The following is a 72,089-nucleotide window of genomic DNA, read 5'->3' as shown; positions in this document are numbered from 1 at the left end:
AGGAAATCTATTTGCATGTTTCTAAAGGCATTGTTCCTTCAGTCTGTGATGTTCATCAGTCAGGTTTGCTGCTTTTGTTTTTGTAATCTAAATAAATATAGTTCAATGGTTTGGAACTCCATGGTTATCCCAGTGGATTCCTCTATATCTATTGTGTAAGGCAAAACTAGGGGAAGCAAATGATGACTAATTTTATGAACACAAGATTATAGAAACAAGTGGAACCTCTACATTCTGCTACAATCTGCCCCTTCTTAACACTTCTGTAAAGCCTAATAATCGAATAGCTCCTGAATCTCTCACAGAAAAGTTTGTATTTTCCATTTTCACTAATTTCTAAAATTTTCTTTAACTAATTAATTTATTAGGTATTGCTAGAAATTTGATAAAACACAGCTCATTTACTTGTGGTTGGTATTTGCACACAGGTATCCACCAAAAAACAACTCTTGAGTGTAAATTGACACCTAGTTTGCAATAATTTGTTCACTAAATCATGGCCTAAACAAGAAACAAATGTTAAGGGAAGGGAGAAACAACCACCAAGAAACACAGGTTGAAAAGTGAAAGCCAATGGAAATGCAACACACGCCGATAGGTGTTCTAATTCTGATGGGTGACATCTTTTTTCTGATATACTCTAAATTTCAAAAATATTTGTAAAATTGGAAAAGTTCTGCAGAGCAACTACAGCTTAACTAAAATAACCTGTACCAATTTCTGTGTACTCTTTACTTGCTAATGCTTTTCACACTAAAGCATTTAAGAAGGTTATTATCTTGAGCAGGGCTTTACATTTATGAGGTTTACCATTTGGCGGAAAATCATACAAAATGTGGTTAGAAGTGTAAACAGAGAACCTTAAAATTTCCTGTTATTTCCCATGAATCAGGATGTTCCTGCATATTCTAATAAAATAGTATTAAAATTCCTTTATACTTGCTTTAAGCAAAATAGATAATTTGGTTGATGCAGCCTGGATTGTGATCCAACTCCCTACCTGCTCTTCCATTGAAATCAGGGTGTCTCTGGGCAGGATCACACCATGCGCACTGCAGAACTGAGCTGTGCAGACAAAACCATGAAAGACAAGGCAAAAGTGAAAACAGCTATACAAACAGCTGTGTTGTGTTCTGAGTCCATCCCTTACCCTGTCTACAGTAAGAAGAGATAAATTAGCTGCTAAGGATATTATGACTGTAAAACACATATCTAAAATAACTAGCCAAATCTCCTTCTGAAGAGCCTCTCTTTCTGCTAACTGTAGAAGTACTAACTTAGGTTAAATGTTTAGATTATAGCGTTTCCACTTTTACAATAGGCAAATTTGGAAAAGATAAATATTATTGAATTGGAGATGGCCACAATTTTACCCAATCTTTTTGTTTGAAATGGCTGTGTATATTTAAATATGTAGCTGTTGCCACCAAGAGAATCTCAGAGTTTCACAATACCACTGAAAGCTAAATTCTTTAGGGATTTCCAGATGATATCTGGAGTTCATTGCCATACTAAAAACCATGTGTAGAAGACAATGTTCACAGACCCCTTGGGAACTCCTTCTCACAATGACGCCTAATGCAATGCTTGTAGTTCATGGGAACTTTTTATTTACAATTAAACATGTGAAATGAGATAGCATAGAACCCCTTTGATCATCACGCATTAAAAGTCACCATCAGAGTACTCACAGACATCAGAGTGTTTCAGCTTACAGAGGAAAGGTTTGAAAGACAAAGGGCAAAGTCTGAATTGTCCTTAAAGTTGTGTAGAGCACCAGCATACAGTGAATGAGAAGGGTGGAACCATTTCCTTGAGTGAATTCATTATTTAGCCCCTGAACTTTGGACACTCAGAAGCTCTGAGGCTTAAGAGCACAAAAGTGGAAGCAGAAATAGTTAAGATGGGAAGTGATTAAGTCATGAACAATGAGAGGTTGGAAAGTACTGCAACAGGCCATTGGGAAATAATGATTACAGTGTCAGCACTGAACTGCCAGATGTGTTTTCTACTGACTGAAGTGGGACCCAGGATTTCTTCACTGCGATGCAAGACATTGATAAAAATGTAATATTTCTCTCAATCATTGAACAAAACCTAAATAAAGTCATGTTGCCACCCACCTTGGTGGAGGCATTCCTGCTATAGGTGCTCATGGCAAGCAGCTCATTGGTGATGGATCAATCAGCAGCCCCTGTTCCTCAAAGTAATTTTCCTTGTGTATAGTGAAGCATTGTCCAAATGGTGAACACAAAACAGGATAGTGTGTCTTAGCAACCTGTTTCAAGAAGAAACATACTGAAACTGCACTGTTAAATCTACACAATATTATTAGAAACAGGGGACTCACTCAAGGGAATATTTCTCAAGATTGAAGCTTGTGCAATCTAAAACTTGGAAAGAGGTTTTGACTGAGCAATTTGCTGACCTTTCTGAGAGATGCTCTTGGTAAATTCTTGTGTGCCAAAGGTACTGGAGCTGATTTACTGTGAAGTGAGGCAATGTCTGCTCAAGAGACACCCAAATTTCACGAAAAATATGAATTTTCTATTTTTACAGGACCCTAGAAAAGTTACATAGGTATCTCACATTGTACATCCACAAGGCTGTTTCCTATAGAACAATTAAAAATGTTCCATAGATACAAATTAGCATTGCAGATGCTATAATGTTACCAGTGTTCAATCAGTGAACAAGTTCTAGGCAAAATGTTAAATTAAACATGTGCTTATAGGGAATGTTGGCTCTGGAGAGGTATCCACATCATAGTTCTCCAGATGCTCCAAATGTCATTTCATGGAAATGGACACACACTCTACAATAAAGACATTGGATAAAGCCTTCTCCTTTCTCCTGTAAATGGAATTTATCTTTCATTTTCTCACTAGAAGACAATTTTAAGCCACTGTTCACACTCTAGCATTCACCAGTTCAATATTTTACGTTAATGTTGTCATCTCAATAAAAGTATTCTCAGATGTGACTACATGCATTCTTAGGGAATATCACATATACCACCACTTGAAAATGCTTTCCTATTATTCAGGTGTCTCTAAATAAAATATAGTTCCATCACAGGACATTTCAGGAAGCAATGCAGTTTTTCTTCTGAATTTTAACACAAGCATATTACATTAAATTAAGGAATAGTCCCTGGCTTCATTTCAATGCAAGAACTGTAATTTAAACCATTCCTGTTGTTGGCCCCGACATGGGATGGAAACATCTTCACTGTCTGCATCAGCACTGCCTCCCACATAGAGTGCTGTTGTGTCCAGCTCACAAGGGTTGTGTTTCATCCATGGGAGCAAGAAGAGATTCTAAGCTGCAGGATCCACACACCCAGTCCCCACTCAGGAGGATGCTGTGGCTGCCCGGCCCCTCCCACCACAATGCTGCTCCCACGGGAAGGCAGCCTACCTAAGCTGGCTAGATAGGGGTTGCAGCACATTCCTGGGAGATCCAAGATATAAAACATATAAACAGAATATAAAGGCAGTAATAGCCTTTTTATTCTATTCTCAGTTACCCAGACATTAAACAACAGCCGGGCTCCTATTGTGTAGGGATTGTATCTTGATGGGTAGAAGAACAAAGAAATGTGTCAAAACATGCAGGAATACTTCTCCTGACAGGTTCACATTTTCAGAGTGTTAATTAAATAAGATCAGGTGGCTTTCACTGATTGTTTACCCTTGAGGTTTTCATTGGCTTAATATTCCATAAACCCAACTACAAATCTATTCATTCACAGTTTTTTTTAAAATGGGTGTGTTTTGTTTCAAGGTACAGATGTTAGTATAATAAAATACTAACAGATCTCTCAGTATGAATAAACAGGAATCAGTGTTTATTCATGACACAGAGAATTGTGTAGGGAGTTCTCCTCATTAAAATGGTAAACTAAGCCAAACTTAATTACAGCTTAAAAGCCAAAGGGAAGTATGTTACTATCTTATCCTGCAGGACACAAGGTAACTTCAAAAACCAGTGGCATGCCAGTGATAAAGTAAACAGAAATACAAAACCAGACTGGGCATTAGTATTTGGCATGCTTCATACCTATAGAAATCCATTTCCATTTCCAGTTATGATTTGCTGGCTTGGCTACTTTAAAAAAGAAAAATAAAAATGATAATAAAAAAAGATAGGTCACTTTTTAAAAGCTGTTCATCCTAAAACACACTTCATGTATCTCCACTTTATAAAACTGGAAAACAAAATGAAACACATATAGTATACATTTTTGCTGGGAGACAACAATGTTCTAGATTGATGCTCTGCAATGAAACAGAGGGAAAGCCCTTGTAAAGAAAATTATGTCTTCTTCCTTCTAACAAGGAATTAGGAGCAATAAGCTTTCTCTTTTTCCTTGCATGGTGACAAAAGACTGTAAAACAAGATACTAAGAAACTGGCCAAGAGGAAATCTTGGCACCCAGGTATAACACCCTGCTGATACTGTGAAAGGCAGAATTTTGAACACACATTTGGTTTAGTTAATTTTTAAAATTATCATTGTTTCTGAAGATGTTTCAAATCAGGAGCTGAGCAGAGCTCGTCTCCCCTTTTTTTTAGCAGGAAGAAAAATTCCCAGTCTAAGCAAATCCTTCTGCTAAATTTTTAAACAAAAAAGTACAGAAAGCTGCCTCTGTGAGTTAAAATAATGCAGTATATTATTAGAATACTTTTGGTATCTATCTTTTCCTATTCATTTATTCTCACCCAAAAATACTATTATCTGGCTTAGCTGTGCTGGTATATATCCAGCTAAAATATTCACAATTTGCAAAGTAGATATCCTTGCAGTCAGTTTATATTAATAGTTCTGAGACTAGAACAGTATGAAGTGCTGCCTACCTTCGTACAATGCCACTGTGGTTAGCAGAACCACTCCATAAATAAGCTGTGGGTTCTGTGTTCTCAGCTTTTTCAGCCTCAGGCTGGAAATTAAAGCCTGAAAATCACAGGGAAATACACTAGCCAGCCACCACAGGGGAAGAAGCAGGATATTGTGGTTTTTACTGGCACACAAGACAAATAATCTTGTTGTTACCACTTCGCTGAAAATTTTAAAAATACCTAGTTTTATCAAAAGTATATAAGATGCTGATTTTTCACCCAAAATGGTTTAGAGAAATAAAGAAACTGGAGTTAACAAGAAACCAATATCCAAGAAGCCTGTGAGTACAGCAATCTATCAAACCCACATAAAACAAATTTTAGGTGTGAATGGTGTCATACAACCACATGAAAAAAAAATTACAAACATTTTTACATTCCACAAAATGACACTTTAACCCCACCACTAAAAATAAGGGTGCAAATGAGTGCAGAGGAACCAGAAACCATAACAGCCACCCCGAATCTGCCACTGATTTCCTGGCAATGGCTGAACATTTCTGTTAAGTCCTTTAAGTTAATCCTAGTTAATAACCATGTTGCAGGTCAGCACTTGGCCAGCTCCTATCCACCAATATTTACATCTCTCTTATCTGGTCAAAAATTGTTAAATTTTTATCTATTGGCATACCCAAAGCAATTACCTGCCTGTCACAAAAGTATGCAGTGCTCTGCTAGAGTCATAAAAGGGCTTCTATTCTGGTTGCAAAGTTGAGCTGGTGGATGGGGTCCATAGACAGAGAGATTGCCTTTCCTCAATGAATGCACTGAGTTCTCAATCTTGAATTCTGATCTGTGAATGGAATTGAAATTCTCAACCAACCACCCAGACAGATGTTAGCATAATTGTTATCTAACCTGAGCTCTACATCCAGAGCTCTTTAAGAACCACCAGTATCCCTTAGCAGTGAGAATAGTTATTAGCAAGGGAACTGGACTTTGGTAGATCACTAATTCCAAAGTCCATCTACTAGACTATTAACCTAGGTGACCTAGATGAATAGTCTCTACTAGACTATTAACCTAATTCCAAAGTGCATCTACTAGACTATTAACCTAGATGGGCACAATTAGGCACATTTTGATGGGAAAAGTGCTTAATGCTTTTTCCCTTTCTCCTACTGTCCAAAACCAGAATTCAGTGATAGAAGTTTCTCTTGTAATGCCAAACTTCACTGCTGCCCTGTGCCCAGCACCCACCTGGGCTCGAGTTTCTGCTTTAGTTACCATACATCTCCCTGGTTCTCCACCATTCAAATTGTAAAGAGGTGCTATACTGGAACAGGTATTCAATGGCTGTAATTGATGTGCTGGCAGAACTGACACCCTGCTTTGAAAGTCGGTGTGAATATAAGGAACTTTAAGCAATGACTTTAACAGCTTTTTTTCACTACCAAACTCTTTGACCATTAACAGAGGAACAAATATTGTTTCAGTAGTTAACTTCAATTGCTGCATTACACAACTAATAAGCCACAAACAACTTCTTTCACAAAAAGCCTTTACCATATGGATCTCTACTTCAGTATCTTTAAAATCCTCCTCACAGAGAAATCAGACTAAATAAGTCTGTCTTAGCAGAGAATAGGGATACGTGCTATCAGCCTTTTAACCCCTCCATTCCGCAGGCTTTCAAAAGAATGAGCCACCCTGATTTCCACCTGCAAAAGGTCAGCGCCAGAATGCAAACAATTTCTTTGTGCTGAATGTCTCTCTTTTCTTTCCCTGAACTTGAGTTGACATGAAGTATTTGGCTTAGCTCTGTACAGACTCCAAAGGCCAAGACCCCTTCTCTCTTCCAAGCATGCTGAGATAAAAAACACAGATAAGATTCATAGTTCCTGTAACTTCTGTACCTGGGAAACATAAAACTTGGGCAGAGCTCAACTTCTTTTGGACATTGTGTATAAAAGCCACTGGAGACAGAGTGCACAAGTGGCAAAACTCCTCTCCATCGAGATTGTGTTCTATAAATTCCTGCTGTAGAGGTTTTTAGAGGAGATTTTCATAATATTCAAAGGGGAAAAACAACACTGTTTTGATATGAGGCTTTTTTTCTTTCCTTTCTTTCATTCTCACTCATTCTCTACCACTCCAATTTGAGCTGTGCTGCTTACCTCCTTTTGCCATATTGTCAGCTTTCTTGCAGCCATCAGGACTTGGATGCCCATAGCACAGATGCTGCCAGGGCTGATAAGAGAGAGTGAGCTTGTCAGTGGAAAGAATGGCATAGCCAGCACTGTACTCTTCTGATTCTTCATTTGTTAGTCATAGTTTGCAGATGTTACAGGGACAATAACTTTGCAATACCTTCAAACATTGCACACAGAGAAGGCATGTGGCACTTCTCTGCAAACCAGGAATGTTTGGGCACTGTTAACCACTGCCAAACTGGCCTGTACAGAGCACTTACTAATCAGCAAATTATTTTGGCTATTAAGGGCATACTTATTACAAAAACATGCTTTTGTTCATCATGTCAAGCTTCAGCTCTGTTCCTGAATTTTCTTTAGTTTTTTGCCCACCGCCCACTCCTTGGTGAGCTCTGGGTAAATGCTCTCATTGTTTATTGTTAATCACTCTTGCCTACATGATGACAGCTGGTTTTTGATCAGTGTCTGAACAAAACCACCTTTTCTGGATGGGTCATGAAATGGGATGGAATTTATGAGGCATCTTTCTCCATATTACATTGCCCTCAGCTATGTTCTGTCAGAGGCACTCTGTACTACTGTGTAAACACATTCTCTTTCATGTCACAGTGATCTGGAAATAATGTCTCTGAATGGAACAAAATGGAAAGAAAAGATATTTTCTCACTGGCCTGTCTCAAAATGGGATTTTTAAAAATATCAGAATAATCCTCTGTAATACCAACAACAGTGAACTTCTTTTCCTTCTGACACCTCTTAGAGGGACAGTCAGACTGCGCAGCCCCTGTTCTGCAGCTGTATTTTTTTTTAAGATCCCTCCTTGTCAGCCTATCACAAGAGGTCTTCTGATGCAGACCAAGCATTTATGTATTTACATCCCAGTCACTCTGCAGAATTCCTGGCCCTTGTCAGCCTATCACAAGAGGTCTTCTGATGCAGACCAAGCATTTTCAATTAAATACATCCCAGTCACTCTGCAGAATTCCTGCCTCTATGGGTTTCCCTGCTATTTCTACTTTTAACAGTTCTTGGCAGGTTTGTGCTTAATCCTGTGCACTCGTTGTGGGTAGTAATGTCCCCTTCCATGTCCCTTTACACACCAGCTTTCCTTTCAGCAGTAGCAATTATCATACGAAACAACTCAGCACTGAAAGCAGTCGCCTGCTTCCTATCAATGGGATGGGCAGGCAGCAATCTAGGAAAAGTGTGATGATTTTTTTTGACCCTACCCATACCATTGACCTGATCAACTGCAAATCAAAGACTGGGCAAAATATACCTCTACTGGAGCAAGAGAAGAAACATCCTGATATACTGCTTTTTCATGAGACTTTTGGTGATCCTGAAGCTGAGTTTGTACTGTATTTTCAAACTCACTGTGTAAATGCAGGCTGCATCCATTTCATCACATGCAACAAGCAGAGTCTGTTTAAAACAGCTTTCACACTTCTAATAGCTTTTCCTACCAAATGTGCTGAACTATGCTTTTCCTTATTACACATCAGTTCAAGAAGCAAAGGGTATACCAATGAAGCAATCTAAATGGCTAAAAAGATTTAATTTACTGTTCCTGAGGATTTGGGTACTCATAAAATGTCACCAGGATGTGGACTATAAAATTGAGAGAAGAGTCTCTCTAAAAGTTTTGAATTTTCATGATACAGCTGGAAGTGATGTATACAATATTGTGCAGCACATGCTAACCAGATTTTCAATGGTACGCTGGGCACTTATAAAGGTAAATGAGTTCCCTGATATGCTTCACAGGATTAATAAACATGAGCTTGACAAAACTGCATTTCATTCCCACACAAAAAAAAAATGGTAATGAGTTAGACAAAGAGAATATAGCACAAAAAGCCCAGTTGTCTTGCCAGAAATTATACATAGAGAAAAATAACCCTGGTCTACCAGGTCTCAGTGTTCACACAACCACGGTGATACTTTTGTATTTATCTCAGAAGGTCCTCAAGAGTTGTGTTCTCTAGTCTTTTACTTCTCTTTTACTAGAACATTTGAAGTAAACTAGAAAGCTTATAATTAAAAGAGTTAAACAAATCTAAAATCTTTGGTTAAGGCACCAATATAAACCTGGAGCTGATGAAATGGAAAACAGAACGAGTCACAATCCAAGAAATGCCTCGGGCTTGCCATTCTCTCAGTATATGCCAATATTCTCTAATAAACCTGATATTCAAACATTCACAGTACCTAGCACATGTTTTCAACAGTTACCAACAAAAAAAACAAAGTGTAGCTATATATGCACCTTTTGCTGTCCTTGTGCTTTGCTGGGACATTTGCTGTCCCTGCTTCCTGGGTGCTTCCTTAGAAGGGCCCCAGGAACATTCTCAGAGCATTTCTTGGCCCCGTATGAGCAGGATTTTCTAGGAACCAGAGCTCATGTCGAGGGAACACTACTTCAAAGGGTAAGAGTGGGCTAAGCCTCAGGAGTGGCCTAGAATTCAGAGTATTGCCTGGGTTGTTTTACCATATATAGCCAGGATACAGTCTTTAAATACTTTGACATTCAAGTCTCTGATTTTGCCCTTATTCCCAAAGGTTCCTTTGGAAGAGGCGGAGCTCTGACTTATTTCAGCTGCATTATCTACAGGTTTCCATCTGAAGGATAGAATTACATGGAATTGACATAGAATTCTTTCTCAAAGAGAAAAATAAGAGAATCGTAGAAAGAGTCATAGAAAATTTATAAATAGACTCAATGAACGAACATGAACACACAGGCACACACACAAAACAACAAAACCAGCTATAAATTGAAGCAGGCTACATAAAATAAAAGGGGCAGACCTTCAGCTGGTATAAACAGAAGTGCTGATTAATCTTAAAGCTATAATGAATGAGAAAGGATGTGTTAATAAAATAAATGCATTGCTAGCAGTACAAATAAAACTGTTTTGAGTTGTTTTCACAAACATAACAAAATAAAAAAAGGAAGATTAAAATCTATCTGTAGATTACTTTATTCCCTCTGTGCCTGCCAGGAATTTTACATGCAGTTACAGCTGTCTTACTGTCAAAAAAGACCAAGTGAGAAAATGGAAGGAGTCCAGAGAGTCCAGAAAACAGCAAAAATGATCAGAGAGCTGGAGAGACTGATACGTAGTGAGTGACTAAAATAGAAATGAATTTTTAAGACATTGGCTGTATGACAATTAAAGAAATACAGCAATCTACAGTCTGAAAGCACAAATACCAAAAAAAAAGAGGGACTTTTATAGGAAAATAGAAAGGGAAACTGAGCAAGAAAAAAAAAAGCATTCTGGATTTCCAAAGTAGACTAAACTAGACCTCAAGCATGGAATGTGTAAAAGATCTGCTAGTCTAGGACTAACAATGTTCTCTTCTCCCAGACCTGTCTACAGTAGGCCTCTTAAAAATTTCTTATTCCAGTTCTTATTAATTCATCTGCATTGTTCAGTGTTCTTTACTACTAAAACAGAGTAGTAGCCAGCATTTTATTCAAGGACCACCTAGCCCTGGTCAAAAGTTTTTGAGAACAAACCAATCCTCAACCTAGTTCCTGTTCTCTGCTATGCCTTCTGCCACTGCTACGTCTTCTGCCACTGCTACCACAAGTTTTGAGATGCAAGCATAGCTTCCCTGTTCCCCCTGGATTTAATAAAAAGACAGACAGAAAGAGGAAGAGCACATAGCCTTGGGAGGGAGTGGCCTGGAAAAACCCCAGAAGCAGCCAACTGAAGGTTAATCACAATTTTCTAGACTTTGACTATTGAAAATATACCTCCTCTCTAGAAAGTAACTTTGCATTCTGTCCGCTCCAATCTCCTTTCTTGGGATAGCCTGGACAGAGCAAACCCTGTAACAGACACACATCCATACATATAATGTGCATGTATGTTACACATACCTGTGTTGTAATACATGGACCAGCTGCACTGACACCACAGGCAGGCCAAGTCATACCAGAGACATCTTACAGAGAGAAGGAATGTAATCCTAGTGCACCTCTAAGAATGAGACATTCTTCAACTACACTTCTTTGACTCAAAATAATTAGAAAAAATATCAGTTGCTCACAAGGGCATTTGTGTTCTGTTGTTATCTCTTCTCAGTAGAGTTTTCCAAGTAGGAATTTTTTTTAATTGCATGCCCTTTAAAAAGTATCCTGCAAATTCTGCTTTTCTCAGACGATCATCCTTTTTCATAAAGGAAGGGTTTTACCTCAGAAATTACTTTACTTACCTAAAGAAGTCAAGATTTAATCAAGCCATCAGATTATAAAAATATAATAAATTTAAATTTAAGGGAAAAAAATCCAAATAATCATGTATGTGAAGCAATCCTTGGGCAAATAAAAGTCAGACCCTTACAAGTTCCAATGGCCAAAGTCTTGGAAAGGAAAAATTCTTTATTCTGTGTGCTTATATTTCTGGCTTTCCAATAAGCCATTTGAAAACTATATCATGAATAAGAATGGAAATTTTTTTTCTATATTTTAGGAATAAGAAATAAAAAGTTTTATTGTCTACTTTATGGATAAGAACATACTAAACACCTCAGAGATTTTCTGGGTCATTAACATACTGCAAACAGACCAAAAATGCAATCTTAGCAAAAGTAGTTTATCAGACCCTAAGTATTTTTGTAAGGTAACTACAGAAAAAAAAATACATAATTCAAGCATAATATGGTCAGTATTCCTCTTCTGTACACAAAGTATAAAAAGAGCAGAAACTGTTGACAAGAACAAAGAGATTTTCACACAGAGAGTTGTTACACAGTAAGTTGTAGAAAACATCTGGAAAACTTAGTGGCAGCAAACCCCTGAAATGTAATTTAGCCTACAAAATGCAAATTAACCAATTCTAGTCTCAATATAATGACTTTCATATTTTTTCAGGTAGATGGCTTTTAAAAACAGACCTGAGAAGTATTTGGTCCATCTGCTGAATGGATAGAAATCTGCATGTTCAGGAAAAAAAATTACCCAGTTTTGGGCATTTTTAATATTGAAAGCACCTAAGCTTGTGGTAACTATTGAAGAGTTCAGGAGTTTGATTTTTATCTTTATAAAAGCCATCAATCAATGACAGCACACTGCTCCACGTCCCCAGTCATCACCTGCTTCCCATCAGACAAAGCTTCCTGCAAAGCAACACTTCATCAACAGAAGAAAGAATAAAACAACCATTAGCAGAGTCCGAATTAAAACAGAACATTCAGCAATCTCCAAAAAATACAGTGTTGTCCAAGGTAAAGGATCCTCCATCACTGACTACTAAAAACAGGACATTTGCAAAAAAAAAAAAAATCCAAGAGGAGTTACTGCTTTTATAATCATTTTTCATCAGAATCTGATTTAACTTGGATGCTCATAGAGAAATCACCTGGCCCTTCCTGCAAATCCCATGAGCATATTCAGCAATCTCCAAAAAATACAGTGTTGTCCAAGGTAAAGGATCCTCCATCATTGACAACTAAAAACAGGACATTTGCAAAAAAAACATCCAAGAGGAGTTACTGCTTTTATAACCATTTTTCATCAGAATCTGGTTTAACTTGGATGCGCATAGAGAAATCACCTAGCCCTTCCTGCAAATCCCACGAGCACCCAAGCTGTTTCCATATTTCTTTCACAATATCGCTTTTCCTTTCTCATTTCAGTGGACAAAGAGATCAAGCTCTGAAGCTCTGACGAGCTTCCGGGTCCTGGTTTCATACTACACTGCTTTAATGTCTTTTTTTTTACTCTGCTTATATAAGTAAACAGCCATAAACACTGGAGTTACACATTTTAACAAGCTACCACCAGTCAGCTGAACAGCAGCAGCTGTTGGACCACCGTGCTGCAAGGCTAAAGCAGATAGTTCTGCTCTCCAGCTCTGGCAGGGCTGGGGCATGAACAGCCTCTGGAGTTGCCATTCACTGCTGAGTAGCTTTTCATACCCTACAACCCTTTCTCAACCTTTCATAAAGTGCAGCTGGCCCGCTGAGCAGGAACCCCATTAGGGTGTCTTATACTTTCCTTCAGTCTTATGCTTAAACACAGAGGAAACATTGATTATATCAGCCCCTGTAATGCTGTAAACATTGAAGTGTCCAGCATGTCTGGGGAAGTGATTGTCCTGTACTCGGCACTGGTGTGGCCACACCTCAAGTTCCGTGTCCAGTTCTGGGCCCCTCATTACAAGAAGGACATTGAGGTGCTGGAAGATGTCCAAAGAAGGAAAACAAAGTGGGTGAGAGGTCTTGCTTGAGAGTAACTCCTATGAGGAGCAGCCGAGGGATTTGGGTGGTTTAGCCTTACCACTCTGCAACCATCAGAAAGGAGGCTGCAGCCAGGTGAGAGTCAGCCTCCTCTCCCAGGCAACCAGAGACAGAACAAGAGGAAATGGCCTCAAGCTGCACGCAGGGGGGTTCACACTGGGCATCAGGAAGAATTTCTTCCCTGAAAATGTGGTCCAGCATTGGAACAGGCTACTCAGGGAGGTGGTGGAATTATCATCTCTGGAAGTGTTCAAGAAATTACTGGATGTGGCACTAAGTGCTACAGCGTAGTTAATATGGTGGTGATCAGTCAAAGGCTGGACTTGATCTTGGGGATCTTTTCCAACCTTAATTATTCTATGATTTAATACATATCATACATACAGATAGCCTCCTAGTCCCAACCTGGAAACTTTTCACTAGACTTTCCACTTCTTTCAGCATTCAAATCCGAGACTCAGTGAATCACTGCGAGTTTCACCCTGTAACATATACTGACATATTAATAACAGTGCTGATGATACATCCTATAAACTACTGGTAGAAGCAAAAAATTTTTAAAAAACTGGAAGCTGAACAAGAATGAATTATGAAAACACACTGAAAACATTTCCAAAATTCTATTGGTGGGAGAAAAGAAAAAAGAAGTAGCTAAAAATGTCTGAGCCCAGCCCCTTTGCTGTTCCCCGTGCTCCCCATCTGCTCACTAGGAGCCATATTCCCACTGTTGGTATTAAGCAGCAAAATCTCTCATCCCTCAGTGGAGACTATTTGAGCACTATTAAGTCATCGAAACAGCAACTCAGGAGACCTCATGGGAGTACTGGCTTTCTTCCTTTCTCATATTAGAAATCAGAAGCTATTCTGAAAGCTACTATAAACATATCTATCACCACTAACTTAGCTTGGCTAAAAAAGATCCAGAAAGTCCTAAAATCATTTCCACAACCAGTTTTTGGCCTGAACATTTTTATCATGTCAACTGTATTCTGACTCTTAAAGCAGCTTTCACCTCAACACATACAATATCTTTGTAGAAGATTTTGGCTAAATTTAGCAGCAATGGATATAATTCAGCAAATTAAATATAAATGTTTATATTGCAAATAAATGGCTTACATTTATTTGCATTGATTGGCCATTGAAAACAGTGAATTTTACACTCCATAAGACAAAAAAATTACAAGAAAAGCGACAGAGCATAAGAGAGTTTCCATACACAGAGACAGGATCTCATTATCATTTTAATGGACCAAGTGAAGTTCATTGCTTCAGTGGTGACAAAGTAGGATACAAATGATTTACACACTTTTTCCAAAAGTCTCCCATCAGGTTTTTCCTATGCAAACTCCTCAAATATGCAATTTATTTGACTTTTTTTTTTTCCCCACTGTATAAATAAGAAAACGTAGCTTCTAATCAATACCTTTAATTTGCAAGGCCCTTCAGGGTAGGTATTTGCATTGATTGGCCATTGAAAACAGTGAATTTTACACTCCACAGGACAAAAAATGACAAGAAAACAACAGAGCATAAGAAAGCACAGAGACAGGATCTCACTATCCTTTTAATGGATCAAGTCCAAGGTCACTGCTTCAGTGGTGACAAAGTAGGATACATATGATTTACACACTTTTTCCAAAAGTCTCTCATCAGGTTTTCCTATGCAAAGTCCTCAAACATGCAATTTATTTGACTTTTTTTTAATTTTTTTAAGCTTATACAGATATGGCTATATCAAGCCATTGTGTTAGCATGTGCAGTTTAAACCTCTCTATGAGTCAAATCTGAATATTTAAACTGTCCACTGTGTAAATAAGAAAATGTAGCTTCTAATCAATATCTTTAATTTGCAAGGCCCTTCAGGGCTGCTTTCATTTTAACCCATCTCAGATATCCCTGAATGCCACACAAATTTCTCAGCTCTCTACAACTGCTTCCTTCAAGTGGATTTACATCCAGGCACAAATTCATCAGAAGGAAAATTGGGAAAAGAAGTTGCAACTTTTCCACTAACATTACCTGGTTCACTTCTTGAAATCTCAGCTGTGCAGCTGCCTCTCCCTTCCACCCATGCTGCATGGTCAGGGAATGGCTGCAGCCACTGTTTTCACACCTCATTTCTAATACAAACAAATATTGAGAGCCCATCTGACCTTTTGTATCCCAGTGTATTGCCTATCTGTGAAATTATAGTAACAGAAATTCCCCAGGTATGTCATAGAGATGTGGGGGTAAAATAAAAGATTCTTTTCACAGCTCCTCTGAAGTCATTAAGATTTTCAATACTGATCTTGAAAAGAAAATTACATATTTGAAGTACACTGCTGTAGAAATCCCAATAAAACTACAAGAGAAATTAATAGGACTCCTGGTATTTACCTCTTTGAAAAAGTGAAGTATTTTTTGTATTACAATCATTATATGATACTTTTAGATTAAACTACAAATATTTTTAAAAGGAAAAAGAGAGAGAAAACAGGAAAAGATATCCTGAGACATCTTGACAAGCAAAATAGAAGGGATGAGGCCCAACTGGCCATTGCCTGTGGTCTTGTTGCAAAGACAAGCACTTTCTCAAGTGCTAAGTAAAACTGTGAAAGCTGTTGCCAAAAGATACATATTTGACATGCCTGCCCTGGTCAAGAAAGATGGTTTATATCTGTTTATAAAATGCTACAATAATCAAAGTAATATTCAAAGCTTAAACAGGAACATCCTTATAAAACAAACATAGAATTAAATGGACACCACATTTTTCAATAAAATTACACATTAGAGTCTAAATGTAACTTTTTTTTTTCAAGGACAGATAAGAAAACTTTTTTGCCAAGATCTTGACTTTCCAAAAATCTGTTTGTGAACTGAGATGTTTCTCCTTATGCTGCACTTCACACCTCAGATGAATTGCAGTAAACATGCAAGATAACCCTTCTCCAAACCAGTTCATAAAAGTCCTTATCCAACAATATGCATGAAAACAGTAATGAATCTACTGAGCCTACCACAGCCTTGCTTGCTCTTTTGGATACCCCATCTGTGTGTCTGCATCCACTGTTCATCCCTGGGCCTCTACTTTTGATGACAAGCTTTTTGGGAGACGATCTTGTTCCATAGCTGTGTACTCTGTGCCACAATACATACTGAGAGACTCTTCTAATACAAAGAATTCATAATAATGAACAATATCACCATTTCACTTGTTAAAAACCTTGCAGCAAAAGGTGTAATGATTAGAAAATGAAGATACATTTCTTCAACAGCTGATGTAACTTCAAGCAGAAGTTTAGCACATAAAGAACTACACCTGGGCCAAAGCATAGAAACACTCACATACATATACATTTTGTGTCACATGATAGAATTCCTTGGCTGTTTACCAACACGGAAATTAAAAAAAAAATCTGCCCAAAGGTTATTAGAGAATATTATTAATATCATGTAAGAATGGAGAAGATTTGCACACGGTTAATGGTCCTTTTTCCTCTACTCTTACTTTTGTACTTCAAAGTGCTCTCTCCAGCCATGGAGAAAAAGCAGAAAGCTGAGCCTGGTGTCCCTCAGCATGGATACTGGAAAAATCCCCCTTATTGAACGTGGTATATACCTCCTCTTATTCTGTGCATTAGCCAGGGATTAGAACTTGATGCTGCTCTGACTCTACTCTCAACCTTACTAGATAAGTCATATACAAATCTTTTTCCAAAATAACTACCAAAGTTATTGAAGACAGCATGATTTAGGGGGCTTTTAATAACCAACATCCTCAGTCATATGCAGACTTGAGCTTTTATTGCTCTTAAATAGGCTTTCCATGAAAAATATTATTCTTTCAGGAGCAATTCCATGACCACTTTATTTCAAATCCTCAGAGATTACAGAGGTAAACTCCTGGTTTTTCCATGGTGCTTTCTCAATGTTTATCAATTAATACAATAACAAATTTTAAAAAGTATATGGCATGAATAAGAAAAGCTATTTGCTTTTTATTAATGGGGCTGATACTGCAAGCCCACTCTCCAGTGGCAGACTGTGATTTGGGAGATTTTTCAAGAAGAACCACTCCCTAGCTCTTAGGAAAGCTAGAACTGAGCAATAAAGCTATGGACTCGCAGCTCCAGCTGGTTGGTTTGAGTGAGATGCAGCAGGAGGGGTTGGGAAATGGGAAGAGCTGCTCAAAAGCAACTCCCAGGTTGCGCACAGGTACCTGATCCATGTCTCTAGTGGGGGAGAAGTAGGAAATAGTTGGTACAAACCAGTGTGGTCTGACTTCTGTCAGCCTAGCCCCCCCTAACTAAGGAGCTAGTTTGGGAGCCTGTGTTACTGCCTCCTACCTTGCTTTTCAGAAGCACCAAATCCAAATTTCTGTGCCTAACACAAGCAGCTACCAGAAACCGGATGAATGCCTTTGGGCTGCACTCACATCCCCATATCAATAGGCAAAAAAAGTAACAGTTACTGAACAGAAGCACACTGAAAGGTAGGGCAGAACCACAACTCCAATTGTTTTTTTATTCTTCTCACTCATGGAGCAAAGAGTAATGGAGGAAGGCAGGAGGGGCAAGGGGAAGCAGGGCAGAAATGCAGCTCATAAGTATGTCTTGAGTCATCACGCTGCTCCTTTGCTTGCCTTTGAACCTATTGTAAACTCGGATTTGCTGGCTTCTTAGATCTAGTCCAAAACATTTACATGAGCATCACTAAGCTCACTAATATGGGAGGAAAAAAGCCCATCAATAGGAGTTACACATAGATGCAAAGCTTTTCTGCAGAAGTTTCTGACAAGAAAAATGCAGCATGAACCTGAGTATTCTAACAAGTGATATCATACCCAAATTTTGAATAGTTGTTTTTTATATCACTTTCTTGTGAGCTTTTTAAAGCTTAAAGCTCTTCTTAACTTATTGTAGTGGTGAAAATTAAAGGAAGTTAAAAGTAGCAACTTCCTCTCTAATTTAACAGGTCTGAATGATTGATTAGTAATATCACTTCTGTCTGAGACTGACAGGTGACTTTGGTTATTGAATGCAGCAAGAATGAATTCCTGGCAGCTCATGAGATCACTCTGCATATCAATATTAACAGGTACTTTTAGCATTATAATAGTCATTATAATAGTTTTGTGACTTTATACAGATCACTCTGATGTTTAAAACACATTCACAAATAAAATAGAGGAAATAATTTTCATGGACTGAAGTTAAAACCCAAAGAAGGCATGAAAATACTTGGAATGGCAGATGCAGTATTTTATTACGGCAAAAATTAGGCAGTTTAAGCAGCACGAGTCAAGTAAATCCCGCTGGGGTGTGAGGAGCCAGCGGGGCCGGGCACGGGAACCTCGGCGGGCAGGGGTGACCCACCTCTCCTCCCCCGTCTTTCCCTGTTTCCCCTACAGCTGCAAAGGGGCCACAGACACGGCCCAGCGTGGCCCAAGCACAATCCCCTCCGCCTTCTGTTCCTGCTGCCTGTTGTTGCGATGCCACAAGCGCTGACAAAGGCCAGCCGGGCGCCGCAGACGAAGGGGAAACCCAGCGCGGCCGGGGCAGCCCCGGGGAGGGCTCGGCGCCCACCGAGCGGCTGCCAGGGCGAGGGGCAGGGGCTGCCGCAGGGCGCCCAGCCCGACGGGCCGGGCCGGGCCGGGCCGGGGGCGGCCGGGGCCGGGGCCGGGGCTCGGGTCCTCGGCGAGGGGCGTCCCCCGCGGGCTCCCCGGGGCCCAGCTCCCCGTGACGGTAGAGCCTCCTCTTCTTCCAGGTGGGGTTCGAGGATGTGATCGCGGAGCCCGAGCTCACCCACTCCTTCGACAAGGTCTGGATCTGCAGCCACGCTCTGTTTGAGCTCAGCAAGTACGTGATCTACAAGGTCCTGACTCTGGTCCTCGCCATTCCGATGGCCCTGGTTGTGGGGATCGTCTTCGCGACGCTCAGCTGCCTCCACATCTGGTAAGGGCGTGCTGTGTCCGGGCTCTGCCGACAGCCCCCGAGCTCCCCTCCTCTAGCACCCATTGCTGCCCAGCCACCGGGCACCAACTGTGCACCGCTAGCCAGATCACCTAATACTGGCTGCTTTATTTCTAAAGGAACAGAAAAGGAAACATTGCTTTCTCTGTCATTCAGTTCCCTGCCGTGGTTTTACCAGCGGTCTGTCATGACTATATAAGCTCCTTGGGGCAGAGAGCCTGTAGTCCCTCTTGGACAGCACCTACAGCAATGCATTCCAACCTTGGCTGGCTTCTGGATAATAGCGACTGAATTTGTTTTCTAAACTGAAGTGCAGAATTTGTTCAAACATGTATTTTAAATTAATTATGTAGGCAGAAATATAACACCTGAAGTTATTACTAGCTTCTTAGTACCGTTACCTCTTCCATTATTTTTCTCACAGACTGAAGAAAGCTTTTGAGGGCCCAGCTGGCTCTATGTTACTGCCATGAAATGTAGTTCCAGTGCCTTGCATCTGGTGCATAGCTATCTTTAGATGCAGTGCTCCAAAACCCTTCCACCTAAGCAAAAAACCCTGCTGACCTCAGGAAAGCTGCTTCTGGCCATGGCACATACACCGGCCATCCAAGTCACAGCAAACCTGTGTACTTTAAGCATAATATGATCACAAAATGTCAGGAAGAGTACTTTGAGACCAGAAAGGAAGATGATGGTGGAAAAGGATGAAGGGCAGGGAGTATAATGAGGTTGAGGAAAGAACTGAAAATCCAAAAGGCTGTAGAGGAAGGGATGAATGCAAATTATTGACATTGTTTCTGCAAACCAGGATTTTCTGTATACATGAGTTTTGGGTAAAGTCTAATTTGATTTGGGTAACCCTTGAATCCTTTTCCTTTTATCAAGGAAAACAGAATACAGAAACTGGAAGTGAACTCAAAACCGTAGGAATACATTGATTATCTGAACCTGTGGTGGCAATCTCGTGGGTGCAGATTTCAGTTTTTGGAAGTACAATGGAAGCTTGTGTTGTTGACATTGTCAAGCCACTTTGAAAACTGATTAACTTGAATTTTGGAACAGAGTGTTTGCATAATATCCAAAGGAGTTGCTGTACAGTTTAGGGAGGCCCGCTTGCTATATCTCTTGTTCCCAAATTGTTACAAACAAACAGTTCACAGGCATAGTGTTGCCCAGATTTTTAGATTTGTCAGCTGTCTCTCTGCCATAGTGTGCAGTGCGACTCCAAAAGGGTATGGTGAGTATATATAGATCTCCAGTAGTGAAATATCTGTGGAAAAATTCATCAATGTCAAATTTATTAAAACTGTAGTACTTTTTTTTGTGCTTCAGAAGGATCTTGTATCTGAATTTCACAGACTGGATACAGGATTTTACTGGTCCAGGGCTCAGAGGTCAGTTACTATTTATGCACGTAGTCTCTAGTGACTATCTCAGGAACTGTGGGTTCTCAGTACATGTGAAATAGGACTGTCTGAATGTAGCACTTCACTTGAAAAGTTTCTCTCAACTTTTTGTGAACACACTTGCTTCCCCAACAAATCATTTTCTTTGCCCAGGTTCATTGTCAACACAGAATTCATCTTTGGTTTTGATCTTCCTTGCACTGGGATGGATGTGAAAGAATCACATAACTCAGTAGTGCTATCTGCATCCCCTTGGACTCCATCCAGTACTACCGTCCAAAGGCCTCATATTCCCACAAACTCAAGCTGGATTTGTTCCAACACAAAGGTGGAACACACTGAGACTAAGTTGGCATCTCTAAGTTGGCACCTCTTCATGTTCCAGATATCATGCGAGTGAGGAGTTCAATGTTGCTGCATTTGAGAGGATAGTGCAAAAGCAGTGCACATTTAAAGGCCCTAAGTACAGGGTACTAGTTCTCTTGTAGTCCCATTGGGTCTGAAAAAAAAGTAACTCTGTTTTGTACACGAAAGAAAGGGAATTCCATTATAACTCTGTCTTCAGCTGTTTAAATGTCATGGGAAGACCCTGGGGCGAACCCACCCAGAAGTCTGCCACTAAGAGTCTCTGCTTCACTTTTATCATCCAAGCCAGTGATGTTGATATGTTGTAAGAGAGCCTTTTCTGGGGCTAAATTCAAAAGTGTTTCAGCAACTTCTGGAGGTGCTCAAGCAGAAAGCTCTGTTGATGTCACACATGTTGTTGCAGTTTCATCAACGTGTTAAAAATCCACGTAAGTCTAACTTAGCATGTCTCATGCTCAAGGGTGCCTTGTGAATTGCCCCATCACACCCTATCCCACCTGATAGTAAATGTTGTCATTCATCTTCAAAAAGAAAGCTAAGTAAGAAAAATACAGTAATACAACTAATTTTCATTTTTGACCATAAAGGTGGAGCATATTGTGTTCCCAAACCGGGTGCTTGAGCCAGAATCTGGTTTCACACGACACGGTAAAAGATACTGATGGGCTGAACCCGGGCCAGCTAGCAGGCTGATGTTCCACTTACAAGCCAGTTCAAGGAGGTCAACTTCACATTTTTCCTTTACTGATGGCTGCCATTCTCACCAGAGTATACAGGCCACACTGAGTTGTAACATCTTTCTGTGAAATGAGCAAGTTTTTAAATATGGCCTCAGATTGTAGCTCTTAAGGTTGTTGATTTTTGCACATGAACAGAACACTGGTTTTACAGGCGGCTCATGCAAACTTGTTACATTTCTTGTAGCTCTGAGACTGATTTGTATTTCAAGACACATGTTTGCAACCTCTTGGAAATTAACACTTGAATGTCATATATGCTTTTTTGTAGTCTTATCAGAATAGCATTCTGATACTTTGCATATTTACACTAAGAATTAGTGATCCATAACTTGAGCCTGGGATCTGAGATGGGCTCTCTCAGCTCTGTACATCATAGGCTAGAGCAGTACATATTCACAGCACTTCTCCACTTGAGCTTCCTTTCACAGTGCTAAGACAGAGCCATGGACTTACATGAAAAGCAGATATGGACATGTGTTATTTCTTTCCTTTTTGTATTCCACAATTTCATTTACATAACTGCTGCTATCACATTCAACCCTAAAACCGTGTCCCTACTGACTGCTTAAAATCAAAATAAATTACACTACAGCTAGGAAGGCCTACCTGTTAATCAGGTGGTGCTGTCTTGATGTCCAGTACATATCCCTTGGTTTAGGAAAAGGAGGTATGTGAATGATGCTTCTTTTGGAGTAGTTTTATCTTTTCCAGTCTATCCAGGTCCTGGAATACATAATATTTGATTTTAATGCACTTCAAATACTGTGTATGAATTGTGAAAGGCTTTGGTGGTTATCCATTGCCTCACTTCTCCCAATGGTTAATGGCATGCAACAAGAAACTATACAACTGCTAGGTAATTTTTAGCTATCTTTTCTTAAGACTTTTAATTCACAATCATGGTGTAGTACCTGGAGTTAGATAATTTAAGCACAGAAACACAGAGCATTTGAAAAATAATATTAAGACATGTCTGAGATTCCATTTTGAAAAACATTACAGGAGAAGGTGTGAATCTTCACTTTGAAGCCAGAATCTTAATTAATGGTGCATGACTACTCCAACATTGTTGCTCAATTCTGTAAAAAGTTGATTCTCATTATCAGTGGGAATTAAATTGTGCTCTGCCTTTTTCAAGAGGTGTTTGGTTCTTGACAGTGTTCGATAAGGGCTTAGCAAGTAGAAAAAGTAACATGAGCAAAAGTGAGAAATGTTGAGAGGTATAATTTTGTAGATGTCATGCCTTGAACAGAATAAAGAGAAAATAGGATAGGAGGGAAAAAATTGAGTAATTGGCACTTTCAGTTCAACAGTTCCCAAAAGACACAATTCATCCCACTTGGTCGAAGGAGGGGTATTTTATATCATATACACATAGCAAGACTCAATGAGAGGTCATATTGGTGCCTGTCTTCAGCTTAGATGACAAATTCAACAGACCTTTTGTTTTCTTCCCAATGTGGTATTTCATGGTAACACTAGCAGTACCAGTGGGGCATCAGGGTAGCTACCATGTCTGTGAACAAAAGTGCAGACCAGGCTAAATCCACAGCAAAGGATGGGTGCATTATATTTGTCAGGTCACAAAAACAAACACATGGCTTCTAATGGCGTGTGATTATTAATTTTTAAGTGTGACTGGTCACTCCACGGATAGCACATTACACCCCCTGATAACCTGGAAATATCACTCTGTCAGATAAGACATCCTGTGCAGAACGGGACACAGACTTGTACACATGTAAATACACACATAACTTAAAACTTAGAAAATTCCTTTTATGACTCACCTTGGTGTAAAGGATTTTCTTCTCTGGGGAAAGAGGTTTGAATAATTGTCCTATGAGTAGATGGGCTTTTATTTTAAAATTGAAAGTTATTTACATTAATTAGCTTTGGTTGCTGTTATGTCTCGTGTATCCTCCTAGGGGTTCAGCCTACATTGGGTTTTGCACGCATTTACCATAAATTTAAAAATTTAATAATAAGTGCTTAAAGATTATAAAACATTGCCAAAACATTTTAATATTTCTTTTCCTTGAGATTATCAAAATAGATTGAGTTCCAATAATCAAAAATAGGTTCAGTTCCAGTACTGTGTGAATGACCTCTACAGCAATTTCAAGTGCTATAATCACTGCTTCTCCAGCCTTCTACATCTTTCTGTGAATCTTCTGCATACTGTGATATTTGTTTTATTTGTATTTTGTGTAATCCTGTCAACAGAGAGTCCAAAAGAAATGTGTTTTCTGCTTCTCTCCAGTTCAGTTGTGTTTTTAAAAAATCAGGCCAAATTGATTATAGATGGTATCAAAGGAACAATTACATTGTCCTTATAAACTATCTGAAACGGAAAAGAGGTAAAGTCAGCACAAACAAAATAGCCATTTCTGGTGCTTTCCCTGTGTTGCTTGGAAAATAGCCTTTTTTTTTCTTTGCATTATTGATGTTTATGAGCTGTATTCTAACAGGTTAATTCCCAATTTTTTGTTCTATAAATTTTCTATTCTATATGCAGTGATATTAGAGGTGGTTATAAACACATAGTTTACAGGGTTCAGTTTAAAACTAGAGGCACAATTTTCCAGTAATGCTCACAGTGCTATATAGGGTGTTTCAGCACAGACAAAAGAGAAGGTTTTAGAAAAACTATTCTTGTTTAAACCCATCTGGGCTAGCTTTGAGTAGAGCATTTGTGTACTAGTATATGGCTTGCATTGAATGACCAAAGCTGTTGGATAAACAGTGAAAATAATTAATTTTGATTCTCTACATTTCTAACCTTCAAAAATTTTTAAATGTGGTAGTTTTTTTCTACTTCGTTAATCTCAGGAGTATGCATTGTAAATACACAGCAACTTTTTTTCAGACTTATGATGAAGTATTAAATTAGGTGTTTTCTGTCATTCCAGTCAAAGTTAGTGAAAGTTCTGCAGTGGAATTATGCAAATGCAAGACTGGGAACCTAAATTTTGAATGCAACAGTAAAGTAGAACAGAGTTTATTATCATTGTCAAAAGAATCTATAGCTTCTTTTACTTAGTTTAGAATTAAATATGTTCAGTATGGTAGAGACTTTTTTAAAACCTTGTACTATTAGAATTTCAGTATTATTTATGTATATTTATGTATAGATTTAGTTTGCACCCAAGTAAGAACAGTTTAGTGAAATGATAATTTTGAATGCAACAGTAAAGTAGAACAGAGTTTATTATCATTGTCAAAAGAATCTATAGCTTCTTTTACCTAGTTTAGAACTAAACATGTTCAGTATGGTAGAGACTTTTTTGAAACCTTGTACTATTAGAACTTCAGTATTATTTATGTATAGATTTAGTTTGTCTGCACCCAAGTAAGAACAGCTTAGTGAAATGACCAGAGGTTTAGGCCAGTAAATGATTAAGGAAGGAGAATAACTTAAAATATTGTGGTCAGTTGTCAGGTATCCACTGGCCCTGCTGAGCTGCCCGTATGTGCACTTCTGGCTCTCCTCCACTGTTAGCATGCTTGGCTCAAGCCACCAGTAATGACATTGCTTTGGAATTGGCACACGTGGAGAGCAATCCCCAGATGCTTACCAAAGCTCAGCAGATGAAAGCACAATATTTCTAGTATGCACCCTGAGTGAATAAAAAGATCTTATCCCTTGATGAGTTCTGACCATATTCTAATGTTAATTTCTCACTCACGAATGAAGAACTTTACAGGATCAGCCCATTTTTCTGAGATGTGGTGTGTACCTGTATTGTAATAGTCTGATGTAACTGGATGTTGCCTCCTGTTTCTGTTTTACTGTAGCATCTTGTAACAGGGATGGGTAGGAATGAGACACCAGTGCTGTGATGTGCATGCATGCCTGTTCATTTGTGTGCGCCTGCAAGACAGATGGATAAAAGAAACACCAGAAGAGGCAGCAGAGCAAGAACAGATTGTAAAGGCTGCTTCCAGTAAATCAAACTGGGGAACATAGTGTTTCTGTCAACCCCTAAAGACCCACATTCAGTATGACCACAGCACAAGTGAGTCCTTAGGGGATGACTGCTCTTCAGCCACGGTGGGTGGCAGCAGGGCTATGGCAGATCATGTACACCAGCCCTGCCAGGACCAGGGAGAGACAGCAGAAGTTCATAATTCTAAATGGTATATAAAGAAATTGCCAGTTAGTAAACAGAGACACAATGAAAAGAAACCTGGTGTTGCACTCCCATGTTGCATACAAATGATTCTGGCCAGAGAACCACATGCACATTGAGGCCTTGAGCAAACAAAATTGATGGAGAATGACTGCAAGAAAGTAGGGTCAAGTTGCTTAAATACTTATATTTATATTATGAAGTTATAAAAGGTAAAGAACCACTTCTCTTCCTTAAGATGTCACACTTGTGTTTCATTGTCCTGATTTCCCTGTGCTGTAGCAGCACCAATCTTCAAACTTTTCATTTTCTCTTTTGCAGGGTTGTGGTGCCTTTTGTGAAAACCTGTCTCATGGTCCTGCCCTCAGTGCAAACTGTATGGAAGAGCCTGACAGATGTTTTTGTTGTACCATTCTTTCATAGCCTAGGCCGGTGCTTTGCCATGGTTAATATACGCCTGGACCAAGAGTAAACATCAGAGATGTGACACTGCTGTAGTTGTAGCTGGTGTTATACTTCCTTGCTAACCTAACATACAAGCACTTACCATTCATTCCAAACTGAAATTACAATGGCTGGTTTAAGTGGGAACATGCTGTTTTTATTAAAACTCATTTATTATCAGGGAGATCCATTTAAGAATTAATAGGCAGTTTTCATAGCTCACTATTTTAACAACAGGGTGATTGTGGAGTATATTGGCAACACTTTATTTTAATGGTAGGTTGATTGGTAGATTACATGAGAATTCTCATGGAGGACTAAAAGCCACCACAGTGATAATGATTGGTGTTATTGCTATAAATAAATAAATGAATAGGCTGTGATACCTTAGACAAAACTGATCTCTAGGGTTTCACACTGACTTTACTGCAGTTCCACCAGGGATCATTTTTGGCCTCTCTATGCAGAGTGATAAACCCAGTCCTCTGTTATCAGCAGTTAAAGTGAATGTGACTCATTGCATAAACATACAGGGAAAGGAACTGTTGTGTAATTCTCCGATATTGGGGGGAGGGGAGAAGCTCCCTAGAAGTGTATCCCTTAAAATAAGGTGTTAGCTCATGACCTGTAACATTAGCTAATCTGTATATTTTATTTAATGAGAGATTAACTTTGCTGTATATTTTGTACCTTTGTAAATGACAGTTGATCAGGTTTTTATGAAGCATAGTTTCTCTAGTATTTGAATTCTAACCAACTTATTAAGCAGCAAGTGAGACACTGCAAAAATTATTTTAGATAACTAAAATTTCTTTTTCTAAATTAAGTAGATTTTGAGTGTTGCTGTGCAATTCTAATATATTAATTATATATGATTGTGTGTAAAAGCAAAGATTATATGTGTTTTTATACACAATAATGCAAAAGACTTATCTGTTTATGCAAAAGAAATATCTGTTTATGAGAAATAGTTTTTATTAAAAATTGGGTGTAATAAATGCTACCCTGCCTATTTCTGTATATTATTGGTGTGAACTTTGTGATATTTAAAGCAATAGACACTATGCTAGCACTTTAACTAGGTAGAAAGCTCTTGTAGAAGGCAAGTGAATGTACTTGGTATCCTTGCCTAATTCTCCTAACCTATTGACTTGACTCTCTCTGTTGCTTTTTTACTATTTCAAAATCTAGCCCCTGAAAAAGACCCTTCTTTCTTCTGCACCTAATATGACTTTTTAAACCTGAATAACATAAAATGTGCAGAGGTACATTAAAATTACATTAGCCTTCTGGTGGGCTTATGCTGCTGTTTTATTTAAATACAGATGGTAAGTTGCAATTGTAAAATGTTTGTATTATTTGGAATGTTATTTTCTAAAATGTCTCAAATTTCTTATCAAACAAGAGGTATCTAATAAAATAATAAAATTTCAGCTGTTTCCCATTTTCAAATTCATTTCTTTTCAGATTTTTCAGCTTTTAAACAAACTCTTAAAATGCCAAACACCATAGAGTACGATGCAGTTCTTCCAAAATATCTGAGAGGTAAAGAAATGGATGAGTATCAATGCAATTCCCCTATTATCAACTGCATTTAATGTATTTATAGTAGAAAATGACATATCTCTGTGTGCAGTTAAGCCCATACAGAATGATTGCTATCTCTGAAGTAGGTCTCTGCAGAATTTCAGCAACATTCAAAATAATGCTTAATGCTTTTTACGGGCGCACGCTTTCTTTGCAGATGAGCTGCAGAATTTTCCTTTTCTTGTCTGCTGGCTTGTTAAAGCTACCTGGATATTCTTTGTAAATTAAGAACATCTTTGTATATTAAAAGTAGTTTTAGCATTTGTGCCATTTAGAGAGGGATTCATATGGCTTTAAAAAACTGGATGTTAATGATTAGTGCCCATGAAAACTGCTCTTGTTCTTTTTTATTCTGCAAGAAGTTAGCTTGTTTTTCAGATGTGTTCTTCAAAATACCTTTCTTGTGTTAAAAATGGAAATAACGCTTTTGAAAATAAAAATTGGCCAGGCTAGGCTTGAACTCTTTTGAGAGTTATTTTCTTTTACAGCGTCCAAGGACTTTTACAAAGATATTTTCCACTGAAAAATATCCCCTTGTTGAATTCATTTAAAAGAGAAAAAGAAAATAAATCAATCAGTACTAGTTCTTGTATCTAAAAGGAGTCCTATAAAAGCCTAAGCTTTGAAGGAACCCAAGTCTGCAATTCAAATTTTGAGAATGAGGCCATTCCCAGAGAAAGATGTATCATTTAATGGTATGCATTTCTGGGTATATGCATTCTATATCCCCTTGTTGAATTCATTTAAAAGAGAAAAAGAAAATAAATCAATCAGTACTAGTTCTTGTATCTAAAAGGAGTCCTATAAAAGCCTAAGCTTTGAAGGAACCCAAGTCTGCAATTCAAATTTTGAGAATGAGGCCATTCCCCAGAGAAAGATGTATCATTTTATGGTATGCATTTCTGGATATATGCATTCCTAAATAGCTTACTGAAGTCAACTGGCTCTAGCTACCACAATTAAGTAGAATGGCTTGGTTTGTTCTTACTTTGATTTAGACTTGTCATTGATGAGTTCTTTTCACCATTTCTCTAGCTGCTACAAGACTCAAGCAAGCTTGTAATTAAAGCTCTTTGTTTCTTAGATATTTAGAGCAATATCTTACTCTGGAACAGGTGTGCCCTTACTATCAGGAAGTAAAAAGGGCACTCTCAGACTTTGGGTAAAATATTGGATGCTTGGCAAATACTCATACTTTGTCCATAAAAGGAGTGGGAGGAAGTAGAAATATTTACAGACTCTCCAATACTCAGGTGTGAGTCTGCCCCAGGCAACTGGCTGGCAAGTATTCTCAGGGTTTTATGGTTCTGACATACATACTGAAGGTCTGGCACAGCGTATACTGTGAATTCCTCACATCACTGTTGGACAGTGGACTGAATGGGAGCTGGCTCTGAACTGTGCTCTTCGATGTAGGAGCAGGTTTGTCTCCAGTTTGTTTGAAATGTGGACAAAATGTCCCTTAAAAGCAATTTACAAATGAGAATTTAGGCAAAGGAGTCCAGAAACTGAGTCTCATTGTCTGCAACAAATGTAAGAAAATGTATGCCAAATTCAGATTACTTTGATGCATCTTCATGTCTGTGGAATGGGGAAAATGTTATTGCTCATAACAAGGGTAGATTTTCCATCATCATGGTAGAGCTATTACAAATAATAAGTGTGAGGTGTTACGATTCCAGCCTGTCTCTTGTTACTGCAGACCTTAGGTCTACAACCATGAGCTGGAAACTCAGTTCTGACTTGCAAAATGTTCCAGCATCTTGTTTTTCCTGAAGATCACAACTAACATTCAGCTCTCACCCTGGATTTCTGTTTATGGACTTACTTCACAGAGAAATTTAACCTACCTGCTTATGAGAGCTGTTTCTGAAAGTGCTCCTAATTTGATTGTGGAACTTCTATATTTGTATCTTATTTTTCACCACCCTAGTAGTTCACCATATAAATTGAAACAAATTCTTAACAGAAACTTTGATGTATTAGTAAATGAAGAGCCTGTTCCCACCTATCCAAAAAGTTCACTTAAGCACTCACTAAAAAGTTCAGAACATCCCCGCAGCTCTGGGACCTCAGACCACACACTCGTGTAAAGTGGAAGCCAAAGAATGGTTAGTCCTTTATTTTTACAGGGTGTGATCATTCCCCCACCTGCAGAGATAAAACTATTGCTGTTGTTAGCTCTTTTAACAAAACATGGAAAAATACATCTGTTTGGGTTTGGGTTTTTTTTTTTAATAAAAATGCAAATGGAACAAGGTCAAACACCAGACACTTTACCAGTGTTGTCTGTTGTCTATGCTCACGAAAATAAGAATTGAAGGCCTCCAGAGATACTGTACCAGCAGTTAGGCATTAAAATTGGAGGCTCTTTCTTCATGCAGGGATTTACAAATTAGGCTAATTAATAAAGACTAATTGTAGCTTGGTGACACTAATCTTCCTAAGCTTATTGTAGAAAAGAAAAACATCTGAGAGGCAATTCAGAGGAGCTAATAATTTGAATCATCCTCTAGAGACAAGAGTCTGTACTGATTCGTGTAAAATATTGGGTTGGGCTTGGCTTGGTTTCTTTGCTCTGCTACATTAAAAGTTGTATTTGCTGCAGAAATTGGGAAGGCCGATGGAAGGAACTAGAGTTTCATAAAAGTAGTGAGGCAAGTTCTTCTCTACACCCTTCTCTCACAACCTGAGGCCAGGGGTGAGTGTCACCTGTGTTAGACATTCAGTTTCAGCTGTTGTTTAGCTTCCCCTTCCAACTGCAAGTGGGAGAAAGAAGGACTCCTTCACACAGCACTGAATCAGACCCTACTTAAGACACCCAGATGGAATAAAATATAGAGATTCACTTTTATTTCAAACCTTGAGGAAAGTTGGTCTATTTTTCCAACTGTCTCAGCTCAATAAGAGCTGCCTTTTCACCCCATGTACCTGATTTTGCTTTTATATTTTACACTATTAAAGCTATCACAATGATACACTATCAGCTAGGGTTTGCCAGGCAATGCTTAGGTAGAGAAGCAGAGTGACAAAAAACCCATCCTGCATAAGCCTTAAGGAGTGGGTATTCAAGTCCCATTAATGACACAAGTTCTCATAGTCTGATATTTTCTATAAAACACATGAACATTTAATGATACGGTAGAACTGGAAGAATGGTACAGAACAGCAGTGACATAGACCACTATTCATGATCCAGCTCAGTTTTCAAGGTATCTGATACTGCAAAGGGTATCAAAAGAGGGACTTGGTTTGCACCAGCTCTTGCAGAATTAAAGCTTTCACCTATTTGCCTCTCCAGTCAAGGCAGTTACAAGCTATCTAGATAAAGAGCTACAGGGGCTAGCTCTAATAAAAGATATACACACCTACTACAGGATTGAGATGAGAAACAGTAATGCATTTTGATCCAAAACTGTAATCCCTGCCCAGCTGCCACCCACCAGGAACATGTCTGAACTCAGAAGGCACCTCCCTTTCCCATAACCCCCCACAACAATACCTACAGCTTTACTTTTGTCATGCCCAGAACTGCCCTTATTCGAGCAGCTTGGCATCTTACTCACATCTAAGCCCAGTCAGAACCCCAAAAGAAGGGGGGCCTTAGACTCCTCAAAATATACTTAACTGCCTATCAGCAGAATAAGGTACTTCCCAAAATACACTTTCCCAGGAGTAAGTCGAAATGCAGCGGCACACCTCAGGCAAAAATTGATTTCAGGTTTCTCAGGTGTTGGTTTGAGTCTTCTAGCCCTTAGGCTATTGTGAAATGTTTTATGGCAGCATCACTTTCACATAAAATGAAATCACTCCTGTCTAGAGGTTGTGAGAAGGAAGGAATGTGAGAAGAGCTATCCATTTCTCCTGGTATAACTAATCCTTGGATTCAAGGCACAAACAGGCCAAATACCAAATGTGTACATGAAGCTGCAGCCCTGTATACTGGGGCCAGCAGAACCTATCTCTATGGAAAAATTCTGATCTAGTGACTTATATTCTAAAATACAGAAACCCTCCAGAGAGTGGGGACAGGATGACCACCGTAAATCCTCCAGGACCACACGTCTTTAAATAATGACATAAGGAAAACATTGGCCTGGTTTATCCTATCCTAATGCTTGTCATCATGTAACATGGCGAGAACTCTAGCATGACTGCTAAAAATTCAATACCAACAGTTTTGGCAGCTAAGGCTTTCATCCAGCAAAACATACAAAACTGCTCATAAAATGATGTAGTTAAGCAGTTCTGCAGGAACAGAAGGCACACAAAAAAGCACTGATCTTTCACTCCTAAGCCTCAGGTTTTTAAGTGCACTGCATACAGCAGGCTGCTCATGGACAGCCTCTGTTACCTGACAGCCTTGTTGGTGTTGAAACAACACATGAAGGAAGCATAAAGGAAAGTTTCCCAGGGCAGATTTTGATCTTGCTGACACTGGAATATATCAGGAGTATTGCTAATACCATAACTGGAATAACTACACAAGCTTAAAATGAAAAGGGGGGTGAGGAGTGGAGGAAGAAGGAATGTTTGATACCAGACAAAGACACTCAGTGAGCAGTCATCCATATCCAGTTCAGTTTCATGACTCATTTTCTGACAGTTTTTGAGGGATTTTGCCCAATCTTTTTTTTTTTTCCCCTACTGGTTTCTGGGAATCCTACCCATAACAAAACTTTTCCTCCCCTCAAAATAGATAAAATAAATCACAAATTGCACATTCTTTGCTCCAGGTTTAGAGCAAGTTTTCAACTGAGGTAATCCTGACACTTGAAATTTCAGTTAAAGCAAGATTTTGGAGCAATAAAAACTTTTTAAATTAGGCATGAAATGCCTAAGGCTGGTGTGATGAAGAAAGGCAGTGAGGTGGCCAACCAAGGTGGCATGTAGTCCTGCTTAGCAACTGACCTGAGCTAAGCTCCATGAGAAGACTGGGTGGCATTTCTAAGGCCAGCTTGGGTGTCTACAATTTCTGGTAATTTCTGGCCACCCCTGGATAATCCATTCATGGTAACTGAGAAGGGGAATGGAGCCTTTGCACTTTCAGAAGATTTCTGCAGGCCTTTACCTGGCCCTTTTCCACTGAGCTATTACTCTTCCTCTGAGTATAACAGGAGATCCTTGCAGAGCTCCTGTGTGCATCCATGGCAGGTCTCTGGCTGTTGAGTTGGTGTGCATTTATCATACAGCAGTGCTGGAGGCAGCGGGCCATGGCTCCATCCCTCTCCATCTCTGCAGATGTAACTTTTACTGCTTGGTAGTAGCCATGCCTTTTTCTGAGTAGGCTGTCTTCTTGGTATTCCAGCTCAAGAAAGCACCACTAATGTTCGTTTCACTTTGCATGCAGCCTATTCTGGAATTCATCTCATAAAACTTAAAAATTCCACCAGTTTATGATATCATTCTAGCTGCAGTAGTGTTATGTGATTCAGAAATATTTTTTAAAAGGACTGTGGTTCTGAGAAACTATTGCAGGATCAATTCAGCATTTCAAATTGACAAGTATCTCTCTTATTTCTCTTTTTTAAAAGTAATTATTGAGATACAGAGTCATATTGAATGATGGATCAAAATGTTCTGATTCATGTGGAGGACAGTGACTAATGGAAAAATTTTCCTAGATATGAAAACAAAGAACTGTCTTGCAGTTTTTTTCAGATGGATAGAAAAATTGCAGAGTCTGTGTCCTTCAACACACTCATTTGGCTCCATATTCACACTCAAAAGCTTGGACAGGCAAAAATATTCTAATGATGGCTTAAGTGAATTATTGCATCAATAAAAATGTTACTTTTAAAAATTACAACTAACTTGGAAAGTTGGAAATCTTCCATCCAAGGCATTTGTTCTAAAGTTTACGAGCAATATAAAGTAAAGAAAGTTGACTGCTAACTGCTCTATCAGCAACACACATCCATGTGGACTGCATTTTCAACAGGTGCAGTTATTTACATCTGTGGTATCTACATCCATCTTAGCTAGGGGCTTCTTCAAGGTCATTTCTCTGTTGAAGGGCCAAAGCCAAATATACTGTAGTTAGGAATTTTCTACTTCTGTTGCTGCAATTCTGTGCTAAATGGCATAAAACTAAGGTCACAGTTTTTCTGTTAATGTTATAAATCTTTCACCATAGTCTGATTTCCTAACACAAAACTAATGGCTGCAAACTCATGCACACAAAAAAGTGAAATATACATTTTTAAATGTATAGTGATGCTGCAACCTTAACCTGAGCCATCTTGAATACAGTGATGAATTTTTATATTTATACCGTTTACACCTACGTATGCCCCTGAGCTTACAAAAAACGTTGAGAACAGAGCATGGCAAGACGGTGTCACACCATTCCCCTTTAAAAGTTAATCCCAGTGGTTAAATATGCATGGCAGACATGCATGGATCAATCTCCTCTCAGGAAAAATAGAGCAGTGTTAAAGTGCAGAACTGTTAAATATTTGCATAGTTTTGAAATGAACCAGTTGAGAAAAATCTCTTTTTCTTCATCCCAAGGATATCCAAGTTTCCACAATTGTTCCTGGAGCAGCGATGCTTCTGTGTAAACTCTTGTCAATGCCGGGAGGGGGGAGCCCGGCAAACGCCTCGCTCGCTCTGGACTGGACTTGAACACAAGTAAAGTTTTCCATCTCCTCACCGCTTCCTTGCCCCCCCCTTCTAGCCCAGGTGGCTCTGCCGCAGCAGCCACCGTCGCCCCGGCACCCAGCGGCGGGGACCCACTGGCGGGGGTCGTGGGCAGCCGGGACAGGGCGGACGGGACCCTGTCCCTCTCCCTGCCGAGCCCCTGTGTCCGCACGGCGTGCCCCAGGCATCCGGGACCGGCTCCGCCAGCTCCCAGGTTGCCGGGGCAGGGCTATTTTCCCCTCCCACCCGCGGCGGCTCCCGGCCGCCCTGCCGTGTGCGGGGCCGTACCGCGCTGTCATCCACCCCGGCCGGAGGCAGGCAGCCGCCCTGGCCAGCGGCCAGCCCTCCTCGCAGCTACCTCCCCCGGCCGGCCGCTCCGCAGAGCGGAGTCTTCCTGCCTGCGGTCCTGCAAGTCACAGGGCAAAGTAACTCGCGGCAGAGCCGTCAGCAGCCCGCGGCAGCATGTCCGGCACCAAATACGTGGACTCGGAGGTAGGACCACCGGGGCATGGGGCCGGGATGCTGCCCCGCCGCCTGCAGCGGCTCGGACCCCAGGCTCCCTGAGCCGTCGGAGGAGCGGGGCGAGGGGCGGCTCGGCGGCAGCAGCGCGGGCGGCCGGGCACCTGCGGGCAGGGACGGCGGGTCCGGGGGAGCCGGGGCGCAGGGAGGAGGGCTGCTGGCTGCCGTGCGGGAAGAGCGGTGTATGGAGAGCTCTACAGCGAGAGCACCGGGATGGAGAGGGTACGGTGATGGCCATGCATGAAGGGCGGTATAGGGAGAGGGGCACGTACACTGAGGACAGGGCGGTGCGGGCGCCGTGCTCAGGTCGGCGCAGCGGGGGCGGTAGGGCCAGGGCGGTGTGGGCAGGGCGCTGCGAGGAGAGCCCCGGACGCTCCCTCTGTGCCCGCGGGGCCACGCCAGCGCCCACCCCGCCGAGGGCCTGGCACGGCGGGGGTGTGGTGTGCGCCCGCGGCCGCGGTTAAATAGCCGGGCGAGGGCCGCCCCGCAGCCTGCATCCCGCTGCCCGCGGGCCCCGGGGCCGCCTCCCCAGCCCGCCCTCCCCGCCTCACTGGGCTCTCCCCTCCCGCCCGCGCTCCCTCTGCTCCCGCAGGGCTTTCTGTACACGGCGCCCGTCCGGGAGCAGGGCAACATCTACAAGCCCAACAACAAGATGATGGCAGATGAGCTGAGCGAGAAGGCGGTGCACGACGTGCACACCAAAGAGATCGACCTGGTCAACCGAGACCCCAAGCACCTCAACGACGACGTGGTTAAGGTGAGGGGCCGAGGCGGGGCGTGGCGGGGGGCGATACCAAGCGCTGCCGAGCAGGATACGCGGGCGCTGTCAGGGCGCTGATGCCGCGAACCACCTGCTGCAGGAGGGAGCGGGCCAGGGGCTGACCGGTTTTTTGGTTTTTTTAAAGAAAAGGCGGAGTGGGCAGGAGAGGGCGGGCAGCAGCCAGGGCAGCCCTGCGGAGCCCCTCGCTCGGGCGCGCAGCGGGGCTGGCCCTGTCTCGGGCCGTACCGGGGCCGTGCCGGGCTGGGTGGCCGCGGCCGGCGGGGGTCCCGCCGCGGGCTGTGCCCGCAGCCCGCTCTGCAGCCGGGACGTCCCGCCCGGGGAGCGGGGGATGAGTTGCGTGACCTTGTGTAACACCGTCGGAAGGATTTTCCTTCCCCGAGGCACGCACGGAGGCAGGGCGGGGAGATGTCACAAGCCAGATCGCCCTCCCTAAGCCTGGCGGGTGCAAAATCGGAGATTCTGGTGGCGCTTGGATTTGTGTCCTTGTTCTGTTTTGTTCTCTTTGGTGTTTTTCCTTCCTTTCAAAAGATGATAAGCTAAGCAAAATCTAACTGTGCCCTTGCCTAGATTTTTTGCTTGGGCTTATAAATCAGTTTGACTGTTTTGACAAGTCAGGGTCGATGGAGATTTTTGCTTGAAGTCACTTTGGTCAGAAATATTACAGAGATATGTTTTCTTGTAGAAAAAGAATTTATACAGACAAATTTGTACAACCCACGTGTGTTACAAACGAGAGTGTTTGAGATCACTTAAAAAATCATTGGCAAGGGTGTGAGCAAAAGTCAGATTTAATATTAAGTGGCACAAGTTCATTGGCAAGATGCACTCTACTACTTACAGGACAGCCAAGGCACAAGGGAAAACAAGCAACAACAAAACCAAACAAAATCCAGGGAATCCAAACAGAAATGAACTGAGAACTGTCTAGGGGTGTGTGTGTGTGTGCACTTAGGGGTATGTGTGTGACAAAAGACAGTGTGGGCAAGGATAAAAAAGAACAGGGCCTGAAAGCTTAACAACATTCCCACTTAACAGTAATTAACTTATACCTTAAGCCTAACAATTTAACACAGGAAGAGCACTTATACCTAACTTTTAGCCTAAATTTAATTTATGACTAAACCTAACCTTAGCAATTTACTGAGAATAACATTGAAGAGCATTTAACCTAATTTGTGACTTTGAAGTTAGCAACTCAGCAGAAGAACAACACTTAGCAACACTTAGCTTATAACTTATGTTTAACAACTTACCAAAAGAACAATACTTAAGAGCATTTAAGTAAGTTTATAACTATAACCTAACCTTACTTGCTAGCCTAACTAACTCAGATACCCAAGGTACTTAGACATCTAAGAAAGCAGTATTTCTCCCAGGTTTGCTGTAGCACATGTGCAGGGACATGCACACAGACAGGAAGAGTCAGTGCAAGCAAGGTGCCTGTGAAAAATTCCCCCTAGAGATCAATGAAATACTCACTTTGGATGCTTTTGCACTTCCCAATGGACAAAGGATTGGGCCTTGAGGAGTCTGCATATTGGCCCAGGATGCAGCTTGTTTCAGTGGTCCTCCACACATGAGGCTCTGAGAGGCATCTCACTCAGAGGGAGGTTGCTGGTGGTGGTTTGCTGCAGTCCAGGAGAGCTCAAAGGGCCCCAATTTGGGCTGCTGTTTATAGGCTTGCAAGAGAGGGGGATTTAGACATAACAATGTTTCATCCTGGCCGCAGTTTGGGTCGGCACTTTCTCCGAAGGTGTGAGAACAGGAATGTTGTGCCATTCGGGCAGGAGGAATATTTTCCAAGGGTGTTCATAAGGAAAACAGCACCTTGTTAGCAATTCCTAGGAGCAGGCAGTGTTTCTGGTAAGCTTGAAAAGAGCTGAGCCCAGATGGTGTTTCCAAAGCCAAGGTCTAACAAGCATTCCTCAGATCACACTGCAGCCCGGAGCGATGGAGAGGGAAACACACCGCTGCAATGTGAAAATTGAGGATGCTGTCATCTGGGTTTGTCAGACCCTAGGAAAAATGGGAGCTGCCCAGTTGTAGTGGGTGACTAAGCCACTAAGTGGCTTGCTTAGTGAACTTAGTGGCTAGCAGTGTGTGCGATTCACCACGTTTGTTGCAATGAAGACCGTTACTGAAAAAGAAAAATCCTGTATTGTTTCCAGAGAATCAAGAGGGTGAACTCTGGATCCTGAATGTGTATCTGTAAAATGACTCATGCTATGTGCAGACAATTTAACAAGGTCATGAGTAAATTCAATTTCCAGACTTCAACACAATTTGAAGGTGCTGAATATGACAAGCCATGGTCATATTTCTGGATCCATGCTAAGAATTATCACAGCAGCCTGTGTCTTTAAGGAGCCATATAAAAATGAAAAGGCATTAAATTGTTACTTGTTTAGAAAAAAATAATCAGTGTACCTAATGGTACAAAACTGCCTTAAAAATGGATGATTTTAAAAAGGAGAGAGCAATTCTTTCTTCTTCTACCCATGGAGGAGCAGCTGAGTAGACAGGGAATGCCAGAGCTCATGAACAGCACTGCATCACAGTTTATTGCATATGTCAACAGGAGAAGTCCCCAAAGCAACCAAACCTTCTGAGGATGAGTCATTGCTCCCAAGCAAGTCAGAATTCTGGTGTCCACAACCTAACCTAATGAAAGAAAGACCCTGATGGGAAAAGAGGGAGACCACTGACAGGAAAAAAAAACAAAAAACAAAACAAAAAAACCCCACCACAAACAAAACAAACAAACAAACCACCAAACAAACCATTATGGGCTTAAAAGAAGCTGAAACCTACAAAACGTATCCTGCCCTCTCTTCCTCCCATAGAGACAAAGATTAAGGAAGTTTGTTACATTCCATCTTCTAAAATAAACTTGGTGAATATAGGAATGGGAAAAACAAGCTTTTCAGTTTGTCCTTTTGAAATAATTGTGGTTCAACACATTCACCGAAAAACTGCAAACAGCCAGAATACCAGTACTGCCTCCATGTCAGCAAGTGAGCTCCTGGTAGTGAAGATAGTCACATCAAGACATAGGAATATACCAAAATGAATTTGATGTTGAGCAGACACGATCCATTTTACATCGTAAAAACAGCAGTGTGTACAAAATAGTATTGTAAATTAACATTTTCTGTTTTGTTACAAGGATAAATAAGAATAACTTTTATTTTAAGTATTTCATAGATAGACCAACCTGCAGAGTAGAGAGAGGATTTTTGCCACAATTTGCATGTTATGGACCACAGGGTTCAGATTCAGTCTATTAGACATAGCAATAAAATTCACACCCAGTACCTAGGGGACAGGCTTGCATGGGGGTGAAAATACACAGATTCAGTCCCTGCCTTAGCCATCAGTCTGTAGTCCCCTTCTGACATGCATCTGCCATTCTTACTTTGGCTGTAAAACTTCCAGGCAGAGTGTTAAACTAACTGAAGGAGACCCCAGTCTTAAGTACTGAAAGTCAGAGGAAAAAAAAGTGTAGGAGTCCTGTAATGCCAGAAGTATGGCTCAGGCTGAGCTCAATTTTGTTTAAAGCCATTGCACTTTTATCAATTCAGAACTTTCTGCTTTTTACCTGCTATTTTGTGCATTTCTTGCCACTTGACTATGAGGCACAACAGCATGGAAACTGGGGACAAATCAGTCAGCCATGAAATAGAAATGATTAGACAGAGGATGAGGAATCTGCTCTGTAAGCAGCTCTCTAAAAGGCCTCAGTGTTGTCTGTATTCAAATACTTCCCATAGCACATTTTAAAAATAACCTTCTCTTGTGAGAAGCAAGAGGCACGTTCCCTTGATTTGCAGCACAGGGCATCTGCCCAGCTTCCCCTGCAGCAGATGTGTGGTGCAGGCAGCCTTAGGGTGGGGATCCAGGCAAGGGGCAGAAACCCAGTCAAGATCCTTCTATGAAAACTAGACACGTGGAGCAGCTTTGCATCAAAGCTGTTGGTGACTTTGCTTATGGTTTGTCTTTGAATTAAGTACAAAGTGGAAGCTTAGTGCTGGCAGGTTTCCAGAAAAATGGGGCAAATGACTGGATTTCTGTTCAGAAAGGGATGTGAAGAAGGCCTTATGGAAGCTGAGGTATGCAGACAGTGGAAGTAACAGCTCTGAACAGCAGGAGGCACAAACTAGTAAAAATCAATAGAATTTCCTTTTTTCCCCAAGTTTTTCAGTGGAGAGCAGAAAGGAAAGATTTTCTTCCTCACACAACTGTCCTCATACATCACCTAGACAGTGGGACAACGTGCATTAGTGGTTCCATTCCTTCAGGCACTGGCTTGTGAAGGTGGCTAGTCAGGCAGGGGGCAAGGAGGGAATCCAGTAAGGGAGAAACAGCCTCTGTGCATGTGGGCTCTCCAGGAGTCATGCTGGTGATTATACAGGTGGTTGGCCATAGTTTTATCTGTTTCATGTCATTCACTGGACAGTTCTGCTCTTAGACTTGTGTCCTGCAGGTTTTATTTGTGATGAGACAAAACAAACAGGGTGGGAAGCTTATTGCTTTTTTCTCTCATTCATTCCCCAATGACCCAGCACTCACATGAAGGTGCCTGAAGTTCAGGCTTTACTTTTCTTTTTCCCAACATAGTATTTGTGTTTTTCAGAGTACGACTAAATTGCAGCCTTCGAGTTTTAGAGTTCAAACTTTCTCAACGTATCTGTGGTCAAGTCTGCACAGAGTTTACTGAATTTGGGAAACAGGAGGGAGGGAGCCAGCTCTCCTACAGCTTATTCTTCTCACCAACTTCTTGCTCCTTGCTGAGAATGGGAATGGACCTTGCAGCCAACCCTACAAAGTCTAATTCTCACTTTTACTAGTGAGGACCAACTGTGCAGTTGTCACATCTGCAGCCAGCTTACCATTTTTTCCTACAGTGATGTGCCAGGAAGAAAGGCCTGTGGCTGGTCTAGCATCTAGAACATAATTATTATTTTGTTTTAAACAAGTGGTGTCTATCTGCTGTTGGTTGTATAGGAGTCCTTTGCTCTGGAACAAAAAATCTAGTACTTGGCTACAGATGTGAGGATGCAGAGCTTTTGTACCAAGTTTCAGAAAGTTCCATATTAATGCCTTCCACTTAAAACTAATGCAGTTGAGAGCAATTCAGCTTACTGCAAGGAAAAGTCTGGAATTTTTAGTCAGATGTTGACAAATACTGTAATACCCTTATGTACTCATTAGGGAGGAAAGTATTACTCAGGCATGCTTTTACAGCTATTTACAATTTCTGCCTCATAATAAAAAGAGAGGGTTTTTTAAAAGCACTTTACGTTTTATGTAATTTTTCATGATTAAGGTCCCTCCCTGTTGTACTGAGCACAGTGTAAGATGCACAGAGAGATGACTGGTCAGAGCACTTCCCATCCCCACACCTGAGAACCTCCTGGAAGGAAAGCAGGCATCACCCCATGCTGTTTTTGAATGGGAGACCTAAGGTGGGCTGTCACTCAGATGTGACAACAAATGTCAACCTGAGAGGAACACAGTTCTGCTCTTCAACATAGTAAAATGAGAGAAAAACAGAGCCCAATCAGGTGCTATTTCTGAAATAAGCAATTAAATGAAATTTAGTGCAGAACCTCTACTTTTAGAAATTGTTAAAAGTCACAAGAACATAGATAAATGTTTAAGTTTAAAAACGTCCATGTAAGTACATAGATACACGAATATATGTGTGTATGTGTTCTAATCCAAGCTTGTCACCAGGGCTCTTGCTCTTGGCAGTGACCAAAGTGTGATGGCCCTGGAGGCATATTCACATCACAGTGTTTAACCACAGGACAGGAGAAGCAATGCTCTCAGAGGGCATGCTTCTCTCAATTGCTGATACTCGTAGCTTAGACAGGACACCTTACTTGTGCAAAACAACTAATTACACTAAATGGTTCTGTAACACGGTGTCCTATTAACAAGCTATGGGATTTAGATTTAAAATACGAGCAAATTCAAATGTTTGACTTTGGCTGACCACATGATTCAGTTCTGTTTCAAATATTTCTTCCAAGGCTTCTCTAGGAGTATGGGATAAAAAACTTGAGTCATTATGAATGCCAGTTTATACAAGGTCTGAGTGAGGTTTGAAGAGTTCTGAAAAATAGTTTTCTTGCACATCAATCAGGAGTTCTCAGACACGGAATTTCTGAATGTCCATAAGAGTACAGCTAATAATGGCATCTGTTCTAATGAAAGCTTCTTTCTCAAAAAACTGTGTTCACATTTAAACTCATGGTATTATTAAAGCCTTATGCACAGCCTTCTTGCTTGGCATGATGAACATGACTCATAACTCCACAGAAAAATCTGATGGCCATGGGGACAGAGCAAATGATTCAGCATGGCTGTTTCTTTTGTTAGAATTTATTGGAAACTATCTCAGATTCAAAAGAGGCAAATACTTTTCAATTCTGGTAACTTCAACAGAATTTGGATCATATGTTTGAAAATATTAAGAACAATTTGAATAAATTGTGGAATTTTTAGCCCATTATGTGGATAGAAACACTTGTCTTCTTGCATAGAGTATGGATATCTAAAACAAACAAAAATATTGAAATGCAAAACTCTCCAAGGGAAAAAGGGATAATTATGTACAGTGGAATGGTGCACCAATGAGGTCCCTAGTGAGGAAATTTTATCTTGGTTGTATTTTAGGCAACAGAAAGAAGAAAATACAAATGAACTTGGGTGATTCTGAAACACTTATGATCTCTGTAAAACTGAAGACAGATATAATTTTAAACTGAGATAAATTTGTATTTCCCACAGCTCTCAAATACCCTTCTCCTAAGCACCAGGATGAAGTCTATATCAGTAACTGATTTTCTGAGCTTTTTGATCCAGAACTACCATATTTATTTGCTAGACAAATGACAGTTATAAAACCCATCTTGGACTTTAAAAGGGTTGTTTATTTTGAACATGAAAGAGAAGTTATGCCATTGAATTTCATTTGATTTATTGGGGAGGCAGGTTTTACGCCATTAGTCTCTTTATATTTTCATTACAGATTTCTTAGGAAAATGTATTTTGATGCAAAAATATTTCTATTTTTTTAATTTTTAAAAATTGAAAAAGTTTCAAAAAAATTTGAACTTTATGCAGTATCATTCTTGTCAGAAGTTGTTACCAGATTAGCAATCAAAAAATAATAATTTAAGTGTCACTGTTCCATTTTAATGAGCTCATTAATTGATAAAATATGATTTTATTCAAGATGTAGGAGTTGTGCTCTAGATATAAGTGGGGCTGTACAAGGGTGGAGTTTGTAGTTAAACAAATAGGAACTGATAAATTCAACTTCATAGATAAGAAGTGAGAAGACATTCTCACAGCTGAAGGTGAAAGCATCACATTCTCTGTCCAAACTCCTGCTGTGCTGAATTTATATTCTGAGTTCCAAAAAAAGCCTAAGGGAGTCTCATAGATGGATTGCAACATTTCCTCCTTCAACTTTGAAATCCCTTCTTGGAGTTCAAACAGATGCTACAAAAAAGAATCAGTTTTCCTCAAGATCCGGGATCTCCCATAGAGCTCAGCCATAAAATCATCAACTGTTTTATGAAGTCCAAGTTCAAGTATCATAGAAAGGTTTGGATTGGAAGGGACCTTAAAGATCATCCAGTTCCAGCCCCTGGCATGGGCTGGGATGCCACTCACTAGATCAGGTTGCACAAAGCCTCCTCATCCCAGCCTTGAACATTTCCAGGGATGGGGCATCCGCAGTTCCACTGCCTCTCCTAGGTATTTCTTCCTAATATCTAATCTAAACCTACTCTGTTTCAGTTTGAAGCCATTCCTCCTTGTCCTGTCACTACATGCCCTTTTAAAAGTCCCTCTATAGCCCCCTTTATTTACTACTCCAAGTCTCTTCTTCAGGCTGAGCAAGCACAGGTCTCTCAGCCTGTCTTCACAGAGGGTGTGCTCCAGCCCTCTAATCATCTTTTTATCTCTCCTCTGGACTTGCTCCAACAGGCCCGTGTTCTCATCTTCATCTTTTTATCTCTCCTCTGGACTTGCTCCCGTGTTCTCATCTTAGAGGCCCCAGAGCTGGACACAGCACTCAGGTGGGGTCTCATGAGAGCACAGTGGGAGAAACACCTTCCTCAGGCTGTTTCTTTTGATGCAGCCCAGGGTGCTGTCAGCTTTCTGGGCTGCAAGCCAGATCCTACTGAGCTGCTCATCAGCCAACATCCCCAAGTCCTTCTCTGCAGGGCTGCTCTCAATCTAGTTACCACCCAGCCTGTGTTTGTGCTTGGGACTGCCCTGGTACAGGTGTAGGACCTTTCACTTGGCCTTGTTGAACTTCATGAGGCTCACAGGTGCCTAGCTCTCAAGCCTGTCAAGGCATCCCTTCCTCCAGAGTGTCAGCCTCACCACACAGCCTGGTGTCATTGCAAGCTTGCACTCAGTCCCATTGCTGTTCTCACACAGTTTATAACAGGAGCAGAACTATAAAATATATTGATTTTCATGAAACACTAAAAAATTTTCTTAAATTTAAGGATCAGCAACTTAAGCTCTTCCATAATAAGGACAACCTTCTAACAGTACAAATGCAGGCATAAGTTTCTTTTTAAAGGGAAAGAGGCAGCTGGGCATCACTGCATCACTGTCAGCAATAGGCATGGTTCAGGTAGAAATGAGAGGAAAAGGTGAAAACATAATCAAGAGTCTCTTCTCCTTAGATTTCTATAAAGAAAAAAAAGTGGTTTCCAGCTCTAAAACAACCTCCAAGTGTCCCTGTCTCTCCATGCACTACTAGATAGTCTGAGGTCACTACATTTCCACTTCTCATTAGTGCCTAAATTTAGTAATGATAAAGTTAGACTAAGTTCTAAAAAGTTATGCTTAATAGCAGTTTATTACCTTAATAGTATATAAGCATACAATAATAAAATAGTAAACTGTCATATTTATATTTATTAAATATAATTTAAAATATAACATCAGTTTACACAATGTTTTTTATTAAGGCTTTTGGATTCAGTTTAACTCCAGCCACCAGTGAAATAAAAGAAAAAATTTCTATGTTTAGTGTAGTCAAAACTTCACACTGGTGTTCATGCTCGTAAATATACCTCTTTAAACATACAGATGGACAGACGTACGTGGATATACATAAAGGTATTAGGACTCTTTGCTAAAATAGCTGTGTCAATCAAGGAACTGTGGAATATGAACCAAATAATAAAAAGAAAGAAAGCTTCTTAAGCGTTTCTCTTTGGGAAAGCTGCAATAACCTCCCAGCAGCCCAGTTTCCAGGGAGGAAAACAGTAATTTTATTTTCTGACTTCTTACTCCAACAACATCAAGACATTTGTCAAGGAACTAGCTGACATGGTATCCCCACTTGCACAGGAAGATCTGCTCTCTGCAACACAGCAAAGCTTTCCTTGAGACTGCTTGTCTTTCCTTCTGCCAGCCTGTGTTGGAACAGGAGAGGCATGTGCTTTAGGAAGAGCTCTCTGGAGAAGAGCTGGTGGCTACAGTGCTGACCCATTGGCATCAATCACAGTTTTCTCACAACTACTTCCACAGGTTTTGGTGAGCCTGCCCATCTGATGAAGCAAAGGCCACCAGCAGGGCTTTTCTGGTATGTAATCAGCACAGGCAGGGAGCAGGACATTGTTCTCTCAGTAAATAGAAGCACATTTTTTTTTCTTTTTTCTATGATTTTCAGTTTGTGAAATGGCGATCTGCAATTACCATTTGCCATGGCATCATTTACACATTTTCATAATACATTTGGGTATTTGTTATGCATGCAGTAGGAGTAACTCCCGACCAGACTGGTTTTCTTCTTTGGCTAGAAGAGTGCAGTCCTTCAATTCCACTTTCCAACATGAATATCCTTGTTTGTTAAAGCATTGTTTGCTTTTCTGGCATACTCTGTAGCACTCAGGAAAGATTCACTGTTTCCATTGAGAGATCTGCCAGCAGAACACTTTTCTTGCCATACTGTGGAAAGCAGGCACAGGGAGACAGGAAAGGTAGAGGAAATTCATTGGTCAGTTTGTGCAAGTAACTGGGGTGCAACAGTTCTGCTTGCTTGTTTAGGCTTTCGTTCACTTTGGAAATACTTGTTTGTAATTTTTCTGCACTCAACAAGCCTTACACAACAGCTCTGATCGTAGCCATCTGCAGTCATGGCATCTTCTTTTTTTTTTTTTTTTTTGCAAAGAAGCAACTGTTGTGCCTTGTGATCTGGCCAGTCCCCAGAAGAGCAGTGTGCTCTGAAGACAGAGTTTGAGGTTGACAGGCAAAGCCTAATCATGCTGCAGCCCAGCCTGGAGGGACTCTTGGGGTTCCCTTGTTAGATGCTTGCCACCAATACCAAGATTCAAGGTGATTTCTTTTCTTGTGAGGGAACCAAACACTGCTAGATGCACACGTTTTGTAGTCCCACTTTTGCTTGAGGTTTGCCCAAATACTGTGGAACAGAATGAGTTTTTGCTTTAGTAAACACCTGAGATCATGTAATGTTTGCTGTTGAGACCTGATTGGTGAGGAAGTAGACTATCTAGGAATCGTGAAGCTCCATGTGTTCAGGAACAAAGTGCCAGCTTTCCTACATAGCTACAGGCTTGCCAGATGGAGATAACACAGTGCTCTTAAAAGGGTGAGTGAGTCTTTGGGTGTCTGGGAGGGAAGGGAGAAGAGCAACTTTCTCCTGTAAGTCCCAACAACTCCCTGTCCTCTTCCCTGCAGATTCAGTAGAAACTATAAACTTTTTCATCATTTTGTCTTAAACTGTGGCAGCAGTTCTTTCTCCTGTAAGTCCCAACAACTCCCTGTCCTCTTTCCTGCAGATTCAGTAGAAACAATATAAACTTTTTCATCATTTTCTCTTCAACTGTGGCAGCAGTCAGGACAAGCAGTCAAGACAAGCATATGTAGTAATGTGGTATTCCAAAGGATCAAGGAAACACATAAATGCTTAACTGGCATCAGTGATTTAACAGAAAGGTTGTGAGTTTATTGCTTGAAATTTTTTTCAGCCGCTGTGATAGCTTTCTTCTCCAGGCACTGTAACTGGGAATTTTTAAGTTCCAAATAGTATGTGTAAGTGCTAAGATAATAATAATCTCATATGCTCACACATTTTCTTATTTTTAATAATACACATCACAGCCTTCTCCAACATAAGAATAGTGTTGCATCTGTCCTTAACATCACCTCCCTAATGTGACCCATGCCATAGAAAGGCTTGTCATTTTGTAATATTTTATGCATTCTCTTATGGTAATGTTTCTTTAAAGAACATTGGATATATTTGGTAATTTTACAAATTGCATTTATTACAACAGAAAAAAAATACCATATCATTTGCCTCATGCCTTGCAAGGACATGATTTAATACAGTGAAACAGTATTACACTTATGGTCTTGAAATCAGAGAAAACCTGTTTAAAAACAGCCCAGGGTAAGCAGTAAAGATAGTTTCCACACTCTGGGCATAAAAACATAAAGAAAACTAGCTTATGACTCTTTTTTTGTGTACATTCAGCCTGGTCTGGCAGAGCACATAAGCATATTGACATCAATGGGACAATTCACATTTTTCATGTTGTGTGCATATGTAAGTGTTCTGCCTGGGCATATTAATGATCAATTGATAGAGATACAATAAGGGTCTAAGCTGCCTCTTACTGACTCCAAGAGATATTGAAAGCACACCAAAATGTAGGCATTATCAGCACTTGTTTGGGTTCCTCTGGAGTGGAATAGGGGTGGTGCCTGGTTATGTGAACTGTGTGCTGTGAGCACAGTGGCAGCATGCAGCTACCACACACAGAGGTATGAATTGTGATAGTTACAGTCACAGAAATGTGGGTCAAAGCCTGATGCTGGTGGTCTAAATATTTCTTTTTTTCTGACAGACCAAGCACAGTAAGTTTTTCTATATAATGAATATCACAAACCTCAAAGAACAAAGTTTTGAGAAGCACAGTGGTATGTAGGTGATTTGAGCCTGGCATTTAATATACCTTTCCAACCAGCTAGCTTCTGATTCATAGGGACTTGAAGTGACAAGGTCAACAGGTCAACTGGTTTCATACATGTAACATATATTATTGAGTCAGATGATAACTTCACACTGCTACGTTTTTTGATTAATAGTTCTGCTCTTTAAATAGATATTTTCCCTCTCTTGTAAATAAATCTTGTAAATAAATCCCATACCATTTCCCTTTCTTGTAAATAAATCTATTTTAGAATCAAAGCAGGTTCCTCAGTTTCCTGATAGAAGTTTAATAAACATGTGCAGAGCAAAAGAAGCTGCATTAATTCTCATAGCAGAATCAGACAAAAGCTTCAAGCAATGTAAAAACTGGCTTTACCAAACTGAATAGTAGGAAACAAAGAATAGCTGAAGTCAGGAAGTGCATTGTAGGCATGGAGCAGGAGTTGATAGTGTTTAATAGTTTAGTCTGAAACAGAAGGCTAGAGCGAGTTATTAGCATCCTTTAGAGGGTCAACCCAAATTTCCTGTACTTCTCTCGTGTCACAAGTGAATGTGCACGTATTTTCACTAGCTTGGCAACTGCCTCAGTGTGATTTCACAGCACATCCTGACAGTTCTGAAGGAACAAACTACACAAGGAGCATGCAAGCTACTAAACAAAACCTGTGCACAACCTAAGGAAACCTTAATGTAGATACAATGAGAGTTCACAGATCTACATGCACATGATGCTATGACAAAAGTAATCTTGAGAACCATACCCTAAAAATGTTGTCTTATACTTGCAAGACAATTAGATTCATTACCAGAAATGACAGCATCTTTCTTCTGCAGGATCATATTTCTGGGCACTTCTCTTTCTCCTGTCAGTCCTATTTTTACTTTACTCACTTCAGTTGGACACCCTTTATCAGTCTGATGACACTCACAGTCAGTGAGTGCTACTGAACTGAAAACCAGAGGAGAGTAGTAGGAGGGACTGAGGAGGGACTGAGTAATCTGGGTGATGTAAGTGCAATCTATAGCAAGGCAAAATGCATCCAGCCACCTGTTCCTCCTGCGGCCTGTGGAGAACTGATCCCTACAAGTCAAAATCAGGATCCTTCATGGGAGTGGTTTACTGCAGGAAGAAGCTGAGTGATATCTCAGTTCCTGCAGCATAAGGACTTATCTGTACTGCTTGAAGAGTGAATAAATAGTGTTTCCCAGGCAGTATTCAGTTAGCACATGAGTAGAAGAGCCCAGATTACCTCAACTCCTTGCCTGTCTTTATTTAGATATTGCTGCAGGTAAGTCTGGTTTTGGACAGCCCTGCAGAGGTTGATGTGCCAGGCGTAGCTGGACTTTCTTGGCATGTACACAGTGTTCTTATGTTTCATAATGTTCTTACAGTTCTTGGGAAGATAACAGCTTCATTTTAACACTGTATTCAGCTACGAGTTTAAGTTGCTAGGCCATTTTTGTCTTTTCACTCACAAGTTCCCTTATTCAAACTGGAGTAATGTGAAATGGAATTTGAGGAATAACAAAGTGGGCAGACACAGTAGTGCAACATCAGCTTCCATTCCTAAGGGCCGTCTCTTCTACTTCTCTGCATTGTTAGAAACATTCTGAGAGCTGTTGAAATTGGTCCAAGAAGCTAATCTCTTGATAATGACTGGTGTCGTGAATACATCGCTATTATCTCACAGACAGATTCATTCCTGAGTACTTTTAGGACAACAGTGTATGACTTGAGCTGGGAAATTGTGACCAAAGATATATCATAAATGTTCTAATACTGGCATCATCTCCTGGAAGGAGTACAGGGCTGTCCATCTGGAAATGGTATATGCCATGATTCTTCTGTCAGCTCCTCAGCTCTCCACGAACATTTTGTTGAACACAACAGGCGAAAAATATTAGTTACTGAGAATCACAATTACAGAAAGTTTACTATTTGATTTGAAAACCAGTGAGTTTGTTGGCTTCCTTTTTCCATTTAATTACAAGGAATTACTTTGAAAGTAATCAAATTATGGGCCAATTTTATATATTTTAAAAATTCTAGAAAATTCACATTAAACTTCTGCTTCATTTTGCTTGCCAAAAAAAAAAAAAAGGAATTCCTGATAAAAATAAGTCTCATTTGGCTAAAATAAAGATGCAACCATGAAAAGGCTGATGGAGCTCAATTAAAACTTTTTTTCCTTATGAGATCTAATGTTTCCCTTATCAGCCAGTTGAAATAACACAAGATGGCATTTCCACTACAACTGAAACGAATAAAAAGACTTTAGATATGACATTGACAAGCCCTCGATGCTTTGAACCTCTGTGATGGCCGTGTTACCTTTGCCAAGGATTACAACGTCAGCTGGTGGGAAGCATGCAATAAATTGACTAAAGTTTTAAAATAAGAGGGCTATGCTGAACCATGTAGCCTTTATGTAGTAGTATTTTTTGAGAAGCAGCTGTTTTTTTACTGTCATCATCCTGGGTTTTGCCACCATATGGATATTTTTATTAACTGATTTCAAGGAAAATTTTGATAAAAAGCCAAGAACACCCATTCACTTTGAAAACAGGCTAACATGAGATGTGGCTACAATGAAAAGTCTGCTTTTGAATAGCTGCAGAAGCAGATTGCATGTCTGCTTGCTTATGTAGTCTAAAAAGAAAATCTACTCTGGCAGTGCAGGGTCTGACACAGGTTTCTGTGGAGATGAAGTGTCAACTCAAATGCTGCCTTTAGGTGTGATGGTGATGATGACAATGAATATCCATCCCAAAGAATGACTTTCAGATCACTAGAACCCAGTTCAGAGTAGCAGAAAAAGAGGAGGTTTATAATTTGCATGACAGGATGTCTAGAGAGAAGCACTGACGGAGAGAGTAAGGTGAATATGTTCAATTACGCCAGCCTGGTGTTAGGCATTCAAGGTGTTGGATATCACAGATAATTCAGAAATTTCTTCTCAAGGACTTACCAGCCATTCATGTAGATTGCACCTAGACTGTACACTTTTGCTTTGTAATTATCTTTTTTCTGTAAGAAGCTGGAAAGTCCAGTGGTATTATAATATTTGTCCCTTTGCTAGTAACTTATGTCTGGAGGTGATAAAACTTTCAGCAGGAGAGAAGAACGAGTGCTTTTCAATTGTTATGTATATTTTAGACTAAAATAAGTGACTGTGAGCCTTTTCTTACAGTATAAGCAGTATTTACGCAGAGTATATGTATATTCACCTTCTTCCAACATGCTAAGGTACAATTTCAGAGTTTCTGAGGCTGCTGGCCCCTGTCATACTTACCTTGCACCTGTAAATCTTCACTTTTGGCAGCATTATCTCACTTCAGGATCCAGTCCTCTGGTCCCTGTCATACTTACCTTGCACCTGTAAATCTTCACTTTTGGCAGCATTATTATCTCACTTCAGGATCCAGTCCCAGGAATGCAATTTTTTTTTGTCTTTCATCTGACTTAAACAGTCATTTATTTCCTTGCAGAGGAATAGTGTTGTGATGTTCTCTTTCCTGCTGTTTGCAGTGCCTATACAATTGATTGTGCTGACTAAATTAAATATCCTGCATTGTGGGTTATGTCAAACACGTCTGTGTGACATGGAGCTGAACCATCATTGCAATTCTGTTAATTTTCTTATAGAAATGTTATGACAATTAAACTTCCTGAACAGGTCAGTATTTCAACAGAGAGTGCTAAAATATGCCTGTTGGAATGCACTGCTTCCTTGGGTGACTTTTTGAATGATTATGAATAGTCAAAACTATGAAATACGATTTTATTCACCTGTTTTGTTCCTTAAGTAGACCAGAAGAGCACTGCATACCTTAGGACTGTAGGAGATGAGGAAAATGTATTCCATTTTGTGGAAAACTCCACCTAGAAGTTAGATGTCTAATTTTGAGCTAATCATTGAGGCTCCCTGGTAGTCACTGGGTAAAGGTTACTGAAGATTCATGACTTAAATCATGGGTTGTAATAGGTTGAATCACGTGGGGGTGTAGGAAGTACATGCTTCGTGTTTTCTTGCCAGGGACCACGGCTCTCCAGGAAAGGTGTTTCTGGAATACACCCTTGATGCGAATGTCTGACTGACCTGACTTTGTGTTCTTTGCTGCAGATCGATTTTGAAGATGTGATTGCTGAGCCAGAGGGAACACACAGCTTTGATGGGATTTGGAAGGCCAGTTTTACCACCTTCACTGTAACGAAATACTGGTTTTATCGTTTACTGTCAGCAATCTTTGGCATTCCTATGGCTCTCATCTGGGGCATCTACTTTGCCATTTTGTCATTCCTGCACATCTGGGCGGTGGTGCCGTGCATAAGGAGCTACCTGATTGAGATCCAGTGCATTAGCCGTGTCTATTCCATCTGCATCCACACGTTCTGCGACCCGCTCTTTGAGGCCATAGGCAAAGTGTTCAGCAGCATCCGAGCCACAGTACGGAAAGAGATCTGAGGGACAATTCAAGGAGAGCCATCAGCCTAGGAAGGGGGTGAAGGTTTTGTGTTTTTTGGAGTGTTTTGGTGCCAGTTTTGTGTTTCCCAAAGCAACATACAGCAACTGGTGGTGGACTGGCCCAAAACAAAGAATCACTTGCTCCATTTCTTTTTCTACTGTTCATTCTTACTGGATTACTTGCCTTTTTATTTTTTTTCCTTTCTTTTGCCTTCTCCCCCCGCCCCCCCCTCCCGACTTTGGTCTGCATTTTAAACTAACCTTAAAGGGCTATTCTTCCATGCCAGCTGCATAATATTTTGCTGGCTGTTCAATCCAGAGATTGAAGTGTTGTTGGATGCCTTTTTATCTTACCCTTCATTCCTTGTGAGATAAATCCACAGTGATACTGAAGAATGACAAAAATGCTTTCCAATGCTATAAAGCCATTCATTTTATTGTGGCTAAAGAGCGCAGAGCTATCACAGCAGAATGAACGTGACCAGCTGGCAGGTTTTAGCAGAATGTTCTTTTTCAATTGGATTGTCAGTTGACTGCAGCTATTTACAGTTGTGGTCAGATATTGTGCAGTATGATAAATTAGTTAAGTAAACATATTACTGAACAAGCATATGTCCTGAAAATTTAACATTTTGTCAGGCTGGAGACATTGACGTGTGAGAGCTTTGGTCGGTGCCTTTCTGTCTCATTCTGTCTTGGAAGTTTGCATCCAGTCATTTCTCAACCTTTTCTAGGATTGCAGACACAAACTGCAGTTGAGAGCTAAAACTGGTCATTACAGAAATGTTTTCCTGACTGTGACTTATGACACATCCCTTAGCAAGCATTTAGGTGCTTATCTCAATGGCATCTGGGGTATTTTTGCAAAGTATTAATATAAATGCATATCGCAGAGATAATCCTGAGTTAAAAGGAAAATGAAGGAGTGCAAAACAAGCCACAGGAGGCCAGGGAGGAGCTGCCCCTGCGAGAAACTTTTCTACAGCTTTCAAAACTTCCCTATCAGCAGAGGTCAGCCTGCCACTAGCACACAGATTGTTTTCAGGATGCTTTGCTGAGTCTAAATTATCCATCACAAGAGATGCTTTAGAATCTTCACATTTGTGTGTTGCTTTGTTCATTTTTAGCTGAGCTGCCACATCAGGAAGTCTTAAACAGAGGGTGTTGTGTGAAACTATCATGTTGCAAAGTGGAAGGCTTCACTAGTGGGGCCTTTGCGACATGTTCTGATGCTGTGACCTGCAAGAGCTTTTTGCCCCCATGATAGTACTGTGTTCAGAGATGCTCTCTGCATCCTCATTGGTTTGTGTGACGCATTTGTAAAAATAGCTGTGAGGCTAATCAGCTTTATTGTAAACCAAGCTGGGGTCTGAGCCTGCTCCAGCTGGAATCTCTAGCAAACCAGTTTTTGACATGCAGGAGTGCAAAATTCACCCCTTGGGATGAACATGGAGCTGTCTGGTACACCTACAGCTTTTTTATTTAGCGCTGATATTTCACATATTGCCTTACCTAACATGGAAGTGCCTTCCACTCTGTTTCTGCCAAAGCATTGAAAACTTTAGGAAATGCTGCATTTTTAAGTGGGGGTGGGGGAGGAAAAATGTGGGCGGGAGAGGGTGCACAAAAATTTACAAAGCTATTAACTACTTTTTGCATTTAAAACAGACACTGGTATGGATATAGTTTTATGTTTTTCTATGTACATAATGAAGAGTGTACTATTATAGATTTTTTTCAGTATTAAAAACAACCAAGATTGTAAGCAAGAAATATTTTATCTTTTCATGAGGAAAATCACTCCAAAGAAAACCTTCTTGATTTACCATATAAACTGTATATCCTGAAAGATGTCTGTTCACTTAGATTTCTTAGTCCCTAATCCAAATACATCGCTGATCCAAACATTTACATTATTATTATAAGCTTACAGATATAACTGACACCTTTTTTTAAAAATTCTGCATGTACATTAAAGACTACAATAAAAAGATGCTTAATGGTAGATCCTGTCTGACTTCTTTTTCCTTGAAAGTCATGTGGACAAAAATTGTTTAAAGCTTTCTTTTGTTAGTCCAGTAGAAACAGGATTTTTCCTAATAAAAGCTCATTAGCCTTAGGATTTAATGTATGGAAATAGGGGAATGACAGCTTTTATTCAGCCATGTATGGACGTAACTTGTGACAGGACAGTTCATTTCTATGGGTTTTCTGCACAATACCTGTCACGCTGTTACAGAAAAGCCCAACAAACACGCTATTATGAATGGTCTACAAATCTGTTAACCGTATTTTAATGTTCAAATGGCAGATACCAAATAATTGTAGTCCATCATATCTTTTCCAATAGCAGAATGGTTTATTAGCAGCACTCAATAGGCTAGTGGTAGCAAATATGTTGAATTGGACTATGTTAGAAAATGTAAAACATTATAAAAGTAAAAGGGAGGTTGTAATGTGAAAGAAAAGCAAATACACCTTCAGTATCCAAAAACGTCTTGCTTTTGCAAAGAGCCTGATATATTCAGGCTTACCTTTTTGTAATACATGACTCCAAGACTCTTCATGGGAGAGATGTGCAGATTCACACTATGACTGCACTGTCCCTGGCGCTTCGCTGAGCCGCGGTCACGGGGCTGGGCTGTGGGTCTCATACCCATGCTCCTGCCATAAAACTTAGGCCATAGCCAAGATGCACCCCATAGCAAGATCCAGGTTTGTCACGTAGAGGGTTAGACATTAGGTGTTGGACAGTGGCAATTCTTGGCAATTTCTTGGCTTGGCTGTAAATGTGACAGCCTCACTCTGCTAGATACAAGTCAGTATCATAAACTGCCTCAACACCTGTGCATTCAGGTGGGCTCAAAATAGCTTTCCCTCTTACCAGAAAACTTTTGTGGCTGTCATTGGTCACTCTTCTCATCCTCTGAGTCACCAGTTCTTAGATTTTGCCATGTAGTTTGAGCTCTGTTTCCTGAGAGAAGGTATGGGAGAGCTGGGCACTTTAAACAAGGTGGAGTACCCAAGTACTGAGAGCATGTGAGCTGTCTGGCTGTGTGGTTGATCCGTCTGAATTTGACTGAGAACTAAATACAGAACATTTCTTTAAAATATACTTATTGAAATGTAGTTGAAACAAAATACAAAGACAAACCTTGGGCTTTTAGTAATGATGGAGAATTTCCATATCTGCCCCCAAGTTACCTTTTAACCCTCACTAAGGTCTAACTGGAGCTCTTCTTTGTTAACTTGTTTGCTTTCATTGCCTTGTGTCTGCAGCATCCTTTTGTTTCCTCATGTCCTGAAGAGGAGGAAAGAAGCACAGAATAAAAGTCTTTGCTAAGATAGAACACCTTTGTTATCCTCATTTATGTCTTACAAACCCTGACTTTTTCATTTCATGTTATCTGACACTGGGACACCGTGTGACATGAGTTTTTTATTTCTATCTTGCTCTCTTCTGTAGAACCTTTAATTAAAATTTCAATCGTATAGTACAACTAGCACATCCTGTCTCCAAGATGCTTTTCTCTGTTAGGGGCTTCTGAAGGGATGGTGGTAAAATGTACATTTGATAACTGTGAAAATATAAATGCACAGTAGTCTCACTAAATTTGTAACTGCTGTTACTAAGCAGTCTTTATATAAAAAATACCCAGCAGGACTAGGGAAATTATTGCTCCTCTGTACTCAACACTTGTGAGGCCACACCTTGAGTGTTGTGCCCAGTTCTGGGTCTCTCATTGCATGAAAGGCATTGAAGGGCTGGACTGAGTGCAGAGAAGGGCAATGAAGCTGGTGAAGCATCTAGAGAGTGAGTCCTGTGAGGAACAGCTGAGAGAGCTGGATTTGTTTATCCTGGAGAAAAGGAGGCCCAGGGGAGACCTTACCTCTCTCTGCAAGTACCTGAAAGGAGACTGCAGCCAGGTGGGATCAGCCTCTTCTTCCAGGCAACCAGAGACAGGACAAGAGGAAATGGAGTCGAGCTGCACTAGGGGAGGTTCAGGCAGGACATCAGGAAGAATTTCTCCACTGAAAGGGTGGTCAAGCATTGGAAAAGGCTGCCCATGTAGATGGTAGAGTCACCATCCTTGGAAGTGTTCAAGAAATGACTGAACGTGGCACTTAGTGCTATGGTCTGGTGGATGCGGTGTGTTTGGTCAACGGTTGGACTCAAGAATCATTATTCTTGAGGTCTTTTTTAGCTTAAATGATTTAAGGACAGCACAAGTGGGAAGACAGTGATTATACTTATTAGAAGCCTGTGCCTTCTCTCATAGTCAAAGCAAATTTTGGTGTTGATTCAAGACAAAATCCACAGTGCCTGGGCTCAATTCTAGTAGGTGGTTTGCTTTTGTTCTGAGAATCTGAACTTCCTTGGCCCATTATTGTCTCTAAAACTCACTGAAAGGGTGCTCACATACATACTGCAGGAAGGTATTAAGGAGGTGCTACTCTATCTGACCCTCTCCTGTAGGAGCTGGAAATGAGAAATGCTCTCAGGGATCCTAGCAAGTGCTAGGAAATGATGTCTCTCTCTGAGGCTTGTAGTCTAACATCTCACTCCTTGAGAAAGGAGATTTAAACTCCTCTCACTGCACTCCCAGGTGTAAACTTCAGCTGCTCACCACTCAGTTTGCTGACTATCCTGAATCCAGTTTTTATAAGACCGATGGTGTGCTCTGAAGGAACTAATCATAGACACCTGATGTGACATGATGGCTTCCAACAGGAGCCAGATCACCTTAAAGGCATTGCCTAAGCTCTGTGACACTATTTTTGATCTAAAGTCTCCAGATTTTCCCTTCTACCTAGTGGTTATCAGTGGTTATCAGAGGGGAATCAAGGCATTATGGTCACCAGTTCTAGCATTTCTAGAGATAACTCTGTTTTCCAGCTTGGAACACTAGCAGTCTAGGCTGAAGGCTGTTCTGCAGACTGCCAGAAGTCCTCAGAAGTTTTGTTGGCATCCAGGGACTAACTTCGATATAAGCCTGTCATAACTGTGATGTTCTCATTTGATCATATCTTTGAACCTTTATCCAGGATGTGGAGTACCCCTGCAGCACATCCGGGCACTGACAGCCTTTTCCTGGCTATTTATTCTGAGCTAGAAAATGTTTTACACCAGAGGATTCACTCAGAGTAGCCTTAAAGGATGAAGGACTCTAGAGTTGTATAACTTTTTGGCAACTATCAGAATATAGGCATTCATCTGTGACTATTAGTCATCAAAACATTCAGCCTGCTGATCTCCAGGAACCAAGGCTCCAGATGTAGCATGCCCAGATGTACATGTTGCCAGAAATCCTGCTGGCAGAAAATCCTAAGTGAAAAAATTGGCATGGAAGCTAACTAGGTGGTGCAATGAAAAAAAAATCTGATCAAAAGGAGCAGGTATATTCTATACAAAGTACAAGTGGATGAGAGATCTCAGATCTGCCTTTCACATTCAAGGAATGACGCAAAGCTGTGCGCAGCAGACACACTTCTATCTGAAAGGAATGGATGGAGATTTCTAAAAGGAAAAAAAGGAATGGGATGACTTTTCCTACCTTTTTTCAGTTCATACCTTGAACTTATCTCCTTATTTCATGATGTGTATGCTCCCATTCAAATGGTACCCATAATTGTCAATTCAGCTGTCTTGACCAAAGCACGTGTCCTTACTCTCTGCTAGACAATGATTAATGATTCAACTAGATTTGGAAGCAGCTAGAATTCTGCAAGTTTCATTGTATTTGTGCTGAAACAGTCCAAAGAAACCCATGAAAGAGAGATACTTAAAGATGAAAAACTGGAACAGTTTTTGTCATATTTTAGCAGGATTTTGGTCTGAACCTGAGTGTGTTCAGAACATCATCTCTATAGGTGTAAAAATTCCTTTTTATGTGCCTAACAAATATCCTTTTAAGGTGACCACTGAAAATACAGATTTACTCCTCTAGGTTGCAGAGTTGTCTTAGCAAATTCCATTATTCAGCAGTGAGAATTTAAAGCCAGCACTGCCCAGCTATTCAGTGTATTGAGGAAAGCCTTTCTGTTGCAGAGTTCTCAAAAAGCTTGGATTTCTTCCTGGCTGGGAGACTAAAAAATTTACAGTAGAAACTGTGCTGGTGGACACTCATCCAAAATTAATTTTAAAAAAACAAAAACACCAAACATCATTGTAAATGAGCTGTTGCATTATGGATTATTGAGAACTGAAACTCAAAGAAACCCTGCTGCTGATGGCAATTGGAACTGGGCTAAAATGTAGAGGGATTCCTCTTAGCAGTAGCAAAATAGGATTCAGTCTGAATCCTCAGCTTGAATTGTAGGGACACTGAACCCTGACTCTCTTGATAAGCAAAATTTCTCATTTAGAACACTAAGCCTTTGTAGACACAAGGAAAAGTAAAACAAGAATTAACAAAGATTAATTAATCATTTATTTGTATCAACAGAAATTAAAGGCTCTATCTTTATGTCTTTGCACTAAACATTTTACTTAGTTTCACAGCTATCACAGCCACAGTACTGCCTTCAGCTATTGTCATTTTGTGATCACTATGTTATTCCAGCTAGCCCTTCTCCCTATTTCACCATCAGTGTTACACCACCCCAACATCTGGGAATTCCTTCATTTACACAGACATGTCGCTGGCTGATAGGAATGCTCAGACTTACCCCCCTTGTTTCATGACACAGAGAATTCACAGGGCCATGCTTCTCTGTTCAGCAGCTTCAGCTCAAGGTATTTCTTTTCAAAGTCACCTCCATATTTGCTCATCAAATCTTGAAGGAGGTCTACAGTTTGCAGGAGTCTTAAAGTAGTCCTTGCTCTGTTTCTGTTCTAATCTCTGTTCTAGTCTTCCTCCATTCCAGCATGAGCTTCCAGCAGTTATGTAGGTGATTCTGGAGAGAAAGCTCATGCAAATAGAACCATAGAATCAGTTAGGCTGGAAACTACCTCAAGGATCACTGGGTCCAACCTTTGATCCCACATCACCATATCAACCAAACCATAGCACTAAGTGCCACGTTCAGTCATTTCTTGAACACTTCTAGGGATGGTGAATCTACCTCCCTGGGCAGCCTGTTTGAATGCTTGACCATCCTTCTAGGGAAGAAATTCCTCCTCATGTCAAACCTGAACCTTCCCTAGTGCAGCTTGACACCCTTTCCTCTTGTCCTGTCTCTGGCTGCCTGGGAGAAGAGGCTGATCCCACCCGGCTACAGCCTCCTTCCAGGCAGTTGTAGGGAGCAGTAAGGTCTCCAATGAGCCTTCCCTTCTCCAGGCCAAACAACCCCAGCTCCTTCAGCCATTCCTGTTCCTCCTATGACTCTCTCTCTAGGCCCTTCACCAGCTCTGTTGTCCCTCTTTTCCAGCACCTCAATATCCTTCCTGTGATGAGAGGCCCAGAGCTGAAGGCACACTCGAGGTGCAGCTTCACCCATGCCAAGTACAGGGGTAATAAAAGCACTCTGTTCTTCTCCCTGTTCAATAATACTTCATAAGCTTCTCATGGGTGGAGCTTGCATTCTTTTTTGTCTCCATTTACAAACACCAACTCGAAGCAAAAAGCCTTTATTTCTTTAAGGAAACCCAGATAAAATGTGTCTAAAAAAGTGACAGATTACCATTCTATTGCTCTGTGTTGAGTTCTGAGACTATTTTTCTAAATTCCAATCAGGTAATGGCTATGTGATCAGATAACAATGTATTAGATCCAGTTTATTCAGTATATGGTGCTACTTGCCATGGCTTCACGAGTCACATCCAATGCAAATTTTAAAGTGCTTCTCAAAACTAAGCTGTCCTTCTGGGTGTCATTTTTTAACAGATGAAAATCTGTTAAAAAATAACACTTTTATCTTATATGACTATAGAAACCCCAGCTTATCTGTCAGCCAAGGATAGGTGGGTAGTTGAGGCCCAGATGAGCAGTCATGATGATTGATTTTCATGGCACACACTATCAAGTTTCATATGTATAAACACCAAATGATTTTCTGAGGCAGAACATAAGTCCCTTAGGACCTTTACAGTCAGTGATTTAATTTTGCATAAAGAATGTAACAGGTGCAAATACTTGGCATAAGGCACGTCTGAATATTTCTAAAGCCAGTTCAATAATCTTGGAAAGGGGCATGAAATGGAATAGTTCTCACAAAAGGAGTTGTCTGTTTCCAGAACAAATATTGGTACACATGGCAGAAGTGGAAACACTTTCATTTTTCCCTGCAGCATTGCCTGTCCTACGTCTCTTCAAAGGGCTGGTTCTCATGGTAAAGAAATAAGATGCAGGAATTTTTTTTGCATAGCCAGATGTGAATTTAAACTTTGTGGTACTCTAGTGTGTGGTATTTCTTGTGGAAATTTGCTGTATTTATCTAATTAAAGTTAGAATAATTTATTTTTCATTTCTTCTTCTGGTAACTATTTTATAGTTAAACACAACAAAATGCAGAAAAGCATAAGTGTAATTTAAAATGTTTGACTGAAAAAATTTGCATAAGGTACTCCTAGTTCAATGGTTCTAATCTATGTAGTCACCACAGCTATTGTAAAACATTATTGGGTTTTGTTTCTAATAGAAATATTGCAGCAAGCCACAAAGTCCCACAGAGGTTATACAGGGTAAGTGTAATTCATCAGGCAACAAAATATCTCCTGACCAAATGGAAATCCAGCCTGACCATAATTCTGTTTTAATCAAGTCTGGTCTCATATAATTTCATGGGAGAATTTATAAATATGACACTATGTAAAAGCTTTGCTGAAAACAGGCCTCATTCATAGAAATCTTTGGTCATGGTGCTGTTACTATTCTGTGCTGAACTCTGGATGGAAGTTGAAGGTGGGAAGTGTGACCTACACAGACATCGGCTCTCCACTGTGGATGCATTGCAGTTTGTGTCTCCAGAATAGCTCAGAAAATGAAAGGAAGTCCAAACTGAGGTCTGAGTCTAAGGTCCAACCCCTGCTACTCCCACACGGATCCATAAAGCACCTGGGGCTGGCTGTGAGGGCCCTGGAGAGCTGGTGGGAAGGGAGGCAGTGCTTGCTGAGAGCTGTGTCTGGGGGTCACAGCAGGGCACAGCTGGACACCCCATAATTTGTGTTTGCTGCGCTTCCACAGCCACACTTGCTGACCAGTCCCAAGCAGGGGCTGAACATCTTTACTGGCACCTAAAAATGGCATTGTCACACTGATTAACCTCCATAGTGAAATGTGGTATAATTTAGGATGTATTTTCTGACTTCCATGACATCAGAACCCTTCTAATGTTGTATATAATTATAAAAATGTCTCTCTGACTTGTTGTTGCTGAAAATACATGGGCTGTTTTGTTTTCAACAAAACAACATGTTCTTTCCCTCATGTTTATCTATTTTTGGGAGGTTCTACCATGAAAACTGTGGTGATTATTACAGCTAAAAGCTCAAACTTAAGATTACACTCTCTACCCTGAAGTTTTATAAAGGTATTAAGCTTTTAGTTTTCCTCCCCGGATTACTACAGATTCTCTTTATGTAGTACTCCAAGCAGATGAAATACACTACTTTTTTGTAACTGGTGCTGTCTAAGATCTTACTAGCAGTATCCACAGAGTAAACTATCACTGCAGAGGGAGATATGCAGCAGCAGAAAGGGAGTAGGCACTGAAATACACCATGCAGAAGCCTGAGTAATGGGCAAAAAATGGGAGTGTAACCCTATGACCATATTTAGTTTCCACATGTGAATCTTGGCTGGCTGAATCCTACCCCAAATGCCAGTGAGGCCTGAGAAGCTGGAAATCTTTTGCTCTGTGCATACAAGCAGAGTCATGACTCATGCAGAAGAGAAACAGTTTTCTTTTGCAAGAGGAACATTTTTCCTTATTGACCAGGGAGACACCCGAAAATAGTTTTGCTTTCTGAGTGATTCTATCAATTCACAGCAGTACTGTGGAGGTAAGAAAAATCAAGAAAAGCATTTACAGCTCCAGGAATTTGCTAATTAGAAGTGGAAATCTATGTTTAAAGACTGCCAACCAAAATCACTATATAGGTCAAACTCATTGAAGACAGTGAATTAAATTAAGTGTAACTTGGACTGTTCAATAAATTTCAAATGTCAGGCAAAGAAATTAATTTAAAGACCAAATAAAAATAATGCAAGATATTTTAAATGTGCAATTTAATCTGAGTAGGGAGGTTGGTGTATAATTGCATTTGCACTGGGTATTATTTCTGGTGTGGTGCATTTTCAGCATTAAAAGTGGTGCATTAAGGTTCTGCAGATGATAGAGCTCTCTCTATCGCAGAAGGATTATGTTTCTCGGAAAGGAAGCACACTTCAGAGAATCCCAGATTATGGGAATTTTTTTCCACCAAAGCTGTTGGAATTTTCCGAGTTACTTCAATGGAAAGTGAAGTAAGCCAATGAAAATCCACCCCGTAGTGAGAGAGAACATCACTAAAAGGTGCTAGCAATCAGAGAGCAAAGCAAACAGGACTGATTTTAGAGCTTGTCCTTTTTCTCTCCTGGCTGGCCCCAGTGACCCTTTGGATGACGCTGCCGTGCCCGGAGGAGAGGAGCCCCTGTCCTTCCCACCGAGCGCCCCGAGCCCGGCGCCGCAGGAACCGCCCGGGCAGCAAGGCACAGCCTTTCCCTGACAATACCCCTCGGGTTTTCCTTTAAATCCATGGCAACGCAGTGTTTTATTTTTGTGTCCAAGGAGGGGGAGCGGCCCGGAGCCGAGGCGGCTCTGCCGAGCCGAGGCTGCCACCTCCCGGCTCTCCCGGCGGAGACCGCCCTTGGAGCTCCGGGAGGAAATATCTGGCCCTGCTGAAGCCCTTGCTTTATGTATCAAAACACCCCGCTGTACATCATCTACAGGAATGATCTACTCGAGCTCTCTCGAACTTAGGAGGTGGTAAGGAAGCATTTTAAATTATCCATCACTTTACAATATGTCAGGGATAAAAACGCTACAGGAAAAATCCTAATGTGAGAAATCAGTTCTAAATATGATAAATCAAAAGAAATGGACATAACATATCAAACTAAGAAGACAGCATGGTAAAAGCACATTAGTAAAGTTACTTCCATTTATATTTCATCTGATAAAATAAAGTTTGTCAACAAGTTTGTGGGTAGAAATATACCCTCTGTTTTCATTTTAATAGGACTGTTTCAAAAAGTCATCTGTTACTGCAAGTGTACAGGGGAAAGTAATTGGAAAAACTCCAACATAAGAAACATGTGATGCAAGTCCTGAGGAGGGTCATGAAGGTACTCAGAGGGCTGGAGCACTCCTATGAAGACAGGCCAAGAGACTCACAGGTGTTCCACCCTGAGAAGAGAAGGCTCCATGGAGACCTCAGAGCAGCCTTCCTGTACATGAAGGGGGCCCACAAGAGAGTTGGAGAGGGACTTTTGACAAGGTCATGTAGTGACAGGACAATGGGGAATGCTATAAAACAAAAGAGGGGAGGTTTAAATGAGCTATTAGGAAGAAATTCTTTACTGAGACACTGGAACAGGTTGCCCAGAGAGGTTGTGGATGGCCCATCCCTGGCAGTGTTCATTGGGCGAGGCTTTGAGCTACCTTGTCTAATGAAAGTTGGCCCTACACATGGCGGGGCAGAAACTATATTATCTTTAAGGTCTCTTCTGACTCAAGACATTCTGTGATTCTATGGAAAGACTCCCTTGAGGACAGCAAAAATGAATCGAGCAGTGGGAGCCATGGATTGACTGAAATGAGTAGCAGGATTTCCACACCAGGAAAGTGCGGCCAAAAACAAAATACGGAAGGCACAAATTTACACAAGCAGACCTTCCACCTGTCAATCATTCACAGCAGAGAGATTAAGCTAGAGCAAGACTGAAAAAAATTATTTTTTTTTCTGCCTGTCTTTCCTGAAAATCTTTGTTGGAATTGAACTGAGCTAGAAGCTCCAGAGATGCCAGGTAGTGCTATAGTAAAGATAATGCATCAGGTGAACCCTTTAATACTGTGCTGTGCTTCTCAGTCCATAGGGGGCTAACCCTGACTGGATGCCAGGTACCCACCAAAGCCTCTCCACCACTCCCCTCCTCTGCTACAGAGACAAAATACAAAAGGCTCATGAGTCAGGATAAGGACCGGGAGATATCACCCATGGGCAAAACAAACTCACCTTGGGGAAATTAACTGAATTTCTTACCAGTCAAATCAGAGCAGGAATATAAGAAATAAAACTAATTTTTAAAACACATTCCTTCCACCTCTTCCTATTCCTGGGCACAATTTAATTCCTAAATTCTCTGCCTCCTACCCCCAAGCAGCACAGGCAAATGGGGAATGAGAGCTGTGATCAAGTCATCACATATTATACCTGTCACTCCTTCCTTCTCTGCTCAGAGGACTCCTCACACTCTTCCCCTTCTCCAGCATGGCCTTCTCTCTCCACAGGGCCACAGGTCCCGCCAGGAGCCTGCTACAGCACAGAATTCCCATGGGATACTGTGGAGTAGATAAAATCTATTTCCCAGGGGAGATAATAATTTTACCTGTAACTGCTATTTTTTGCAAGCATATGAGCTTCCTTTAAGGAAACAGCAGTGCTCTGAGAAGCCCAGTCCTCCACTTCAGAAACACTGGTGCTGCTGGTGGCACTCCCATGTTTGCTCTAGTTTTAGAGGAATAATGGGCAGGGAAGCACCAAGCTTGAGTAGTTGCTGGTTAACATCTGGCTGTTTCCTTCTCCTTCCAATATCACAAAACAGCCCTAGGCCTCAGCTCACCAGCTGGGCTCAATCAAGCAAGCAGATCCTCTGTTTTTAAAGCCACACAAGGCACCAGGAGCAGATTGGTGACTCTGGCATAATATCTATTAATAAATAAAAGCATCAGGCTTTGCATTTGAATAGGCCTTTTTCTTTGGCAGATCTCAAAGTAATTTCTAAAGAAGGACCGGCATTATTATCTCCATTATGGGGCTATGTTATATGACAAGCTCTCGGTTGGGGACTGGGCAAGATCTTGGCTCTCCAACAAGGAACAGCTGCTCCCCCTGGTTAAATGCCACACACCAGCAGTCCTGAAAGCTTCCAGGTTCTGGCCAAGCACACAGAGTGCCTCAGCCAGATGGGCAAGAGCAGCTGCTGGAAGGCTGGTCCTGTTACCCAGTCGATACTTGAGGCAACTAAATCTTCGCAGAAGACTTATCCAGAATTCTAGACAAGCAGCACTAGTTTTCAATGTGACTCACCTATTTAGCTTTCTTTCCTCCCCTACAATCAGTTTTGAAATGCTCCTCACTTTTCCTTAGTTTTCAAACTGAGCTGCTGTCCTGAAGACATACAATTTTTAATTTTAAAATGTTCTGTTAGGGAAAGTTTTAAACATGTTTCCATCTTGTGGGTTTGCTACAGGTTTTAGAATGTTTCTATAATGCTTGAAAACATGGTGTCCTTGCAGAAGGACTACCCTGCAGGTAGCCTGCTTTCCTTCATGATTCCTATGTGAACACACATCATAGCTGATGTTTTAGCCATTGAGTCATGTTATATGTTAAACCAAGGACTTATCACAAGTCCTTTTTGATTCTTAGTTAAAATGTCAAGTTGGCTTCTCTCCCAGATCCCTTTGCAAAATATAAATAATGTGTATTTCCAGTTAATAGTTCATTAAATTGAGTCTTACACATTAACTTGTTCTTTTAGCTAGTGAGCTAGAGCAATGCAAGCTGTGCTTTGCAGACCACAGCACAGGGTTATGTGTACCTTTACATGAGCATCCATTAGCAAAGAGAAGAGCTGCTTCCCGGCACAGAGGCACTTCAGAAGTTACACGCGCACCACACAAACAAGCACACACAACAAAAACAGGCTCCTGCTGCTGGATACTGGCATTCGTTGTGTCTGACAGCTGCTCTGAACCAGATGGGAAACAGCCATTCCAGTCCTGCTGAAAGCCACATCCCAACACCAGCATCACTGCAGGCTCCCAGGCTGGCATCTCAACTGAAAGCCAGCGTGGCAAAGGAGTAAGGAAGCCAAATCCCCCCTCCCCAGGGCCAGTGTCATCTCTCCAGGAAAAAACTGAGCCATATTTGATGTGCAGAGGGAAGAAGCAGAGAGGAGTAGGCTTTTAGATGCTGTACTTGGAAAGATATGACCACATTTGTTCTGAACACAGAGACTGTCTGGGTCCAGTGTTGACAACCTGGCAGTGACTGAATGCTGTCGAGTTCACTCAGACATGATAAACAGAAGGAAAAAAAAAGTAACAAGTCATCACCAAAAGCTGTAGTGCCCAACCCATGAGTCAAGCCCTCTCAGTGAGGCATGACAGCATTAAAGATAAGATATAAAAGAGAGATCAGAGGTACTGCTGACACTCAAGAACAGAAGAGAGAGAATTGTTAGGTTATGTTTCTTTACTTCGTTTTACACTCTCAGGTCCAAGTCTAAGAGCAAAAGAAGATGCTGCTTGGTAGGAAGGAAATATAGTGCTGTAGATCTCTGAAGACAGGGACGCCGAGGAATCAAGGGTCATGGGATGTTGGAGGAGGGGAGAAACAAAGAACATAATGAAAAGCTACAGCTATAAGGCATGCCTAACACAAATAAACCATTACTGCCCTGGAAAAAAGTAATAATCTGAAGCATTTCTACATTTCTGATAGTAAAACCTGAGAAATCCAATACAATGGTACTAAAACAGTTGGATTCAGCTCCACCCAAGTCCAGAGACATTCTTAAAAAAAATAAATTAATAAATTCTCAGCCCTTTAAATTAGGTGTTGGCAGTTATTTTTCCTCAAATTTTATCATTCTGGGACTCTGCACACAGATAAGCTGTAAACTGATCACAAATTTAAAAACCCACTTTAAGGGGAGAGGTTTGGAACATAGGAGCCCACTTCTGTAAATTTTATATATAACAGCAACCTGATACTCATAAAAAACCTTTCTGTTCTATAAATGTGTGCTTCCGTAGATCCATCAAATTACTGGTTGTCTCAAGAGTATCAAAGTCCAAAAAGAGAAAGCTCATATCTTTCCCTTTTGTTCAAATTTGAGTATGTTATTAGACTTCAAAGATCCTTTTGACGTTCCAGTTACCCTGCATAACAGACATCTTGTAGTTCTGTTAAGTTCAAATCTGTCTCTTTTTTATGTTTTAATAGCTACAAAATACAATAGGTTTCACCTTGAATTTTTCTCTTTTCCCCATTCCTCTTGGAGAAGTCATCCAAAATTGGGTATTAATTGATCATAGCCTGGATTGTACTGGTTTTGCTCAGCATCTTCAAGCTTGTTTGGGGATAGCTACTATAGATTCCATGTCAGTCTCAGCAGTGCTACAGTGCTGATGACCTGTTTGACCAGCAGTTACAGTGTAATACAAACATTAGCTGTTGGTCTTGACCTTCACTAAAATTCAGATGATTTCTACATTTGGAAGATAATCATCATTCACCTGTGGGATGATACTCCAGCTCATAAATTCAATGTGTTTGGTTTTCATTGGCTTTGGGGTTAGTCTAGGACCTATGCTTTTAAATGCCTTTGCTGTTTATAGGTTACATATTCTAGTCCACTCCCTTTAATGCCTTTCATCCAGTGTGGGTCATGTCTAGACTTGAAAAACCTGCTTGCAAGAACAACTGTAGTCGTGAAACATATAAAAACTGACACATTCACTTCAGCTAGTGTTGCTTTTCTGGAGTCCCAGGATTCACCTCATCAGGTAAAGATGCAAGTACAGGTCTCCTCCTACATGAGCAATGCAAACGCCAGCAAGTTTTGATGGGCTGCTACAAACACCTGTCCCTAGGCAGGGGTCCTCTCATGGCTTTAGGCATCTGTCATAGGATGGGCTGTCTACAGGGGGAGTCTATACATCTACATGGTTTTTTCACTGGCTACAGAAGGAGCCATAATGATGAGCTTGGAGTAGCCTGACTTTGCAATGGCCATTGACAGGGGAGGTGGATCCATCCCCACTGGATCCAGAGATGTCCTTTAGTACAGTGGGAGCATAATACTGCTTCCAATATGAGTAAATAGCTTAGTCAAGTGGACTTCTTTTTTTCCCTTTCAAAATGGTGGAGAATCATCCTGCAATAATTTCTGAAAATGGAAACAATAAATATTCTCCACTGGGAAGCAGTGCTGACTTCCTCCCCTAGCACATGATTAAATCATCAGGGTGCAGAGAAATATTAACATGCAGACAGAGATGTGCTGCGTGCAGAACAAACCACAGCATTGGCTCATCTTTGTGTAACACAGACAGGAACATGCTGCACACAGAAGAAGAGATGAATAAAGTAAGCTGCTTGCATGCACACAGACCCACACACCATGCATGTACAGGGATGAATGATATCACCCTCAATATGCAAACCAATATACACAAAGTTAACATGTGGCCCAGATGGGAATGAAGAAATAATAAAAATGGCAACTGCATACACATACACACCAAAGACACATACATAAATAATAAGCTATAATAATTTTAAATGCCAATAAGTAAGAAAAACCCAACTGTACACAGACACAGAAAATAGCCAGTGAAATTTTCTGTGTCCTGGTGACTGATGTGGTGACACTTTGGGTCCCAGCGGGTGGAATTACAGAGAAGGAATCAACAAATGGCACAGGAAAATGCACTTGTCAAAGGTATCACTTTGATGTGTCTTAGGCAAAATGAAATATGACAGCCATGCACTGACCGAAAACCTTGGGAGGCTTCTTCTGCCTCAGAAGCCATAAGAGCAAAAAGGGTGCTGGAATAGCAGCCCTGGCAGGGCAGAGGCACAGAGCAACCTTCCCCAGGCTGCAGCTGGGTCATGGGACTTGTGACAGGTTGGGAAATTATTGCTTACACTGCTGAAACCGTCAGATACAGGGACTAGAGACATCATGCAGGGGAAAAAAATCAGGAAATGATTAGCCATGATATTACACCCACAGCTTCTGGGGCAGGTGCAGATGTTTGTCTCCCCACTGCTGGGGGCAGCTTGGCTCCTGTGGCACCAGGAGAGGAGGAGCAGGGGGCAATAAAAACAGGGGTGATAAAATCAGAAAACAAAGCTCTGCTCAACAAGCTATGCTGACAATTTACTTTTCTCTGGAAAATATGCACACACTGGGAGGAGCAGGCTGCAGACCTGCTGTGCTCTCAAGGAGGGTGTTCACCCTGGGGGAGTGCTGCTGCAGTGAATGCAATGGGGTCCCTGGCAAGGTTCCCCAAAGCTGTAGAAAAAGACCACTTTGTTCTGAGATGAGTGACCACAAAAAGCTGTGTTTGTGCAAAATTTTTGTACTCAAAGCAGAGGTGTGGGGAAGGTGCTGCGAACCAGTGTCAATTTAACCACTCGAAGTTCAATTAACACTGGCACATGCTGCCCAGAGAGGTCATAGGTGTCCCATCCTGGGAAACTTTCAAGGTCAGGTTGAACCTGGAGATGTTCCTGCTCAGGGTTAGACCAGATGACCTTGGACAGTCCCTTTCAAACCAAAGTATTCTATGATTTATATGGAAAAACAACTCCATCCCACAAAATAACCGTGGACAGGATTTCTAGGCCCAGAACAAAGGCTTAAGGAGATTTGTCAGGGAAAAGTGACAGATGTTTGTGGACAAAAAAGCAATGGAGAAGTAATATTTTCCACATCAATAATAAAGGACTTTTACTTGGTGCTTTTACCTGAACGGATCAATGAAGGTTACAAATGTTATGGATAAAGCAATATATTCACTGTTCAAAATGCCAAGAGTTTAGGCAGAGAGCCAGGTTTAATAAAAATGAAATAGAAGCCGTGGTTTGACTAAATCATTCTTTTGGATTTCTAGACAACATTATAAAGTGTTAGTGGCTGTGGTAAAGAGCACTTTGAGGACATGATTCATGGCTGTTTTACTCCAGTTGTACACTGGCTGAACACCCCTGGACTCAATAAGCACCCTGGTGAATCAGATATGAAAGCTGTCAAGAGAAAGGAAATACAGAATGCAATGATCTTTATCACTAATCTGGTTATTATTGTGGAACACTGATCCCAAAGTCACGAGAAGGGTCTTTGTGTCAGACACATTGCTACCAGCCTTGAGCTCTGATTGTGACTTTTGTTTTCCTTGTTGCTCTTCCCTAAGCTCCCAGGTGCTCAAGTCAGATGATTAAATAAAAACTGTTGGCTTTGTGTTGTTATTTTTAAAAGGGGCTTTCTGACCCTCACAGGGCTGCTGGAAGAACCTGAATAATAAAGTTCAAAGGTTCAAGACACAAATGAAAAGGAACTATGTTTTCACTGTCACTGTTTTCAAATACTTCTGATTTTAAGCTACTGTAATCCTGGAAGGTCTTGCTTCATCATTTTGCAGAGCCTGGAGCACTCATTTGGCATATGTGCGGTCCAGATTTAGTATTTCAGAATTAGATATCACTTGTTAGACTCTGAAACAGTTAAAAGTTAAGGGAGAATGACCTAAATAAAGGTAGCAGAGGTCAGCATGGAAAATAACAAGACAAACCAGTAGCACAGATTTACCTTGAAGTTTTAAAATCTCGCTTTGCAGGATTTATTGTTGAGGCCATTAACTGCAGTGCCCAACTACAAAAACTAATGAGACCATTAAGGAGAAAATTAATGAAAGGCAGAGATTACTTCTTTTGTAACTTACTGCTTGTAAGTAGATTGTTAAATTGTTAGCATTGCTATTTAGTACGCATTTAGTGGATTTAGGTAACCACATTGACAGGCTTTTGGAGGTATTAATACAAGCTAGTGGAGAGATCTGCTATTTAACACAGCAGAGAACTGAGTCTACTAGGGAGAAATAAGAGCCTGATTCCTTTGATAAGAAATGTGCTAAAGACCATGATTCCCATGTTGAAAGAAATCATAGGAAACATTTAGCCAAATAAATTCAGATCAGTGAGCTATGAACGACAGTTTTGGGTGTTATGTTGTTTGTTGTTAAGTGTAAAACACATTTGACAAACAGTTGTCATCAGCACTGATTCATGATGCAGTCTGGAGCTTGTGACCAGCTCTTTTGCTCACAATGTCCTCACCTTCCCAGGTATAAGGTGTTCTGCAATATCAGAACTGAAACAATTCAGTGCAAATTGTAATTTTCAGGATGGGCTCATGCTTAGAGGTTTTTCAATGATGTTGTCTGTAAGAGATCTGCTTGAAACACCAGCAGTTCAGGGCCCTGGAGACTCAGCAGGTGCTTTAAGAGCCTGGTGATTCTAAGAAGATTTGCAAAATGAATGCCACCAAGAGAAAAAAAAAATTCTGTTTTATTCTTTTAAATCAGTTACACAGCAGGGATGTGTTCATTGCAAACATTGTACACTCAGCCCGTACATTTCAAGGTGTGTGTGAAGTAACATCAGTATTCTCATTTGAGGTCAGATATCAGTTTTAACGTCTTCTTATATATTTTTTCAGATTAATTTTAAAGCCAGTCCTAAGTCCAAATCTATGTCTGTAAACTTCAGATAAGACTCATTTTGGACTTGCTGGCCGCAAAAAGTGGCATAGAAAGTAGTTCTGTGTTGGGTTTCCTCCTTTGTTAATTAGGAGTGGGATTTGAAAACATTCCAGCGAAGCTTCCAAATCATCAGGTGTGTAATGATTCTTTTTAACTAAGCAAAAAATGAGGGCTTCGGGTAATAAGATATAATAATCTCAGAAGACCTTAACACAATACGTGGATGTTGAAGGAGGAAGGAATGGGCATGGACCTGGGGCAAACT

At 40.7% G+C, this 72,089-nt stretch overlaps 1 protein-coding gene across 2 annotated transcripts; it reads left to right on the top strand.

Moving 5' to 3' along the window:
• The first annotated feature begins 34,902 nt into the window (after positions 1 to 34,902).
• Positions 34,903 to 54,350, top strand: CAV1 (caveolin 1). 2 transcript variants are annotated; one of them, XM_039726962.1, is made up of 3 exons: positions 34,903 to 35,076; positions 35,696 to 35,860; positions 52,004 to 54,350. In XM_039726962.1, the coding sequence occupies exons 1-3, from the start codon at positions 35,047 to 35,049 to the stop codon at positions 52,343 to 52,345; spliced, it is 537 nt and encodes a 178-aa protein (XP_039582896.1). In that variant the 5' UTR covers positions 34,903 to 35,046; the 3' UTR covers positions 52,346 to 54,350. The 2 variants fall into 2 exon arrangements, with proteins under 2 accessions (XP_039582896.1, XP_039582897.1); XM_039726963.1 differs by lacking the exon at positions 34,903 to 35,076 and adding an exon at positions 35,131 to 35,325.
• The last annotated feature ends 17,739 nt before the right edge of the window (positions 54,351 to 72,089 follow it).

This window comes from Passer montanus, unplaced genomic scaffold (genome assembly GCF_014805655.1).
Source record: "Passer montanus isolate IOZ18808 unplaced genomic scaffold, ASM1480565v1 scaffold6, whole genome shotgun sequence".
NCBI classification, from domain to species: Eukaryota; Metazoa; Chordata; class Aves; order Passeriformes; family Passeridae; genus Passer; species Passer montanus.
This window is presented reverse-complemented; position numbering and strand designations above follow the sequence as displayed.

Excerpts from the sequence above, each read along its gene's own strand:
- CAV1 (XM_039726962.1), top strand. The coding sequence starts at position 35,047 with ATGTCCGGCACCAAATACGTGGACTCGGAG. Across the intron at positions 35,077-35,695 it reads CCAAATACGTGGACTCGGAG|GGCTTTCTGTACACGGCGCC; the intron begins GTAGGACCACCG and ends CTGCTCCCGCAG. Across the intron at positions 35,861-52,003 it reads TCAACGACGACGTGGTTAAG|ATCGATTTTGAAGATGTGAT; the intron begins GTGAGGGGCCGA and ends TCTTTGCTGCAG.